General features: G+C 45.5%; 3 protein-coding genes across 3 annotated transcripts; 2 read left to right on the top strand and 1 right to left on the bottom strand.

Moving 5' to 3' along the window:
* Positions 1-26,910: 26,910 nt before the first annotated feature.
* Positions 26,911-32,196, top strand: LOC125513962 (uncharacterized). Its single transcript, XM_048679197.2, has 3 exons — positions 26,911-27,113; positions 27,193-27,483; positions 31,400-32,196. The coding sequence occupies exons 1-3, from the start codon at positions 27,012-27,014 to the stop codon at positions 31,985-31,987; spliced, it is 981 nt and encodes a 326-aa protein (XP_048535154.2). The 5' UTR covers positions 26,911-27,011; the 3' UTR covers positions 31,988-32,196.
* A 1,498-nt stretch (positions 32,197-33,694) lies between these two features.
* LOC147965611 (uncharacterized) lies at positions 33,695-46,997 on the top strand. Its single transcript, XM_087530527.1, has 2 exons — positions 33,695-33,945; positions 46,142-46,997. Exons 1-2 carry the CDS (start codon positions 33,695-33,697, stop codon positions 46,995-46,997), a joined length of 1,107 nt encoding a protein of 368 aa, XP_087386653.1.
* An 18,104-nt stretch (positions 46,998-65,101) lies between these two features.
* On the bottom strand, positions 65,102-66,380 carry LOC125517293 (uncharacterized). The gene is made up of 4 exons (XM_048682482.2): positions 66,303-66,380; positions 66,070-66,213; positions 65,615-65,755; positions 65,102-65,578 (listed from the first exon to the last, which is right to left on the bottom strand). Exons 1-4 carry the CDS (start codon positions 66,378-66,380, stop codon positions 65,102-65,104), a joined length of 840 nt encoding a protein of 279 aa, XP_048538439.2.
* Between the last annotated feature and the right edge of the window lie 5,709 nt (positions 66,381-72,089).

Consider the following 72,089-nt stretch of genomic DNA (forward strand, 5'->3'; position numbering starts at 1 on the left):
AGATCACACTCTCCCCTCTCGTTGCTATGCATCACTATGATCTTGCGTGTGTGTAGGAATTTTTTTGAAATTACTACGTTCCCCAACAAATAACTCAAGCTCGGGAGCAGAGCATGGTTGACAAAAGCAGGGGATACAATTTAACCAAAGGCATTATGTATCTGATGAAAGGCTCACAAGTTTAATGAATATGAAGGACGTTGTCGGATAAAATCCAATAAAGGATCTGGTGGTCCACAAAGGATCTGATGTGAGTATCGTCACACAACCAGAGGAAGAATCAATGTAAAGACATTGGATTATAGAAACAACTGACTAACTCAAAGCTCAAATGCAAAGAAATTATGAATTCCAAGACAAGGGATCAGAAGCAATGCTCTGATTAGGGATGGATAAGTTTAATAGTCTTAGGGGAATAATCGATGGCAATTAGATTGGTCGAGATCCGGCTCATGTTTAAAATGCCGTTTGAGCCGGAAGGATGAATTCTAGGATCTGATTGAGGATGGCAAGCATCCGCAAAATATTGATTTAAGGGGCTCGAAATGATAAAGACAAAGGATACTAATGAATATTGCTAGTCATATGGAACACAACCATAATGCAAGCCAAGTATTCGTAGAGAAATAGCGGGCAGAGGATTGCCGGAAGATCAAATAATACTTCAGTGTATCTTGTGATGAACAACGGGGGAAGAACGGAAACTCGGTAAGTGAGAGAAATTATCTGTAGGGGGTATTCATGCGGCAAGGAACTGCAAGGCAGTATCTCAAAGGATTCTCAGGACAATAGAGAGAATTTCGGGGTATCTTGTAATAACAAGATCAACGGGAAATGATTTTATGAAGGACAAGTGTATGTGGTTATCCATAGGGGGTTTATCGACAGAAGGGAATTGCAAAAGCGCTGGCACAAAGTCTCAAGAGAACATCGCAGAGTATCTTCGGGATCCTTCGGTGCACCAAGCAATCATCTGGAGTGAGGGATCTCCGGGCGGAAATAGTTACGAGAACCTAGTGTTAGAGTTAGCAAAATCATTTAACCCGAGTAGAAGAGATATCGGAGTCCCAGAGTATAGACGAGGAATAAAAGATCCTAATACCACCCAATGGCGACGTGGGCCCGTAAGACACACAACCATGTTAGTAAAAAGTTTTGTAATGTCTAGACTCGACTTCAGCCAAGGGGTGTGGAAGGGGGATTCCTATAGGCAGTCGGCTCTGATACCAACTTGTGACGCCCCCGATTTGACCATACACTAATCATACACGCAAACGTGTACGATCAAGATCACGGACTCACGGGAAGATATCACAACACAACTCTACAAATAAAATAAGTCGTACAAGCATCATATTACAAGCCAGGGGCCTCGAGGGCTCGAATACAAGAGCTCGATCATAGACAAGTTAGCGGAAGCAACAATATCTGAGTACAGACATAAGTTAAATTAGTTTGCCTTAACAAGGCTAGCACAAACAGGGATACATATCGAAAGAGGCGCATGCCTCCTGCCTGGGATCCTCCTAAACTACTCCAGGTCATCGTCAGCGGCCTGCACGTAGTAGCTGGCACCTCCAGTGTAGTAGGATTCGTTGTCAACGATGGCGTCTAGCTCCTGGACTCCATCGTCTGGTCGCAACAATCGGGTATAGAAAGGGGGAAAAGGGGAGCAAAGCAACCGTGAGTACTCATCCAAAGTACTCACAAGCAAGCAGCTACACTACATATGCAATGTCTCAAATGAAAGGGGTAGTATATGTGGACTGAACTACAGAATGCCGGAATAAGAGGGGGATAGCTAGTCCTATCGAAGACTACGCTTCTGGTAGCCTCCATCTTGAAGCAATAGAAGAGAGTAGATGGTAAGTTAACCAAGTATCATCGCGTAGCATAATCCTACCCGGCGATCCTGCCCTCATTGCCCTGTGAGAGAGCGATCATCGGTTGTATCTGGCACTTGGAAGGGTGTGTTTTATTAAGTATCCGGTTCTAGTTGTCATAATGTCAAGGTTCAACTCCAAGTCGTCATGTTACTGAAGATCACGGCTATTCGAATAGATTAACTTCCCTGCAGGGGTGCACCACATTTCCCAACACGCTCGATCCCCTTTGTCTGGACACACTTGTCGGGGTCATGCCCGGCCTCGAAAGATCAACATGTCGCAGCCCTACCTAGGCAGAACAGAGAGGTCAGCACGCCGGTCTAATCCTATGGCGCAGGGGTCTGGGCCCATCGCCCATTGCACACATGCACATTGCGTATGCGACCGACGAGCAGACCTAGCCTCCCTTATACAAGAGCAGGCGTTCCAGTCCAACCCGGCACGCCCCGCTCAGTCGCTGACGTCACGAAGGCTTCGGCTGATACCACGATGTCGAGTGCCCATAACTGTTTCCGCGTAGTTGGTTAGTGCGTATAGGCCAATGGCCAAACTCAGGTCAAATACCCAGATCTCGTTAAGTGTGTTATCTTGAAATAACCACGGACACCGACCAGGGCCAGGCCCACCTCTCTCCTAGGGGGTCTCATATATGGAGGTGACAAAGAACATCCTGAAATACCTGAAAAGGACTAAGGATATGTTTCTCATATATGGAGGTGACAAAGAGCTCATCGTAAATGGTTACGTTGATGCAAGCTTTGACACTGATCCAGATGATTCTAAATCGCAAACCGGATACATGTTTACATTAAACGGTGGAGCTGTCAGTTGGTGCAGTTCTAAACAAAGCGTTGTGGCGGGATCTACATGTGAAGTGGAGTACATAGCTGCTTCGGAAGCAGCAAACGAAGGAGTCTGGATGAAGGAGTTCATATCCGATCTAGGTGTCATACCTAGTGCATCGGGTCCAATGAAAATCTTTTGTGACAATAATGGTGCAATTGCCTTGGCAAAGGAATCCAAATTTCACAAGAGAACCAAGCACATCAAGAGACGCTTCAATTCCATCCGGGATCTAGTCCAGGTGGGAGACATAGAGATTTGCAAGATACATACGGATCTGAATGTTGCAGACCTGTTGACCAAGCCTCTTCCACGAGCAAAACATGATCAGCACCAAAGCTCCATGGGTGTTAGAATCATTACTGTGTAATCTAGATTATTGACTCTAGTGCAAGTGGGAGACTGAAGGAAATATGCCCTAGAGGCAATAATAATGTTATTATTTTATTTCCTTATATCATGATAAATGTTTATTATTCATGCTAGAATTGGATTATCCGGAAACATAATACTTGTGTGAATACATAGACAAACTAAACGTCACTAGTATGCCTCTACTTGACTAGCTCGTTAATCAAAGATGGTTATGTTTCCTAACCATAGACATGTATTTTCATTTGATCAATGGGATCACATTATTAGAAGAATGATGTGATTGACATGACCCATTCCATTAGCTTAGCACCCGATCGTTTAGTATGTTGCTATTGCTTTCTTCATGACTTATACATGTTCCTATGACTATGAGATTATGCAACTCCCGTTTGCCGGAGGAACACTTTGTGTGCTACCAAATGTCACAACGTAACTGGGTGATTATAAAGGAGCTCAACAGGTGTCTCCAAAGGTAAATGTTGGGTTGGCGTATTTCGAGATTAGGATTTGTCACTCCGATTGTCGGAGAGGTATCTCTGGGCCCTCTCGGTAATGCACATCACATAAGCCTTGCAAGCATTGCAACTAATGAGTTAGTTGCGAGATGATGTATTACGGAACGAGTAAAGAGACTTGCCGGTAACGAGATTGAACTAGGTATTGAGATACCGACAATCGAATCTCGGGCAAGTAACATACCGATGACAAAGGGAACAACGTATGTTGTTATGCGGTCTGACCGATAAAGATCTTCGTAGAATATGTAGGAGCCAATATGAGCATCCAGGTTCCGCTATTGGTTATTGACCGGAGACATGTCTCGGTCATGTCTACATTGTTCTCGAACCCATAGGGTCCGCACGCTTAAGGTTTCGATGACAGTTATATTATGAGTTTATGAGTTTTGATGTACCGAAGTTAGTTCAGAGTCCCGGATGTGATCACGGACATAACGAGGAGTCTCGAAATGGTCGAGACATAAAGATTGATATATTGGACGACTATATTCGGACACCGGAAGTGTTCCGGGTGATTTTGGAGAAAACCGGAGTACCGGAGGGTTACCGTAACCCCCCCCCCCCCCCGGGAGAAGTAATGGGCCATATGGGCCTTAGTGGAAAGAGAGAAGGGCAGCCAGGGTGGGCCGCGCGCCTCCTCCCCCTGGTCCGAATTGGACTAGGAGAGGGGGGGCGGCGCCCCCCTTTCCTTCTCCCTCCCCACTTCCTTCCCCCTCCTAGTAGGAGTCCTACTCCTACTAGGAGGAGGACTCCTCCTTGGCGCGCCTATAGGGCCAGCCGGCCTCCTCCCCTTGCTCCTTTATATACGGGGGCAGGGGGCACCCCTAGACACACAAGTTGATCCACGTGATCATTTTCTTAGCCGTGTGCGGTGCCCCCTTCCACCATAATCCTCGATAATATTGTAGTGGTGCTTAGGCGAAGCCCTACGACAGTTGAACATCAAGATCGTCACCATGCCGTCGTGCTGACGGAACTCTTCCCCGACGCTTTGCTGGATCGGAGTCCGGGGATCGTCATCGAGCTGAACGTGTGCTAGAACTCGGAGGTGCCGTAGTTTCGGTGCTTGATCAGTCGGGTCGTGAAGACGTATGACTACATCAACCACGTTGTCATAACGCTTCCGCTGTCGGTCTACAAGGGTACGTAGATCGGACTCTCCCCTCGTTGCTATGCATCACCATGATCTTGCGTGTGCATAGGAATTTTTTTGAAATTACTACGTTCCCCAACATTCCTGACCATGGACATTGGATGTCGTTGATAACGGGATCACATCATTAGGAGAATGATGTGATGGACAAGACCCAATCCTAAGCCTAGCACAAGATCATGTAGTTCGTTTGCTAAAGCTTTTCTAGTGTCAAGTATCATTTCCTCAGACCATGAGATTGTGCAACTCCCGGATACCGTAGGAATGCTTTGGGTGTACCAAACGTCACAACGTAACTGGGTGGCTATAAAGGTACACTACAGGTATCTCCGAAAGTGTCTGTTGGGTTGGCACGAATCGAGACTAGGATTTGTCACTCCGTGTAAACGGAGAGGTATCTCTGGGCCCACTCGGTAGGACATCATCATAATGTGCACAATGTGATCAAGGAGTTGATCACGGGATGATGTGTTATGGAATGAGTAAAGAGACTTGCCGGTAACGAGATTGAACAAGGTATCGGGATACTGACGATCGAATCTCGGGCAAGTATCGTACCGATGGACAAAGGGAATTGTATACGGGATTGATTGAATCCTCGACATCGTGGTTCATCCGATGAGATCATCGTGGAACATGTGGGAGCCAACATGGGTATCCAGATCCCGCTGTTGGTTATTGGCCGGAGAGTTGTCTCGGTCATGTCTGCATGGTTCCCGAACCCGTAGGGTCTACACACTTAAGGTTCGGTGACGCTAGAGTTGTTATGGGAAATAGTATGTGGTTACCGAAGGTTGTTCGGAGTCCCGGATGAGATCCCGGACATGACGAGGAGCTCCGGAATGGTCCGGAGGTGAAGATCGGTATATTGGACGAAGGGTATTGGAGTCCGGAATTGTTCCGGGGGTACCAGGTGATGACCAGTGTGTCCGAAAGGGGTTTCGGAGGCCCCGGCAAGCGTTGGGGGGCCTTATGGGCCAAGGGGAGAGGGCACATCAGCCCACTAAGGGGCTGAGCGCCCCTCCCACCCCATCTCACGTAACCAGGAGAGGTGGGGGCGCCACCCCTAGGGCAGCCGCCCCTCCCGGCTTGGGGGGCAAGTTTCCTAGGGGGTGGGGGTGCCCAAACCCATCTAGGGTTTCCCCTGTTGCCGCCGCCCCTCCCCTAGGGAACCCTAGGGCGCCTCCCCCTCCTCCCTCCCCCTATATATAGTGAGGGAGAGAGAGGGCAGCCGCACCTCTTCCCTGGCGCAGCCCTCCCTCCTCCTACACCTCCTCCTCCTCCATAGTGCTTGGCGAAGCCCTGCTGGAGAACCACGAGCTCCATTGCCACCATGCCGTCGTGATGCTGGAGTTCTCCCTCAACTTCTCCTCCCCCCTTGCTGGATCAAGAAGGAGGAGATGTCTCCCAACCGTACGTGTGTTGAACGCGGAGGTGTCGTCCGTTCGGTGCTAGGATCATCGGTGATTTGGATCACAACGAGTACGACTCCATCAACCCCGTTCACTTAAACGCTTCCTCTTAGCGATCTACAAGGGTATGTAGATGCACTCTCCTTCCCCTCGTTGCTAGATTACTCCATAGATTGATCTTGGTGATGCGTAGAAAATTTTGAATTTCTGCTACGATCCCCGACAGTTCCGAGCTGTGCAGGGGGTCGAGGCAGGTGGTCTCGGTGCCCCCTTCTCCTCTCGCTCAGGTCGGTGCGACCATGAGGGAGGTGCTACCTTCGGGAGGGGGCCGAGGCAGGTGGCCTCGGCGCCCTCCTCACCGGTCGCTGGGCCGATTCTGCAGGTGGCCGGTCCAGCCTATGGAGGGGGCTTGGGGCGGGTGGCCTCGGGGCCCTCTTCACCTTCCGCGCCCAGGGGGACCACCCCACCGTTGGCGCCGGCGATCACTCCTGGCCGAAGGTCTGGGGTGGATGGGGAGCGGGGGCAGGTGGCCTTTGGTTCCCCATCAGCCGACTCAGCGCCTTCTCCGAGCCATGGGGATAAGCTCGGGAGGAGGTTATTCAGTTCGGCGGGATTCCAGACCAGGCGTCTGAGGGCCGACGGGTGAGCTTCCGTCTTCAGGGCCGTCCGAAGGTGGACGACATGCAGCAATGGTGCGCCGGGAGGGCGGCCAAGCTTCGTGACGTCCAGGTCACTACTGGTATGTCGGTCAATACTTCTAATTCCATATTGCATTTTTCGAACGATGAGATTGTTGATAATGCGAACCAACTAGGGATTTCACTAGGTAGTAATGAGGGTGAAATTTCTAACTCCATCAATGATTTGCTAGATCTAGAAGCTGAGAGGGCTTTAGATTTGATTCGAAACTTAGTTGCCGTCAAACCCATGAATGATTCCGAGATTGATGCCTTGGGAGTTCGGGTGCTCGAGGATTTTTGTGCCGATCTCGCACCTCCCCTCCCGGAACCGGAGGAGGAGGATGAGAGTGTCGAGATGGATGTTGTTGGTCCCCCTGAAACGGGGAGTGAGGACCGGGTCGATGTGAGGACCGGCCCTAAGCGCAAATGGAAGCGCAAGATTTATCCAACGTCTGATGTGCGTAGGAGTGCTAGGATCCGCACCGCTAAAAAATTCCACGATGAGATATGAGAGGAATCTTTTGGAATAGCAGAGGTCTTAAGGACTTGGCTAAAAGAAGATTTCTCGCAGATGCATCCATCGAGCATCGATTAGATTTTACTGCGTTGTCGGAAACCGGTAGAGCAAATTTCTCACCACAATTTCTTAACACTCTATCGGGGGGTATTGAGTTTGACTGGCATTGTCTGCCACCACGAGGGAGGTCGGGAGGGATCTTACTTGGTGTTCGATGTGATTCTCTCGAAGTTCGAAGTGTGGTCATGGGAGATTTTACTGTAAAGTTCAGGGTGCGATCCAAGGTCGACGGTTTTGACTGGGCTCTGGTGGCGGTGTATGGTGCCGCGCAGGCAGAATTCAAACCGGATTTCATGGCCGACCTAGTTAGAGTCTGTGGCTCTGAGCAGCTCCCCATTCTCGTTGGGGGTGACTTTAACATTATTAGGAGATGTGACAAGAAGAACAATGATAATTTTGACGGGATATGGTCGTTTATGTTCAACACTATCATTGAAAACTTGGATCTGAAAGAGATTGAGCTTTCAGGTAGGAAGTTTACTTGGGCCAATGCCATGCCAAATCCAATGTTTGAAAAGTTGGATCGGGTACTCGCAAGTGTCGAATGGGAACAGAAGTTTCCCTTCGTAACAGTTCAGGCTCTCTCTCGCGGGATTTCTGATCACACGCCTCTTTTTCTTGACTCCGGTGGGGCTACTTACTCGGGCAACAAGAATTTGTTCTCATTCGATCTTGCGTGGTTTGAAAGAGAAGGCTTCCTGGATCTCGTAGCTAGAGAGTGAGCTAAGGATGCAGGCGGGAGGAATGCGCTTGAGCGCTGGCAGAATAAGATTAGGCATCTGAGAAGTTTCCTACATGGATGGGCTAAACATCTCAGTGGGATTTATAGGGTTTAAAAGGAACGGCTCCTTGCCCTCATTCAGTCCTTAGATGTAAAAGCAGAAACTACGGTGTTGCCAGCCATCGAGCTTCATACTAAGCTTGACGCTGAGATGAGGTTGAAAGGACTTCTTCGTGAAGAAGAGTTAAAGTGGGCTCTGCGGGCCAAGGTACGAAGAGTGGTCGAGGGGGACGCGAACACTCAATTCTTCCATATGATTGCAAATGGCAAACATAGGAAGAAGAGAATCTTCCAGCTGGAACAAGATGAGGGTACGATTATCGGTCAGGATAATTTGAAGCTTTACATTACCGAGTACTACAAACGATTGTTTGGACCACCAGAGGAGAACTGTGTGTCTCTGGATGAGTCTAGAGTCGAAGATGTACCTCAACTCACTGCTGTGGAGAACGATATATTAACAACCCCTTTTTCGGAAAAGGAGGTTCTCGAGGCCGTTTCCCAGATGAAAAATAATAAAGCACCGGATGGTTTTCCGGCTGAGTTTTATAAGAAGTGCTGGCATATTATTAAAGGGGACCTGTTGCCGATGTTCCATGATTTCTTCTCGGGACATTTGCAGCTTTTCCAGCTTAATTTTGGAACAATAACCCTGCTTCCTAAGAAAACAGAGGCCATGAGAATCGAGCAATTTCGGCCTATCTGTCTTCTGAATGTCAGTTTCAAAATCTTTAACAAGGTTGGGACGATTAGGCTAACACAGATTGCGCACGCCGTGGTGCAGCCTACTCAAACGGCTTTCATGCTGGACAGGAACATCCTGGAAGGGGTGGTGGTCCTTCATGAAACGCTCCATGAGATCCACATGAAAAAATTGGATAGGGTTATTTTCAAAGGGGATTTCGAGAAGGCATATGATAGTCAAATGGCCGTTCCTTCAATAGGCCTTGCACATGAAGGGCTTTGATGAGGCTTGGCGACGCCATGTGGAAGCATTCACGCAAAAAGGGAGTGTTGGAATCAAAGTAAATGATGATATATGTCATTATTTCCAAACGCATGAGGGGTTTAGACAAGGCGATCCTATGTCTCCAATATTATTCAATATTGTGGTGGACATGTTGGCGATCCTGATAGGAAGGGCAAAAGAGGCCGGTCAGGTGGGTGGCTTGGTGCCTCATCTGGTTGATGATGGTGTGTCCATCTTGCAGTACGCTGATGATACTATCATCTTCATGGAACACGATTTGGCAAAAGCGAGAAACATGAAGTTAGTGTTATGCATATTTGAACAATTGACGGGGCTTAAGATTAATTTTCATAAAAGCGAGATGTTCTGCTTTGGTAGAGCCAAAGATGAACAAGAGGCATATAGACAATTGTTCGGTTGTGAAGTTGGGGCTCTACCTTTTACGTATCTAGGTATTCCCATTCACCATCGTAAGCTAACAAACAGCGAGTGGAAGTGCATAGAGGATCGATTTGAGAAGAAACTGAGTTGCTGGAAGGGAAAACTCATGTCTTATGGAGGCCGGTTGATCCTTATTAACTCGGTGCTCACGAGTTTACCTATGTTCCTCTTATCATTCTTTGAGGTCCCAGTTGGGGTTAGGAAAAGGCTGGACTTCTATCGATCCCGATTCTTTTGGCAGAGTGATGAACTTAAGAGAAAATATCGACTGGCCAAATGGGATATTATCTGTCGACCAAAGTGTTGGAAATATGCCCTAGAGGCAATAATAAAAACATTATTATTATATTTCCTTGTTCATGATAATTGTCTTTATTCATGCTATAATTGTGTCATCCGGAAATCGTAATACATGTGTGAATAACAGACACCAACATGTCCCTAGTAAAGCCTCTAGTTGACTAGCTCGTTGATCAACAGATAGTCATGGTTTCCTGACTATGGACATTGGATGTCATTGATAACGAGATCACATCATTAGGAGAATGATGTGATGGACAAGACCCAATCCTAAACATAGCACAAGATCGTATAGTTCGTTTGCTAGAGTTTTGCAATGTCAAGTATCTTTTCCTTAGACCATGAGATCGTGTAACTCCCGGATACCGTAGGAGTGCTTTGGGTATACCAAACGTCACAACGTAACTGGGTGACTATAAAGGTAGACTACGGGTATCTCCGAAAGTGTCTGTTGGGTGACATGGATCAAGACTGGGATTTGTCACTCCGTATGACGGAGAGGTATCACTGGGCCCACTCGGTAATGCATCATCATAATGAGCTCAAAGTGACCAAGTTTCTGGTCACGGGATCATGCATTACGGTACGAGTAAAGTGACTTGCCGGTAACGAGATTGAACGAGGTATTGGGATACCGACGATCGAATCTCGGGCAAGTAACATATCGATTGACAAAGGGAATTGCATACGGGGTTGATTGAATCCTCGACATCGTGGTTCATCCGATGAGATCATCGTGGAGCATGTGGGAGCCAACATGGGTATCCAGATCCCGCTGTTGGTTATTGACCGGAGAGTCGTCTCGGTCATGTCTGCTTGTCTCCCGAACCCGTAGGGTCTACACACTTAAGGTTCGGTGACGCTAGGGTTGTGAAGATATGTATATGCAGTAACCCGAATGTTGTTTGGAGTCCTGGATGAGATCCCGGACGTCACGAGGAGTTCCGGAATGGTCCGGAGGTAAAGAATTATATATAGGAAGTGCTGTTTCGGCCATCGGGACAAGTTTCGGGGTCATCGGTATTGTACCGGGACCACCGGAGGGGTCCCGTGGGCCCACCGGGTGGGGCCACCTGTCCCGGGGGGGCACATGGGCTGTAGGGGGTGCGCCTTGGCCTACATGGGCCAAGGGCACCAGCCCTACTAGGCCCATGCGCCTAGGGTTTCCACCAAGGAAGAGTCCAAGTGGTGGAAGGCACCCCTAGGTGCCTTGGGGGGGAGGGAAACCTCCCCTTGGCCGCCGGCCATAGGAGATTGGATCTCCTAGGCTGCGCACCAACCCCCCTTGGCACCCCTATATATAGTGGGGGAGAGGAGGGACTTCATACCCCAGCCCCTGGCGCCTCCCTCTCTCCCCGTTACGTCTCCTTTTCGTAGTATAGGCGAAGCCCTGCTACGGTGACGCCCTGCATCCACCACCACGCCATCGTGCTGCTGGATCTTCATCAACCTCTCCTTCTCCCTTGCTGGATCAAGAAGGAGGAGACGTCTCCCGTCCCGTACGTGTGTTGAACGCGGAGGTGCCGTCCGTTCGGCGCTTGGTCATCGGTGATTTGGATCACGTCGAGTACGACTACATCATCACCGTTCTTTTGAACGCTTCCGTGCGCGATCTACAAAGGTATGTAGATGCATCCAATGACTCGTTGCTAGATGAACTCCTAGATGATCTTGGTGAAACGAGTAGGAAAATTTTTGTTTTCTGCAACGTTCCCCAACAGTGGCATCATGAGCTAGGTCTATGCGTAGTTCTTCTTGCGCGAGTAGAACACAATTAGTTGTGGGCATAGATTTGTCAACTTTCTTGCGTTACTAGTCTTTTCTTGCTTCGGCGGTATTGTGGGATGAAGCGGCCGGACCAACCTTACACGTACGCTTACGTGAGACCGGTTCCACCGACTAACATGCACTAGTTGCATAAGGTGGCTGGCGGGTGTCTGTCTCTCCCACTTTAGTTGGAGCGGATTCGATGAACAGGGTCCTTATGAAGGGTAAATAGAAGTTGACAAATCACGTTGTGGCTTTAACGTAGGTAAGAAGACTTTCTTGCTAGAACCCTAATTCAGCCACGTAAAACTTGCAACAACAATTAGAGGACGTCTAACTTGTTTTTGCAGCAAGTGGTTTGTGATATGATATGGCCAAAATTGTGATGAATGATGAATGATCTATATGTGATGTATGAGATGTTCATGCTATTGTAATAGGAATCACGACTTGCATGTCGATGAGTATGACAACCGGCAGGAGCCATAGGAGTTGTCTTTTATTCTTTTATATGACCTACGTGTCATTGAGAAACGCCATGTAAATTACTTTACTTTATTGCTAAACGCGTTAGCCATAGTAGTAGAAGTAATAGTTGGCGAGCAACTTCATGGAGACACGATGATGGAGATCATGATGATGGAGATCATGGTGTCAAGCCGGTGACAAGATGATCATGGAGCCCCAAGATGGAGATCAACGGAGCTATGTGATATTGGCCATATCATGTCACGTTTATTATTTGATTGCATCTTGTTTACTTAGAACGACGGTAGTAAATAAGATGATCCCTCACAATAATTTCAAGAAGTGTTCCCCCTAACTGTGCACTGTTGCGACAGTTCGCTGTTTCAAAACACCACGTGATGATCGGGTGTTTTATTCAGACGTTCACATACAACGGGTGTAAGACAGATTTACACATGCAAACACTTAGGTTGACTTGACGAGCCTAGCATGTACAGACATGGCCTCGGAACACAGAAGACCGAAAGGTTGAGCATGAGTCGTATAGAAGATACGATCAACATGAAGATGTTCACCGACGTTGACCAGTCCGTCTCACGTGATGATCGGACACGGTCTAGTTAACTCCGATCATGTAATACTTAGATGACTAGAGGGATGTCTAATCTAAGTGGGAGTTCATTAATAATTTGATTAGATGAACTTAATTATCATGAACTTAGTCTAAAATCTTTGCAATATGTCTTGTAGATCAAATGGCCAATGTAGTCCTCAACTTCAACGCGTTCCTAGAGAAAACCAAGCTGAAAGACGATGGCAGCAACTATACGGACTGGGTCCGGAACCTGAGGATCATCCTCATAGCCGCCAAGAAATATTATGTCCTACAAGCACCGCTAGGTGAAGCTCCCGTCCCACAGAACCAAGACGTTATGAACGCTTGGCAGACACGTGTTGACGACTACTCCCTCGTTCAGTGCGGCATGCTTTACAGCTTAGAGCCGGGGCTCCAAAAACGTTTTGAGAGACATGGAGCATACGAGATGTTCGAAGAGCTGAAAATGGTTTTTCAAGCTCATGCCCGGATCGAGAGATATGAAGTCTCCGATAAGTTCTTCAGCTGTAAGATGGAGGAAAATAGTTCTGTCAGTGAGCACATACTCACTATGTCTGGGTTGCATAACCGCTTGTCTCAGCTGGGAGTTAATCTCCCGGATGATGCGGTCATTGACAGAATCCTCCAGTCGCTTCCACCAAGCTACAAGAGCTTCGTGATGAACTTCAACATGCAGGGGATGCAAAAGACCATTCCTGAGTTGTTCTCAATGCTGAAATCAGCGGAGGTAGAAGTCAAGAAGGAACATCAAGTGTTGATGGTTAATAAAACCACTAAGTTCAAGAAAGGCAAGGGTAAAAAGAACTTCAAGAAGGACGGCAAGGAGGTTGCCGCGCCCGGCAAGCAAGCTGCCGGGAAGAAGCCAAAGAATGGACCCAAGCCCGAGACTGAGTGCTTTTATTGCAAGGGAAGCGGTCACTGGAAGCGGAACTGCCCTAAGTACTTAGCGGATAAGAAGGCCGGCAAAACAAAAGGTATATGTGATATACATGTAATTGATGTGTACCTTACTAGTGCCCGTAGTAGCTCCTAGGTATTTGATACCGGTGCAGTTGCTCACATTTGTAACTCAAAGCAGGGGCTGCGGAATAAGCGGAAACTGGCAAAGGACGAGGTGACGATGCGCGTCGGGAATGGTTCCAAGGTCAATGTGATCGCCGTCGGCACGCTACCTCTGCATCTCCCTTCGGGATTAGTTTTAAACCTTAATAATTGTTATTTAGTGCCAGCTTTGAGCATGAACATGGTATCGGGATCTCGTTTAATTCGAGATGGCTACTCATTTAAATCCGAGAATAATGGTTGTTCTATTTATATGAGAGATATGTTTTATGGTCATGCTCCTATGGTGAATGGTTTATTCTTTATGAATCTCGAACGTGATGCTACACATGTTCACAATGTGAGTACCAAACGAAGTAAGGTTGATAATGATAGTCCCACATACTTGTGGCACTACCGCCTTGGTCACATAGGTGTCAAATGCATGAAGAAGCTCCATGCAGATGGACTTTTAGAGTCTCTTGATTATGAATCATTTGACACGTGCGAACCATGCCTTATGGGTAAAATGACCAAGACTCCGTTCTCAGGAACAATGGAGCGAGCAACCGACTTGTTGGAAATCATACATACTGATGTGTGCGGTCCAATGAGTGTTGAGGCTCGCGGTGGCTATCGTTATGTTCTCACCCTCACTGATGATTTAAGTAGGTATGGGTATATCTACTTAATGAAACACAAGTCTGAAACCTTTGAAAAGTTCAAGGAATTTCAGAGTGAGGTTGAAAATCAACGTGACAGGAAAATCAAGTTTCTACGATCAGATCGTGGAGGAGAATACTTGAGTCACGAGTTTGGCACACACTTAAGAAAATGTGGAATAGTTTCACAACTCACGCCGCCTGGAACACCTCAGCGTAACGGTGTGTCCGAACGTCGTAATCGCACTCTATTAGATATGGTGCGATCTATGATGTCTCTTACCGATTTACCGCTATCTTTTTGGGGCTATGCTTTAGAGACTGCCGCATTCACTTTAAATAGGGCTCCGTCGAAATCCGTTGAGACGTCACCGTATGAATTATGGTTTGGGAAGAAACCTAAGCTGTCGTTTCTAAAAGTTTGGGGATGCGATGCTTATGTCAAGAAACTTCAACCTGAGAAGCTCGAACCCAAGTCGAAAAAATGCGTCTTCATAGGATACCCTAAAGAAACTATTGGGTATACCTTCTACCTAAGATCCGAAGGCAAGATCTTTGTTGCCAAGAATGGGTCCTTTCTAGAGAAAGAGTTTCTCTCGAAAGAAGTAAGTGGGAGGAAAGTAGAGCTTGATGAAGTATTACCTCTTGAACCGGAAAGTGGTGCAACTCAAGAAAATGTTCCTGAGGTGCCTGCACCGACTAGAGAGGAAGTTAATGATAATGATCAAGATACTTCTGATCAAGCTCCTACTGAAATTCAAAGGTCCACAAGGACACGTTCCGCACCAGAGTGGTACGGCAACCCTGTCTTGGAAATCTTGTTGTTAGACAACGGTGAACCTTCGAACTATGAAGAAGCGATGGCGGGCCCGGATTCCGACAAATGGCTAGAAGCCATGAAATCCGAGATAGGATCCATGTATGAAAACGAAGTATGGACTTTGACTTACTTGCCCGTTGAACGGCGAGCCATAGAAAATAAATGGATCTTTAAGAAGAAGACAGACGCGGATGGTAATGTGACCATCTATAAAGCTCGGCTTGTCGCTAAGGGTTATCGAGAAGTTCAAGGGGTTGACTACGATGAGACTTTCTCACCGGTAGCGAAGCTGAAGTCCGTCCGAATCATGTTAGCAATTGCCGCATTCTACGATTATGAGATATGGCAAATGGACGTCAAAACGGCATTCCTTAATGGTTTCCTTAAGGAGGAATTGTATATGATGCAGCCGGAAGGTTTTGTCGATCCTAAGAATGCTGACAAGGTGTGCAAGCTCCAACGCTCGATTTATGGGCTGGTGCAAGCATCTCGGAGTTGGAACATTTGCTTTGATGAGATGATCAAAGCGTTTGGGTTCACGCAGACTTATGGAGAAGCCTGCGTTTACAAGAAAGTGAGTGGGAGCTGTGTAGCATTTCTCATATTATATGTAGATGACATACTTTTGATGGGAAATGATATAGAACTCTTGGACAGCATCAAGGCCTACTTGAATAAAAGTTTTTCAATGAAGGACCTTGGAGAAGCTGCTTATATATTAGGCATCAAAATCTATAGAGATAGATCGAGACGCCTCATAGGTCTTTCACAAAGCACATACCTTGATAAGATATTGAAGAAGTTCAATATGGATCAGTCTAAGAAGGGGTTCTTGCCTGTGTTGCAAGGTATGAAGTTGAGCTCAGCTCAATGTCCGACCACGGCAGAAGATATAGAAGAGATGAGCGTCATCCCCTATGCATCAGCCATAGGTTCTATTATGTATGCCATGCTGTGTACCAGACCTGATGTAAACCTTGCCGTAAGTTTGGTAGGAAGGTACCAAAGTAATCCCGGCAAGGAACACTGGACAGCGGTCAAGAATATCCTGAAGTACCTGAAAAGGACTAAGGAAATGTTTCTCGTCTATGGAGGTGACGAAGAGCTCGTCGTAAAGGGTTACGTCGACGCTAGCTTCGACACAGATCTGGATGACTCTAAGTCACAGACCGGATACGTGTATATTTTGAATGGTGGGGCAGTAAGCTGGTGCAGTTGCAAGCAAAGCGTCGTGGCGGGATCTACATGTGAAGCGGAGTACATGGCAGCCTCGGAGGCAGCACATGAAGCAATATGGGTGAAGGAGTTCATCACCGACCTAGGAGTCATACCCAATGCGTCGGGGCCGATCAAGCTCTTCTGTGACAACACTGGAGCCATCGCTCTTGCCAAGGAGCCCAGGTTTCACAAGAAGACAAGGCACATCAAGCGTCGCTTCAACTCCATTCGTGAAAATGTTCAAGATGGAGACATAGAGATTTGTAAAGTACATACGGACCTGAATGTAGCGGATCCGTTGACTAAACCTCTCCCTAGAGCAAAACATGATCAACACCAGAATTCCATGGGTGTTCGATTCATCACAATGTAACTAGATTATTGACTCTAGTGCAAGTGGGAGACTGTTGGAAATATGCCCTAGAGGCAATAATAAAAACATTATTATTATATTTCCTTGTTCATGATAATTGTCTTTATTCATGCTATAATTGTGTTATCCGGAAATCGTAATACATGTGTGAATAACAGACACCAAAATGTCCCTAGTAAAGCCTCTAGTTGACTAGCTCGTTGATCAACAGATAGTCATGGTTTCCTGACTATGGACATTGGATGTCATTGATAATGAGATCACATCATTAGGAGAATGATGTGATGGACAAGACCCAATCCTAAACATAGCACAAGATCGTATAGTTCGTTTGCTAGAGTTTTGCAATGTCAAGTATCTTTTCCTTAGACCATGAGATCGTGCAACTCCCGGATACCGTAGGAGTGCTTTGGGTATACCAAACGTCACAACGTAACTGGGTGACTATAAAGGTAGACTATGGGTATCTCCGAAAGTGTCTGTTGGGTGACATGGATCAAGACTGGGATTTGTCACTCCGTATGACGGAGAGGTATCACTGGGCCCACTCGGTAATGCATCATCATAATGAGCTCAAAGTGACCAAGTGTCTGGTCACGGGATCATGCATTACGGTACGAGTAAAGTGACTTGCCGGTAACGAGATTGAACGAGGTATTGGGATACCGACGATCGAATCTCGGGCAAGTAACATATCGATTGACAAAGGGAATTGCATACGGGGTTGATTGAATCCTCGACATCGTGGTTCATCCGATGAGATCATCGTGGAGCATGTGGGAGCCAACATGGGTATCCAGATCCCGTTGTTGGTTATTGACCGAAGAGTCGTCTCGGTCATGTCTGCTTGTCTCCCGAACCCGTAGGGTCTACACACTTAAGGTTCGGTGACGCTAGGGTTGTGAAGATATGTATATGCAGTAACCCGAATGTTGTTCGGAGTCCTGGATGAGATCCCGGACGTCACGAGGAGTTCCGGAATGGTCCGGAGGTAAAGAATTATATATAGGAAGTGCTGTTTCGGCCATCGGGACAAGTTTCGGGGTCATCGGTATTGTACCGGGACCACCGGAGGGGTCCCGTGGGCCCACCGGGTGGGGCCACCTGTCCCGGGGGGCCACATGGGCTGTAGGGGGTGCGCCTTGGCCTACATGGGCCAAGGGCACCAGCCCTACTAGGCCCATGCGCCTAGGGTTTCCACCAAGGAAGAGTCCAAGTGGTGGAAGGCACCCCTAGGTGCCTTGGGGGGGAGGGAAACCTCCCCTTGGCCGCCAGCCATAGGAGATTGGATCTCCTAGGCTGCGCACCAACCCCCCTTGGCACCCCTATATATAGTGGGGGAGAGGAGGGACTTCATACCCCAGCCCCTGGCGCCTCCCTCTCTCCCCGTTACGTCTCCTTTTCGTAGTATAGGCGAAGCCCTGCTACGGTGACGCCCTGCATCCACCACCACGCCATCGTGCTGCTGGATCTTCATCAACCTCTCCTTCTCCCTTGCTGGATCAAGAAGGAGGAGACGTCTTCCGTCCCGTACGTGTGTTGAATGCGGAGGTGTCGTCCGTTCGGCGCTTGGTCATCGGTGATTTGGATCACGTCGAGTACGACTACATCATCACCGTTCTTTTGAATGCTTCCGTGCGCGATCTACAAAGGTATGTAGATGCATCCAATGACTCGTTGCTAGATGAACTCCTAGATGATCTTGGTGAAACGAGTAGGAAATTTTTTGTTTTCTGCAACGTTCCCCAACACAAAGGACCAGGGGGGCTTGGTATTGAAAATCTAGAAGTCAAGAACAGATGTCTGCTTAGTAAGTGGCTGTATAAGTTAGCGCTTGAGACGGAGGCAACATGGGCGCAGATTTTACATAGTAAATATTTGCAACCCAAGACCGTATCCCAGGTCACTATGAAACCAACTGATTCGCCGTTCTGGAAGGGGCTCATGAGAATCAAAGCTACCTTCTTTAACAGAACTATACATATTGTCGGTAATGGTAATGACACTCGATTTTGGGAGGATACGTGGCTTGGCGACGCGCCTTTGGCGACCCAGTATCCGTCCCTTTATCGTATTGTTCAGCGCCGTGAGGCTCTTGGTGCCACGGTTCTGCAGTCCATTCCGCTCAACATTCAGTTTAGGAGGGTGCTTGTGGGTGACTGATGGGAAGCATGGCTTCACTTGGTTCGTAGATTGATGGGGGTTCAGCTAATTCCTCAGCCCGATCAGTTGTGGTGGAAGCTTACTAGATCTGGGGAGTTCACAGTTAAATCGATGTATATCGAGATCATTAACTCTAGTGTGATTCCTAATTCCAAAGAGGTTTGGAAAGTTAAGGTCCCCTTAAAGATTAAAGTGTTTATGTGGTTTGTACATAAACAAGTAATTCTAACAAAGGACAATCTAGTTAAGCGCAACTGGACAGATTCTACTAGGTGTAGTTTCTGTGATCGGGAGGAGACCATCAAGCACCTCTTCTTTGACTGCCCATTGGCACGAGGCTTGTGGCGCTCTGTGCAAATTGCCTCTAACATTACTCCTCCGAATTCGGTCAACACGTTATTCGGGACGTGGCCTGCTGAGATAGAATCCGAAACAGCTAGACACATTCATGTAGGAGTTTGTGCGTTGTTATGGGCAATTTGGAACTGCAGAAATGATTTGGCTTTTAACAGAACAACAACTATTCATTTTTTGCAAGTTTTATTCCGGGCTACTGCGCTGATCCGTTTGTGGTCCTTACTCACTCCGACGGAGGCCAGGGAGCGTTTGGTTACTGGATCTGTCCGGTGGGAGATGGTAGCGCGAGATATCTTCAACCGGTTTGAATGGCGGTTATGTAATAGGATAGACGATTAGTTTACCTATCTGTTAATTTGCCAGCCGGTTGTGGCTTGTTAGGCTTTCTGTTTTGGCATTGCGCCTCTCTGTGAGCTTGCCGCTCCTTTTGTTTGCAGACTTTATGACCTTGTTGAACCTCATTTACTTTTTTTTAATAAATGTGGCCGTATGCATCGTTCTGATGCAAAGGCCGGGGAGTCCTCCTTTTCTAAAAAAAAGATCGCTGATCGGACGGAGGAATCGCTGGCAACAACGTCCAGAAGAACATGGACTCTAGAGACCAACGGAACACAAGTTAATCACCTAACCAAAAGTTTCTACTAATCAGGATATAGATGACACAACGATTAACAGATAATGATGAGGAGTCGGAGGCACTGACTTATCGCCTTGTTCAGTTTTAAGAAAAAAGGTCGGGGCCTCTTTTTTAGATACTGCAAGAAAACCACCGTATGAGAAATACCACGGTATCTTAAACTACAATATTTCTTTCATCCAAACACCTCAAAGTATTTAATACTAAGGTATTTTTCTGAAACCACGGTATTCCCAAAAAACTGCAAAATACTTTGCATCCAAACGCAGTTGATATTTGATATCCCTAAAAATAGCATCTAACTGTAGGTCGCCCGTGATCGACCCAACGCTCACCCCTCCAGCGTGCTCGATCAGCGTTTAGGCCGGCAAGTTTTAGGCGTATTCCTCACCGGTTTTGGGAAGGTTCTATAACCTTCACAGAACCAGTTTTTTATTTTCCTATGATGTTTCTTTTTAATTTTTTAATTTTTCATTTCATTTCTATTTTCTATTTTTAATTCATTTTTCGTTCTGTTTTATTTCTATTTTTCTTTTTTTTCCTTTTTGGGGAACATATTTCAAACTCTTTTTTTGAAATTGTGAATATATTTTTAAAATTCGTGAATATTGTTTTTAAATTTGCGAACAATTCCCTTATCAGATTCATGAACATTCTTACAAATTTGCAAACATTTTTTTAACAATTTTCGGATTCATGATCTATTTTAGAAATTCACGAATATTTTTTGAAATTGCAAACATTTTTCTAAACTCGTGAACATTTTTTTAATCAGTGAACATTTTTGAAAATCACATACATTTTATGTTTGGTGATTTTTTAAATACATGAACATTTTTCGAATTCATGAACATTGTTTCAACTGATGAAGTTTTTTCAATAATTGGAAACTATTTTTAAAATTGACGAACATTTTTCATTTTTTTAACATTTTTTTAAATTTTCATGAACATTATTTGAATTTGTGATTTTTATTCAAATTGATGAACATTTTTTGAATACGCGAACTTTGTTCAAAATTGTGAACTTTTTGAATATACGAACAGTTTTTTACAAAGATCTCAGTGTGTATCTTTTGAAGTAACCCGTCATACCGACATGCAATTTTCTCGGTAGAACTCGTTAAGTCTTAGACACCTGAACCTACCGTTCCTATTGGTCATTTGGAGGGCACGTAGATTACGAAGCTGACCCTGTAAAAATTTGAGCGCTACTGCTTGTTCTTTAGCCCGCATAACTCGGCTCCTGGGCATCGTGCTAGGTCCCATGTTATGTCACCCAGCTCGTGCCGGCGAGCCCTACAGATGGAGGAGACACCAGACATGACCGCATCGACGAATCGGAGAGTACCAAACTGATTTTTGTTTTAGAGAAAAGGGGGTTTTAAGCCCCCCAGCCCCATTTTTATAGATGAGACTAGGAAAATAACACCATTACAGTCGTGGCAAGAACGTTCAGGAAAGTAACACCACTACAAAGACTGACTAATCAGCTGAAAGACAGCAGATCAGCTCTATCAAAGAAGTCTAAACAGCGTTTCATTATTACATTTTTGCGCACAAGTCTGTAATAACCAACATCTCTCTCCCCTCCCTTTTCTTCCTGGAGACCCGATTTCTTTCACTTTTTGCAATCGGCGCGCCGCATTATGCAGTCCCCAGCGACACCATTTTCTTTGCCACGTCTGTAATGGGCACCACCTTGAGCTTCTTCCATGGTTTAGCTGGCGATCCACCCAGCTCCAGAGGGGTGACCGGGCTGAGCAGCGTCGCCTTGTAGGTGCTTTCGCGAGGGCTTCTTGGTGGAGAGATTTGGTATGCTGCCCCCTTTGTGATTGGAGCGTCATTGGACTTCGAGCGGGAGAAGAGAAGCGAGCGATCGAAGCCACCTTCAGTGTCTTTCGTCTCGACAGTTAACCTGCCAGAATCTGGAGTGGGGCTTCCAGGATGCAGGAGATTTTCTGAACGAACGCCTCCAGTTTTGTCAAGGCAGGTCCTTCGAACAAGATCAGCCATCTCCTGGATTGTCCTAGCACTCTCCTCCATATCTGTTTCACGTCAGTCCATATAGCATTGTTAAAGACATGTAAATTTCTATTTTTCCACATAGCCCATAGAACACATGCACAGACTGAATTCAAAACGATATGCTTCTTATTAGCAGGCCAGAATCTAGCAATTGATAAGTAGTTAGTTCCTAATTCTACACCAAAAAAATCTGATATTTCCTCCCAGATTTGCTTGGTCACCACACATTCAAAGAATAAGTGTGTAATTGATTCTTTCTCAGAGCAGTAAACACATTCTGGGCCTTTTTCTATGCCTCTCTTGGCCAGGTTGTCTTTTGTCATCAGTTTGTTGTGGGAGAGTAGCCACAAAAACACCTGGACTCTGGGTGGGATTTTTATTGACCACACCGCTGGTATATATACAGGCTGGACCCCCCTAAAGTTGATGATACTATAAAGGAAACTAGTGGTGTATTCCCCCTTGGCTTCATATTGCCAAATGAGTGAGTCACCCTCCTCTCTGAGCAGGGTACTCCTAATGATTTGCTCTAGGGCATACCAATGCTCCATCATAGCAGGTGTGAAAACCCTCCTGAAGGTGAGTTTAATCTCACAGCTGTCCCAGATCTCAGCTATGGTAGAGCATTGTTGATGGCAGATGGTGTAAAGCGGCCAGAACTGGACTGAGAGGGGAGATGTACCAAACCAGATGTCTTTCCAGAATCTGATCTTCTGTCCATCTTCCACCACCCATTTATATCCAAATTTCAAAGCCTTAGCAGCCCACATGACCCCTTGCCAAAATCTGGAAGGGTTTTGGGGTTTACTAGCAAAGATGTTAGGGGAGTTGTGGATGTATTTCTTGTCCACTATCTGTTTCCAAAGCTTGCCTTCATCTTTGATGTATCTTTTTACCCAGCTCCCAAGGAGACAAAGGTTAACATCTTTGATGTTGGGCACACCTAAACCCCCATGTTTTTCCCCATACAAACTAGGTGCCAATTGGCCAGGTGAATTTTCCTATTTCCTTCAAAGTCATTCCACAAACAGTTGGCCATCTGACTGTTGATCATATCTAAAGCCCATTTTGGAAATTTAAAAAAAGAAAGGAGGTATATAGGAATGCTAGCCAGGCAGGTTTTAATCAAAGTTAGCCTAGCAGCATAGGAGAGGAGTTTGCCTCTCCAGCCAGACATCCTTTTGAGGATTTTGTCTATTAGGGGTTGTATATCCTCCCTCCTAAGTTTATCATAGTGTAGAGGAATTCCCAAGTATTTTATTGGGAAAGCCCCTATTCTACATCCTAATATATCTGTACAGGATTGAGTTTCTTCAGGAGAAAGCTCTATTGGGATGATCTCACTCTTTGTGTAATTGATCCTCATGCCTGAGACTTGTTCAAAGCAAGTGAGGACCATCTTCATGTTCTTTGTTTTCTGCTCATTTTTCTCCATGAATAGGATGGTGTCATCTGCATACTGTAGGCAGATGACCCCATTGGGAATTATCTCAGAACATAGACCACTAATCAGCTTGTCAGAAGTTGCTTTGAAGAGCATCTTGCTTAGAACATCTACTACCAGGTTAAAGAGAAGGGGGGACAGAGGGTCTCCCTGTCTCAGGCCTTTTCCTGTGAGGAAGTAGTTGCCTTCTATTCCATTAATTTTCACTCCAATTGATCCCATGTGTGTGACCTGTTTGATCCAAGTCACCCAAAGGGGATTGAAGTTTCTTTTTTCTAGGATTTCAATAAGAAAGTCTAGGTTAACTTTGTCAAAAGCTTTCTCATAGTCTAGCTTTAATACTAGACCTGGGTTGCCAGATTTAGCAGTGGAGTGCAGCACCTCATGTGCTGTGACTACACTCTCTAGGATAAACCTCCCTTTTATGAAAGCTGATTGGTTACTAGATGTAAGCCTATTCATCAGCATAGCTAATCTATTTGTAAGTACCTTGGTAAACACCTTAAAGATACAATTGATCAAACTAATGGGCCTAAATTTTTTCATGCTGGTAGCCTCTTTCTCCTTTGGGATAAGGGTCAACACAGCAAAGTTTAATCTATAGATATCCAATTCCCCTTTATGGAAATCATCAAACATGGCTATCACATCTTTTTTAATCACTTCCCAAATTTTTTGGAGGAATATAAAAGATAGACCATCTGGACCAGGGGCTCCATCAGAGTATGAACCAAAGATGGCCTCCTTAATTTCTCCTTCAGAGAAAGGTTTTTGTAGGGATTGGTTTTCTAAATCATTGACCTTTTCTTCAGCAGCAACGAAATTATTATTGATTCTAAAACCTTTTCTATCTTCTTTCTTAAAGAGGTCTTTATAATAGTCTGTGGCTATACCCAACATGTCCTTGACATCTGTGGTAGTGCCAGTAGGTCCTTCCAACCTGTTAATAAGCGTTTTCCTTCTCCTTTGGTTTGCTACAGCTTGAAAATACCTAGTGTTTCTATCCCCTTCAAGGATATCCCTATCTCTGGATCTTTGTCTAGCTTTAAATTCTTCTACAATCCAAAGTTTATGGAGTCTGGAGAGGAGTTCTTTCATCTTTAAATTTTCTACCTCAGAAAGCTGCACAGTTTCTAATTTAATATCAAGTTTATCATACTCTTCTTCTAACTCCTGCTTAGCTTTTCTAATCTCAGCATCTACATTTCTACTCCATCCTCTACTAAACTTCCTAAATCTTCTCACTTTTTCCTGCCAAATGTCTATGGGGGTGGTACATTTGACAGGAGCAGACCAATTTTTCTCCACAAGCTCCTTAAATTCAGCTCTTAGTAGCCACCATTTCTCAAACTTATAGCTTGAGCTTTTTGGGGTACCATCCACCCCTGAATCCCACAGAATAGGAGTGTGATCACTACCAGTTCTAGGGAGAGCTTGAGAACTACTTAAAGGAAACATTGCATCTAGTTCAGTGGTACAAAAGACCCTATCTATGGTACTCATAACCAAGTTATCTTGATTATTTGCCCATGTGAATCGTCTTCCAGACATCTTAATTTCTAACAGACTCCAAATTTCTATCCAAGCGTTGAATTTGTCACTCCAATTATGGTTAATCCTCCCATTGTTCTTATCTTTCTGATATCTAACTAAATTGAAATCCCCCCCTATAATAGTGGGTGGGTGGTCATCAATGAACATACTATGGAGTTCAGAGATGAACTCATCCTTGCCCTCTTCATATGGTGATCCATAGACTGCTATGAACCTGAAAGTTTTTTCACTTGTCTTATGTACTAGATTACATGAGACAGAGTATTTGAGGGAGTTCTAGCTAATAACATCAAAAATATCCAAGTCTACTTCTACCAGAACACCACCTGAAGTGCCTTCAGCAGGTAGGTGATGCCAGCTATAAGGTTTATCCCCACCAATAGATTTTAAAAAGGAAGCAGAGAGTTTATCTTTCTTTGTTTCCTGAAAAGCTACTATACTAGGTTTATGTTTAGCTAGAGTTTCAATAATGCAAGGTTTTTTTCCTAGGGTTGTTATCCCCCTAATATTCCAAAACAAGGCATTCATTGGATCATGTGTTTCTTAGGGTGCTTGCCCCGTCCTTTTTTGGAGACTAGGTTCCACAAGGCACTTTGGTCCAAGTGCTCAGATGGGATCACACTGAACTCTGAAGGGGTACCAGGAGTACCACAATACTCTATGAGTTCTTTTTGGGGAGGGAGCCCTTCAGGCTCCTTTGTCCAGGGTTTTTTTTGTGAGTCTAGGGTAATCCATTAGACTACTAATATCTGGGGGCCCTCCAGGCTCCTCTACTAATTGGTTCACATTGCAAAATACATCCGTCTTACTTTTTTGCTTAACAACAGCACTACTGTTCAATCCAGCATTAATTTGCTCAAAATCCCCTGCATTTTGTCCTTCAGACAAAGGTAGAGAGCTGGAAGAACTAGCATCTACAGTAAAATTACAACTAGTATCTATCTCTATTCCTATCTTCTTAGCTACTTCTAGGAAATTAGGGTTACTAAAAAGCTCAAAGGAGTTTCTAACAATGGTACCTTTGTTGTCTTTCTTAGTGACTTCCAAATTATGCACCTTCTTAGTGTTGATTGCAATCTCCATCATGGATCTGCCTCCCACCTCACCCCTGTTGCTTTTCCTGAGTGCTTGGCCGCATCCTTCTGCCACCTTTTTTGTTCTAGTTTCCAAGGGTTCGCAGTATTGAGCTGAAAACTTGATGAAAATAGATGCGGTGTTACTACAAAAAGCTCGTGCGAACAATAGATTGTGCTCGGCGGGGGTGATGCTTGGGATTTATGGGTATATAAGTGAAAAATCTTGGTATACTCTTTGAGCTGATAAACTGATACCTACCATAAAGTTTTATGCTACATACTCGTAGAGAAAGTGAAAGAGGCGAATCAGAAGAAGAATTAAAGTGCTCTCTTCGATTCAAATTAATTAATGTAGTGTCTATACAATGTAGAATGGACATTATATAGAGGCGGTATCTAAAGATTTTTTTTTGTATTGACAGTAGAATGCTAAAGAGTTACTGTATCAATGGTAACTAGTATCGGCCGGTCACGCCACAACATTAAGACCTCCTTTGGTTTAAAGGAATCTTGTAGAAATTTCATAGGATAGGATTTCTATAGAAAAAATTCCTTTAGAGTCCTTTGGTTTGTAGGAATGGAATTCTATTTCTATAGAGGAATTCTTCCTATCCTTCATATTTTATAAAAAAATAAACATTAACTTAGACTCAATGGAAAAAATCTTAGAATGTGAATTAAAGGACATCTTTTTTTTTATTCCTACTCATAGGATTTAAGATAAGATTCAGGCGAAGCGTTTTCCTGAAGAGATGCAGTTGCCGACATTTCTTTCAGAGTTCTTGAGTGTCTCCCCCCGGCCGCTCGCCTCGGAGATCCCTCTCCCGCAAATCCGGTGACCTCGCGGCGGCCATGGAACGGTGGACCGGCGTCGTCCACGTCCCGCTCTCCCAAGGCGACCCCCTCTTCCGCGTCGCCGCCTCGCTCATACTCGCGCCCTCCAAAGCCCTCGCCGTAAGGATGACCCCGCTGCCCTTTTCCCCTCTCCAAGGCAATAACAGCATCCAAAGCCTCACACCCCGATGCCGCCCAGGTTCCACGCGCAAACGCGATCCTCTTCACGGGCGACCGCGTCCCCGGCACCGGTGATCCGGCGATCGAGCGGCTGTCGGACGCCGCCTACCTCGCCAAGCTCCTCGCTGGGAAGCTCGCCGGGGAAGCCAACGCGTGGGTGGTCGATGCCTCTTGCTTTGCCGGGCCGTTTGCGGTCTACCGAGAGCTTGTGCCGTCCGTGGACACCGTTGGCGACCCTGAGCGGTATGACCCCACTGGCCTACCGGCGGCGGCTGGCGTTGCCACCATCTTGGCACATTGTATTCGGGAGGTAAGTTGTGGTAAATTTCGGGAAAATTCTGCAGCAGTCAAAGATTTACCTAGGAGTAGGTCAAATACGATGTTACAGTAATTGAGGTCTTAATTCTTATGGTGTCGTCACATTCTTGTTACTTGATATGTTAGGTGTATTTTATTTCAGGGCAGATACATAGGTAGTCGTTGGATTCAGGAATTAGTTTTTTTTTTTTAAATCCAGCAACTAGTTTAGCTGAATAGTTCTTCTACCCATTTCTGAAGAAAGGGAATTCATGGATCCTCTATTTGGGTTGATGAGATGCTATTTTAGTTCACAAAAACGGTACATAAACTGACTATCTAAAGCTAAGTGTGTATAATTTTTTTTAAGAAAGGATTTCCCCCCAATTTCCATTTATAGAAATCATAGCTTTAGGAATTACGATGTTGTTTTAACTGCCTCACACATCAACTACCAAAGTAGCCACCCCAAAAACAGGGGCAACAAAAGCTAGTACTACTAATAGCGGCAATACTAATATGTAGAGCTCAGCTCCCAGCAATGGAGGCGATCTAGCTAAAATAAAAAGGAGCAAAAAAGACAGATGCCGTGCGCCCAAAATCCATCCCATGTCACTGTCATGTCGTCAGCTGAAATCCATGGTGTCCAGCTTCGCTAATCTTGGAAGGTCTCAACAGCGAATTGTTCCAACAGTCTTGTGCACCTGTGCAGTACCAGCTTTCTCCTCCTTCTCCTGCGACAAGCCCCCGTGTTTGATCCAGAAACAAATATGAAAGATAACCACAGCAGGATCGCTAGGCCATTTGTTATGAAACCAAGCCAGATTATGCAATTTCCAAATACCCCACATGACCCCTGCAACTCCAACAGCAGTTATCCCACGTTTGCTTCCACTAAAAGTCTTAAGCCAGGTATTCAGGTAAACTGACAACGAATTCCCAGTGCACAGCTAACCACATCCCAGATATATCTGGCCAGGGGACAAGAGAAAAAGAGATGCCTGATGATTTCATTGCTACCAAAGAACAGACATGAAGCTTCAAAATCACCACCACCTCTCACCAAAACGTCCCCTCTTTGGAATGCTTTTCCTCAGCCAAATGAAAGTTTTGACATGTAGGGGATCTTAACTTTACACCGGCACTTCGCATAACAGCATAGAAAGTCTTCACGCTAAACTCACAGAGCTGGAGAGAAGCCAAACAAATTTGTCTTCCCCATCAGTCAGGGGGAAATTAGCGCATAAATCATGCAAAACTCGCCATTGTGCTAGTCTCTCTCCAACTATAGCTCTTCTGAAAGTTAGAGCGTTAAAGCCTAGAGCAAAACCTGATGTAATGTAATGTTCTGAAGAGGTAAAGGTCCTTTGCGTTTTCTCGAAAAAATGTTCTGAAGAGGTAGAAAAGGGCCTGGGGAATTTTTCAGCAAGTCTGGTTCCTCCAAGACAGTTATCCTCCCAAAAGCTTGTTTTCTTCCTATTTACTATCTCAATTTTACAGCAGCTACGAAATAGGTTTTCAATTTCCACCAATCCTTACCAAAAGTGAGAGCTCCCATTTTTAGTGACAACCTGCCTTAGCTCAAGTATTTGTTTGTCAGAAAATCTTGCCAACAACCTCTGCTATTAAATAGCATCCTGCAACCTATAGCTTCCTGCAACCATTTTGACAGAAGAGCAATGCTCATGATTTCTAGATCTAAAATCCAGATGCCACCATGATCTTTAGGTAAATAAACTTGGGGCCAATTAACGAAATGATATTTCTTTTTGTTTTTCCCCACTCCACAAAAATGTGGCTCTTAGTGAACCTGCTTTTTCCTTCAACTGGGATTCTGTAGAAAGAACGCATGTATTGGAATACTGGACAATGAGGAACTTATGAGGATAGTCTGCCACCAATAGATAAAGTCCTGCCTTGCCAGCACCCAAGTCGCTGATCAAATTTCTGCAGTTTTGTGCCAATCACCGTTTCTAATTCTCTTCTCATCTACAGGGATAGCCAGTCTACCAGTTTTACAGGTTAAGATTTCCTCAAATTCAGTGTTTCTGTTTGCAGCATTGCCAAGTTAGATAAATTTCACTTTTTTTGAAAAATTGTTTTAAAACCTGACATCTGCTCAAACAGACAGAGTCCAAATTTAAGGTTTCTTGCCAGCTCTAAGTCATCCTGGAACTGTAGGATGGTACCATCTGCATATTGCAGAATGGTACTCCCTCAGGTGCAATGTGTAGCTAAGCCAGTGATAAGATTATTTTTAACAGCTCTAGTGATTATAATTGACAAAGCATCAGCAGCCAGGTCAAACAGCGAAGGTGACTGGGTCAAATAAGTGTGTCTAAGGATGATGAATCTAGTTATGGTGATTAATGCCCTCTTATTTATCAGATCCACCTTTTCACTACTTTCTGTGGCGACATTACACTTTGCATATTTGTGTCAAGCTGCTGCAGTGCACTTATGTTCTCTCAGGGTTGCTTTGCAGAGTTAGATATTAGCAGGAAGCTAGGAACCATAACATTTTTGATAATCTTATACCCAGGAACCAGAGAACGAACAATGAAAAATTGCCATGTTTGATATAATTACCAGAGGATGACTATGAGTATTAGAGCATTGCTCTTGGATTTCACGTGGGAACCGTGTAAATTTCGGTTCATTTTGTCAGTGGTGTGCATGAGTACAACAGCCTCTCGCTGACCCAAAAGGCTGCCATGGAGCAGACAGGTTTGGACGTGGCCCTTTCATCATCTTTGAGTGTTTCAAGCCCAGAGCCCAGTGATAGTCTCCCCGTGGCCTTGCAACATGTCATTATACCATGTTCATCATGGGACGTATAGCTTAGTTAGTTGAGATTGATGCAATGTTAAATTAATGGATGGATTAGTCTGCAGATGATTTAACCAGGGTTCTTGGAGAGACGGTGGATAGGGTAGCAAAGATACCGATGTTTATGCTGAAGACAACCTGGTCGCTGGCCTCATATAGGAACATGTTCATCGTGTCGCAGTTTTGGAGAGAATCACTTTAATGCATCCCGTGGGCCGTGGTCCAAATAATCCAAGATAGGAATCTGTTTCAGAGGTAATATTAATACCACAAATTTCCGGTATCTAGTCTGGTTACATTGGCAGACTTGTAGAGTACATACGGTGGTGCACATCACTAGTGGAAAGTGTAGTTCAGATTCCGGGTGCATCTGGACCTGAGAGCCAGAACGAATTTCCGCAGTCTTGTATTACTATCTTATATAATTGTGGATAGTGGAGCAAGAACTATACTGCCGGGGATCCTTCCAAGAAAACTGAAACCAAAACATGCACCCTTAACAGACTGTTGCTTAAAAAATATATCCTTTCCATTAGTATTGGGGAAACCCCACTGCATTACTACTCCCTCCTTCCATCTATATAGGGCCTAATGCGTTTTTCAAGACCGCCTTTGACTATTGATAAAATTAATACTATATGACATGCATAATGTGAAAATTATATCATTGAAAGCTCCTTTCACATACGAATTTGATGATGTGCTTTGTGTAAGTTGCATGTCATATATTATTGCTCTAACATTTGGTCAAAGTTAGCCTCAAAAAACGCATTAGGCCCTATATAGATGGAAGGAGGGAGTAGTTGATGATAATGCATATGTTATACGTTGTTCTTGTTTTGTGTCAATGTATTTTTTTGGTTTTCACAATATGTGCATACTGAGATGTTAAGCTTCCTTATGAGATCTTGCCATTTTGTTTCCCTTTTGTGTATTTATCTTATTGCACCGGTATTTTTTACGTGGTTTATGTCTTCCCACTGAATTAGCATACTGTAGTCGTATTCTCATTTCTTGTAGACATTCTAGAGTTCACTCAGAACTTTGTGTCTTTCCGCTTTTCCTTGTTAATTCCTCTCATCCCCTTTTTTCGTTAGCAGATACAAAATAAGGTCATGAAGGGGTCATTGAATGATTCCGCAGGCAATCAAGAACCTACCGCATCATTGCTACCATCATCTGCTCCCAAAACTATCATCCTGGGGTTCAGTAAGGGCGGAGTTGTCGTCAACCAGCTTGTGTCAGAACTTTCTTACTGGGCCTCAAAATCAGCAAAAGGTTCAGTTGATGTTTCACGGCGAAGCCCAGCCCTCTTGACCGGTTATCTACTTGTTCCTGCTACACCTAGTGATGTTTTATCAAGTATTTCCGAGTTCCATTATTTGGATGTGGGCCTGAATTGTGCTGGAGCATACACTACTGACCATGCGGTGATCAAGGGGATAGCCAACTATGTTTCCCAGACTAGTGATACTCTCCGATTCGTCCTTCATGGGACACCACGGCAGTGGTCCGATCCGAACCGCCCATGGATCCTGGCCGAGAAAAACACGATGCTGCGGTTGCTTCAGGACGAGGCTAAGAAATGTGAAGGGAGACTTAATCTATCTGAAAAGAAGTATTTTGATGGTAGACCACGCAGTCTGCTGATGCATTTTGAGATTCTGGAAGCAATGGACATCTGCTGATATTCGGCCTGTGCAGCTTTGTAGCCTTCTAGTCTCTGTACAGCTTGTGCAACGAATAACGGAATGTGAATATTTCGAGGGTTTTAGATTGTTTTTCGTCTTTTCGGAGGTAGTTTCATTCCCTCAGGGAGTATATGAGAAGTCTTTTCTGAACAACAAACACAAATCAGTTACAGCTGAAATGATTAACGAAATATATACAAGATGTAGTTCCTTGTGTACCATTCGGGGCAAATGTCTCCTTCTCCCTATTAAGCTTCGTGCACAGCGGCAGCGCAATCAAAAATCCGAACTGATGAAAAGGACTAGGCAATGCGAACACACGCTTCAACATTCCCCACATTTTCCCCTTCTTGTTTGCAACATTATGCCAGTTCCAAAAAAAAGCTCAAGTTGGTCACTGCAAACTGCTGACAAGTTCGGGTCACGGGCTACTTGCAGCTGCAGGCTAAGGAAACGACTGTTTTTCTGACGTACATCCTCGTCTGTTATGAGCTTTTAGGTGAAAATTTTGTCAGTTGCTTCCTCGATTTAGTGAGACCAAGTCTACTTACTAGTAGTATATATTCGTCAAGCTGATCCGTACGCGGCATCTGCTAGCTCCAGTTTAGATGTCAAGCAGACTTAGCCGAGTCTGTAATAATTGGGGCAGGCTGCATATTCAGTTATTGAACACGTCGTGTCGTGTCGTACCCGTGCCTGACCGAATTCCACGCAACCATGACCTCTGAGTTCCACATGATCCATGAAAGTAAGCACCATTGCGCATAAGATAATGGCGCCAGGCCGGTAGTGGTTAACTGGTTAGTACAAATGTACAGCATACTAAAATGAGCCTATGGTGATTCCAGCTACACTCGAACTGTTGTTTCTTGTCTCACACTGGAGGCAACACCTGAAGCAGTCAAAGCAGAGAGTCTCCCCAAGACCCACAGACACGCCATTTTCAGATGGACTGATGAGGTTGGCGTGCTCGTGATCTCCCTTGTCCCGTATCGTTCTTAATAAAACGGCGATGTCCAAATCTCGGGATTCAGTTCCGGCTAAACAATCACCGGGAATTCTCGCTGATCCGCGTTGTCCGTCGCTGCGGGACAAACCTCGCACGAACGGATCAACCGCATGCCGTGCCGCCACCGATGCCAGTCCAAGAATGCGCTTTTTTCGGTGTGGCCGTGCTTCTTTCGTAATCACCTCTAGAACCGGTCCACCGAAGGTCACAGACATGGCCGGCCCTAGAGTTATGAAGACCCTAGTGCAAATGAGGTATAAGACGGTAACATAAATGGCGATGTATCAGGTGAAAACGCACATTCAGTAAAAATCTGGAAACTATTGTTATGGAGCGTGAGATCGGCAACATATGATGACAGATCACGGTGGGATTGCCTCCAGACCCACTTAAGAGTATTTTGCGAGTGAATTGCAAGAAACCACCATATTTGGGGCTTTTATTGCAGAAAACAATTTCGTCGCTAATCTTTTGCAAAAGCCACCACGCATTCAGTAAAAAATTTCCAGAGTGCATTGAACCTGTCATTTGGCGCGGTTGAGGGCGTTTCCGACAGGTGGGGTCCAATTTGGGTGACGTGGCCCAACGGACGCGCGGACGGCGCCGTTTGGTTAAGACCGACGCGGTCTGGTCGCGCCGGACAGACCGACCGCCCGCACCCGACCAGACCAGACCTCTCCCTCCAGCTCCAATCCATGGCGACGACGAAACCTGGCGGCGTGGACGGCGGCGGCGGAGTTGCTGCCGGTGGGGATGCTCCGGGCGAAGGTGCTGGAGATCCGCCGGAGTTCTGCGGGAGCTCCAATCCCTCGAGCGCGCTGCCTCTTCCCCAACCGTCGTCGCCGCCGAAGTCGTTGGAATACGCGGCGGCTACTGCGTTCGCCCAGGCGGTGAAGGCCAATCCGACGGGCAGCCAACATCTTGCCTCCTCCTTCGGCGGTGTGGAGTAAGTCATCCTCCTCCTTTGTCATTTCCCCGATTGGCATTCTAGGGTTAGGGTTCTATGGTTAGTGTTCTTGGGTAAGTGTAGTACGGTTTAGGTTCTAGGGTTAGGTGTGACGCCCCTGATTTGACCGTACACTAATCATACACGCAAACGTGTACGATAAAGATTAGGGACTCACGGGAAGATATCACAACACAACTCTACAAATAAAATAAGTCATACAAGCATCATATTACAAGCCAGGGGCCTCGAGGGCTCGAATACAAGAGCTCGATCATAGACGAGTCAGCGGAAGCAATAATATCTGAGTACAGACATAAGTTAAACAAGTTTGTCTTAAGAAGGCTAGCACAAACAGGGATACATATTGAAAGAGGCGCAGGCCTCCTGCCTGGGATCCTCCTAAACTACTCCTGGTCGTCGTCAGCAGCTTGCACGTAGTAGTTGGCACCTCCAGTGTAGTAGGAGTCGTCGACGGCGATGGCGTCTGGCTCCTGGACTCCATCGTCTGCTCGCAACAATCGGGTATAGAAAGTGGGAAAAGGGGGAGCAAAGCAACCATGAGTACTCATCCAAAGTACTCGCAAGCAAGGAGCTACACTACATATGCAATGTATCAAATGAAAGGGGTAGTATATGTAGACTGAACTGCAGAATGCCGAAATAAGAGGGGGATAGCTAGTCCAATCGAAGACTATGCTTCTGGCAGCCTCCATCTTGAAGCAGTAGAAGAGAGTAGATGGTAAGTTAACCAAGTATCATTGCATAGCATAATCCTACCCGGCGATCCTCCCCTCGTCGCCCTGTGAGAGAGCGATCATCGGTTGTATCTGGCACTTGGAAGGGTGTGTTTTATTAAGTATCCGGTTCTAGTTGTCATAAGGTCAAGGTACAACTCCAAGTCGTCCTGTTACCGAAGATCACGGCTATTCGAATAGATTAACTTCCCTGCAGGGGTGCACCACATTTCCCAACACGCTCGATCCCCTTTATCCGGACACACTTGTCGGGGTCATGCCCGGCCTCGGAAGATCAACACGTCGCAGCCCTACCTAGGCACAACAGAGAGGTCAGCACGCCGGTCTAATCCTATGGCGCAGGGGTCTGGGCCCATCGCCCATTGCACACCTGCACGTTGCGTACGCGGCCGGCGAGCAAACCTAGCCTCCCTTATACAAGAGCAGGCGTTCTAGTCTAACCCGGCGCGCGCGCTCAGTCGCTGACGTCACGAAGGCTTCGGCTGATACCACGACGTCAAGTGCCCATAACTGTTCCCGCGTAGTTGGTTAGTGCGTATAGGCCAGTGGCCAGACCCAGATCAAATACCCAGATCTCGCTAAGCGTGTTATCTTAAAATAACCACGGACACCGACCAGGGCCAGGCCCACCTCTCTCCTAGGCAGTCTCACCCTGCCCTGTCACTCCGCCACAAAGGTTCACTCAGAGGGCCGTCCGGACAAACGTCCTTTCGGACCCAGTCCGTGAATCACTCGCGGGTACTCTACGAGCCGACCCGACTTTAGTCACCACAAGTATCATATAATATGTATATAAGTATATACCCGTGATCACCTCCTGAGTGATCACGACCCGATAGTATAGCATGGCAGACAAACAAGAATGTAGGGCCACTGATGATAAACTAGCATCCTATACTAAGCATTTAGGATTGCAGGTAAGGTATCAATGACTGTAGCAACAATGACAGGCTATGCATCAGGATAGGATTAATGGAAAGCAGTAACATGCTACACTACTCTAATGCAAGCAGTAGAGATAAGAGTACGCGATATCTATTGATCAAGGGGGGGCTTGCCTGGTTGCTCTGGCAAGTAGTGGTCGTCAATACCGTAGTCGATCGGGGCACCAGCAGCGGCGTCAGTCTCGCAGTCTACCGAAGAGAAGAGGGGGAAGAAACAATGAATACAATGCAAACATATGCATAAATATGCATGACATGACAAGTAGCGGTGCTAGGTGTGCCCTAACGTGGTATGAGGTGATACCGGTGTAGGGGGGAAACATGCGGGAAAATATCCCCGGTGTTTCGCGTTTTCGGATAGATGAATTGAAAGGAAAAGTTGCATGTTCGCTATGCTAGGATTGCGTGGTGGACGAACGGACTGCGTATCCGGATTCGTCTCATCGTTCTGAGCAACTTTCATGTACAAAGTTTTTCCAACCGAGCTACGGTTTATTTTATATTAATTTTAAAAGATTTAAATCATTTTTTAGGATTTGTTTAATTATTTAAATTCAACATTATCCAGAATAATGCATGCTGACGTCAGCATGACGTCAGCAGTCAGTGTTGACCGTTGACCTGGTCAACCTGACAGGTGGGTCCCACCTGTCAGCGACTGTTTGACTAATTAGAAGTAGTTAATTAGGTTAACTAGTAATTAGGTTAATTAATCTTAATTAGTTAATTTAAACAGAATTAATTAAGTTAATTAATTAATTAATTAATTAATTAATATTTGATTTTATTTATTTATTTATTATCTTTTTAATTAGTTTATTTTTTAAAAATTCTTTTTTTAAAACGTTCTGGGCGGGCCCCTTTGTCATAGGCCCATAGGGGCCAATCGGGCGATGGGCGTCGGGCGCAGCCCGAACGGCGCTGGTGCACCCGACTGGGCGCCGCGGGATGGTTGGCGGGCACGGGCGCCGGCGCGCCGGCGGGTGTGTTCGGCGTCGAGCAGTGACAGCAGTGGAGCGGGGCGCGAGCATGTGTTCGTGCCGTGGCGGCGGAGGGCGGAGCCGACACGGCCATGGCGCGACGGGGCAGAGGCTGGCGGCGCGGCTGGGTGGCGCAGGCGAGGCAGCGGGATGCAGGGGAGGTGAGGCGCAGCGACGTGGGGGGGGATGGGGCAGTGGCGCGACGAGCGAGCGGCGCAGGTGTGGCGCGTCGACGAGGGGCGACGGGCGTGGCCAGACGAAGCGACGCGCGGCCAGGGCGCGGCCCGACCGCGGTGAGCGCGTGCGAGGGGGTTGCTGGCGAGCGCACAGGAGCAGACTGTCCGCGGCGACCGCGACCATCGTGGTGCGGGGAAGAGGAGAAGATGAGGGCCTCATTGGGGGTTCGTAGGGATGGGGCAATGGGGCGCGGGGAGGACGACGGTGACGTGGTGGTCGACGAAGAGGGGGCGACAGCGATGGCGTCCGACGAGGAGTCGAGGAGGAGGTCGGCGACGCGGCTCCGTGCGGCGGGGATCGGCATCGGGGTTGAGGGCACGGCACGGGAAGGACGACTTCGACACGGGGTGAGGAGGAGGCCGAGGCACGCGGGGCGATGGCGATGCTGCGATGCGGAGGTGGCGGTCCTCAGGCGCGGCGCGGCGGGTGGAGGCGACAGGCGACGACGCGGCTGGGGGGGGGGGGGAAGGGGGTCGCTCCCCCGATCCAGAAATGGGGCGGGGAGAGGGGGGAGTGAGGGAGAGTGGGGTGGTTAGGGTTACGGGCATGGGGGGGAGGGGGTTAAGTGGTGGGGCGGGCCGGTTGACTCTAGCTGGGCCGGCTGGCCCAGCACGGGGGGCTATTTCTTTTTTTTTTGTTAGTTCATTTTTCTTTTAATTATTCCGTTTACTATTTTATTTTATTTTACACATTATTTTTAGTTTATTAAAATATGACATTAGCTCCTAAAACAATGTTTCAAAATAACCCACTGCCATAAAAGTTTTACCCCGAAATAAAAATGGTTTAGTATTTTTCAAAATTTAATAAACATTTATTTAATTGCTTTATTAACTACTGTTTTAATCATTTTGGAACACTTGAACCTTTTATAAAAACTTGGTTTCTTCACCAACAAAACTTATGATTGATTTGCCACAGTTTGCACATTTTAGTTTGACATTTGAAATTTTTTATTTTTGACTTTATTTTAAATTTGAATTTGAACTGTTTTCGAAACAACGAGAGTCTAACAACAGTAAACGTGGTGACGTGGCATCATTAGTGGGAGATTACTGTAGCTTAACTACCGGGGCGTTACAAATCTCCTCCACTACAAGAAATCTCATCCCGAGATTTAAGAGGTGGAGTAAGGAGGAAAGTTTTGGTTACGAAATTCTAACGGATCTTCTCGGTCTTGGTTGCTCTTCTCGAAGAGGTCGATCCATAGCATTGATGTCTTCATTCCTATGCATGAATGCAACATGATGAAGCTGTCGTCCTTCCTTCAGGATCTTCACCATACTTACGAGAGGATAAGGGGTGGTTATTCTGGAAGAACGGACCTCTGCAAGGTTGACTACCTGGTAGCTAACATCGGGGGAAGGTGGCGGAAAGTAACTCTCGAACTGAAACTTAAGAAAAATTCAAGAGCAAAGTAAGGAGGTACCATGAGAAGTTTAAGCAGGTAGGCAATCGTTCGATGCCTGAACAAGGTGTGAAAGGGGTCCAGAGCAACGAGAATAAGTATTGCGTTTGATACCAAAGTAGATTACTAGGGGGATGACCCATGAATTGCATACGAAATCAAGCGTGAGGAATAACTTTGGCAACATGGGTGTATAGAAGAGTCAGGTTTCGATCATGTGGAATTGTGGGTTATGGGCCCACCATGTGGTTAAAAGTAGGAAGGCAGTTGACATCTTATACGGTCATGATAGCAAGACATGTCAGAGGATAGTCCGTCAGTTATGTTGGCATCAACGTTGGTACCAAGGGCGAGGGACGAAGAGAACCATTTTCCTGCTCGTTGAACGAGGCGGACCATTAGGCAAAGTTCTCGTCCATCGGTGGATACCGGAATGTCATCAACAATAGTAACAGGTTCCTACTGACAGATTGTAGACCGAAGTGTTTACATAAGTAAGATAATTTTACTTCTTAGATCATATAGACCTCAAGAAAGGTTAAACCAAACAATGGAAAGGAAAGGTGATCATCAGATTAAACAGAAGAATGGAAAGGAAAATGTGCTTAAAGACATATTTCAGGGGTATATCCTTCCCAAGGACAAGCAGGGCATGATATCCATTACAGGATATAATGTAGAAAACTCTTTAGGTAAGGGGAGATAATTTTCATGACATTACCCATACAACGGTGTTTGGATAATTGAGTAAGAAACATTTAGCATTGGGCTTCAAATGTTCTTGCTGAAAAAAATCAGAGTTCCACAGACATGCTTCGAGATAGCATTGACATGGTCTTCAAGCAACGTCAGACTTCGGACACTCAAAGGATTCATCAGGAACAACTTATAGAATAAGTCTTACAATTTCCTCATGGAAGAATGGTTAACCTTGCAAAAAAGGAAACTATAACAATAGGTCCTCCGGCCAGTTGTGCTAGGCATGACATCACCTTGTCGGATCATATAAATACCAATGTTATCACTGTTGGAAATATGTCCCAACCATCATATCTGACCGAGATTCAGATCTGATTGGTGTCAGGATACCTCGGACTCAGGATGTCTGAGAAGAAAAGGTGCAACACAAATTGACGAGATGACATTGTAAGATTCTCGGGTAATGAACTATGGAAGCAAGTTCTGAACCATGGGTTCATCATTAAACCAAGGAGAGGATGAGGAGGTGGCTGGTGAAATCAGCGACAACGAATCAAGATTTCCAAAAGATGGATCCCCACCAGTATTCGAACAAGGAGATAAAATTTGTCAAATCAAATGATATAATGAGTTATGCTCGAGGAAAACATACACAGTTAATCATTGATTGAAAGGTGCACCCGACATATGGGCTTAGGTAGCGTGATCTCAAGGTATAACACAAAACACGAACAAGTTTGTGTTGAACGGAAGGCAATAAAGTGGTTGATGATAACATGAATCATCGAGGGGCAAGGATGGTATTGCCTATCAAGAATTCGATATATATCTTGGAAGAGCTTAGGATGTTGATGATGGTCACGACACAGTTATCGAGAGATTTCATGAAGATGTAATCGGTCAGCGATGCCATCAAGTCAAATGATGATGAAGCGAAAAGTTATGGGAACCAAGGTACGACATAAACTCGAAATCAAGTTTGATGTTCAAGGAGAAATGATATGACGAGGAAGTTCGACGTAAGATTAGCTCGTCGTCAAAAATTGTGCGCCGAGAAGAAGGACGAGGTAGCACAAATAAAATTTAGCACGATAATGATATAGCCGATCAGGCTAGGAATGAATTGAAGGATTATTAAACTCATAAGCAACGAAAATTACTTAGAGTTAATGAATCGGATTTCAGGATCGATTCACTATCGGTGTCCCTGAGTGTCTAACAACTCAGAACCCAGGGAAAAATTGAAATTGGTGAGAAATAATACTTGAAGAACTCACAAGAAGTAATATGGTTCTGTGATTTTATCGAGATACCACGGGGTAATACTCGAAGGTAGAACATAATAGAGGTTGCACTGGTGCATTGATCTGCAGAAGACAAGTGCTTTAACTAGTCCGAGAAATGGAATCAAGGAGAAAATATGATCGGAAGCACGATTGCAAAGGACCAATTCACATATATCAAATGATATTAAATCAAGGAAATAGTTATTATTACAAGAGGCTTCCATGATAGGATCTACATCGTGTCCATGGGCATGAACACAAAGGTTCAAGGTCGACTCCCACTTCCTCAATGCATAACCTTCCATTCACCTCTCGCTTTTCGAAAATGACATTTGTTGTTGATAATTTTACCTGGTGCAATACCAGATAAGTATGACATGTGAATCTTTCAGGATCACACAGATTAAGGAAGGCATAGGTTCAACCCATCGGGGCATCGTAGAAACATATACCACAAACTCCAGGAGCGAATAACTCAAGCTCGGGAGCAGAGCATGGTTGACAAAAGCAGGGGATACAATTTAACCAAAGGCATTATGTATCTGATGAAAGGCTCACAAGTTTAATGAATATGAAGGACGTTGTCGGATAAAATCCAATAAAGGATCTGGTGGTCCACAAAGGATCTGATGTGAGTATCATCACACAACCAGAGGAAGAATCAATGCAAAGACATTGGATTATAGAAACAACTGACTAACTCAAAGCTCAAATGCAAAGAAATTATGAATTCCAAGACAAGGGATCAGAAGCAATGCTCTGATTAGGGATGGATAAGTTTAATAGTCTTAGGGGAATAATCGATGGCAATTAGATTGGTCGAGATCCGGCTCATGTTTAAAATGCCGTTTGAGCCGGAAGGATGAATTCTAGGATCTGATTGAGGATGGCAAGCATCCGCAAAATATTGATTCAAGGGGCTCGAAATGATAAAGACAAAGGATACTAATGAATATTGCTAGTCATATGGAACACAACCATAATGCAAGCCAAGTATTCGTAGAGAAATAGCGGGCAGAGGATTACCGGAAGATCAAATAGTACTTCAGTGTATCTTGTGATGAACAACGGGGGAAGAATGGATACTCGGTAAGTGAGAGAAATTATCTGTAGGGGGTATTCATGCGGCAAGGAACTGCAAGGCAGTATCTCAAAGGATTCTCAGGACAATAGAGAGAATTTTGGGGTATCTTGTAATAACAAGATCAACGGGAAATGATTGTATGAAGGACAAGTGTATGTGGTTATCCATAGGGGGTTTATCGACGGAAGGGAATTGCAAAAGCGCTGGAACAAAGTCTCGAGAGAACATCGCAGAGTATCTTCGGGATCCTTCGGTGCACCAAGCAATCATCTGGAGTGAGGGGTCTCCGGGAGGAAATAGTTACGAGAACCAAGTGTTAGAGTTAGCAAAATCATTTAACCCGAGTAGAAGAGATATCGGAGTCCCAGAGTATAGACGAGGAATAAAAGATCCTAATACCACCCAATGACGACGTGGGCCCGTAAGACACACAACCATGTTAGTAAAAAGTTTTGTAATGTCTAGACTCGACTTCGGCCAAGGGGTGTGGAAGGGGGATTCCTATAGGTAGTCGGCTCTGATACCAACTTGTGACGCCCCCGATTTGACCGTACACTAATCATACACGCAAACGTGTACGATCAAGATCACGGACTCACGGGAAGATATCACAACACAACTCTACAAATAAAATAAGTCGTACAAGCATCATATTACAAGCCAGGGGCCTCGAGGGCTCGAATACAAGAGCTTGATCATAGACGAGTTAGCGGAAGCAACAATATCTGAATACAGACATAAGTTAAACAAGTTTGCCTTAACAAGGCTAGCACAAACAGGGATACATATCGAAAGAGGCGCATGCCTCCTGCCTAGGATCCTCCTAAACTACTCCAGGTCGTCGTCAGCAGCCTGCACGTAGTAGCTGGCACCTCCAGTGTAGTAGGATTCGTCGTCGACGATGGCGTCTAGCTCCTGGACTCCATCGTCTGGTCGCAACAATCGGGTATAGAAAGGGGGAAAAGGGGAGCAAAGCAACCGTGAGTACTCATCCAAAGTACTCGCAAGCAAGGAGCTACACTACATATGCAATGTCTCAAATGAAAGGGGTAGTATATGTGGACTGAACTGTAGAATGCCGGAATAAGAGGGGGATAGCTAGTCCTATCGAAGACTACACTTCTCGTAGCCTCCATCTTGAAGCAATGGAAGAGAGTAGATGGTAAGTTAACCAAGTATCACCGCGTAGCATAATCCTACCCGGCGATCCTGCCCTCGTCGCCCTGTGAGAGAGCGATCATCGGTTGTATCTGGCACTTGGAAGGGTGTGTTTTATTAAGTATCCGGTTCTAGTTGTCATAAGGTCAAGGTACAACTCCAAGTCGTCCTGTTACCGAAGATCACGGCTATTCGAATAGATTAACTTCCCTGCAGGGGTGCACCACATTTCCCAACACGCTCGATCCCCTTTGTCCGGACACACTTGTCGGGGTCATGCCCGGCCTCGGAAGATCAACACGTCGCAACCCTACCTAGGCACAACAGAGAGGTCAGCACACCGGTCTAATCCTATGGCGCAGGGGTCTGGGCCCATCGCCCATTGCACACCTGCACGTTGCGTATGCGGCCGACGAGCAGACCTAGCATCCCTTATACAAGAGCAGGCGTTCCAGTCCAACCCGGCGCGCGCCGCTCAGTCGCTGACGTCACGAAGGCTTCGGCTGATACCACGACGTCGAGTGCCCATAACTGTTCCCACGTAGTTGGTTAGTGCGTATAGGCCAATGGCCAGACTCAGATCAAATACCCAGATCTCGTTAAGTGTGTTATCTTGAAATAACCACGGACACCGACCAGGGCCAGGCCCACCTCTCTCCTAGGCGGTCTCAACCTGCCCTGTCGCTCCGCCACAAAGGTTCACTCAGAGGGCCGTCCGGACAAACGTCCTTTCAGACCCAATCCGTGAATCACTCGCGGGTACTCTACGAGCCGACCCAACTTTAGTCACCACAAGTATCATATAATATGTATATAAGTATATACCCGTGATCACCTCCCGAGTGATCACGACCCGATAGTATAGCATGGCAGACAGACAAGAATGTAGGGCCATTGTTGATAAACTAGCATCCTATACTAAGCATTTAGGATTGCAGGTAAGGTATCAATGATTGTAGCAACAATGACAGGCTATGCATCAGGATAGGATTAACGGAAAGCAGTGACATGCTACACTACTCTAATGCAAGCAGTAGAGATAAGAGTAGGCGATATCTGGTGATCAGGGGGGACTTGCCTAGTTGCTCTGCCAAGTAGTGGTCGTCAACACCGTAGTCGATCGGGGCACCAGCAGCGACGTCAGTCTCGCAGTCTACCGGAGAGAAGAGGGGGAAGAAACAATGAATACAATGCAAACATATGCATAAAGATGCATGACATGACAGGTAGCGGTGCTAGGTATGCCCTAAAGCGCTATGAGGTGATACCGGTGAAGGGGGGAAACATCCGGGAAAATATCCTCGGTCTTTCGCATTTTTGGACAGATGAATCGGAGGAGAAAGTTGCGTGTGCGCTATGCTAGGTATGCATGGTGGATGAACAGGTTGCATATCCGGATTCGTTTCGTCGTTCTGAGCAACTTTCATGGAGAAAGTTTTTCCATCCGAGCTACGGTTTATTTTATATTAATTTTAAAAGATTTAAATCATTTTAGGATTTATTTAATTATTTAAATTCAACATTATCCACAATAGTGCATGCTAACGTCAGCATGACGTCAGCAGACAGCGTTGACCGTTGACCTGGTCAACCTGACAGGTGGGTCCCACCTATCAACGACTTTTTGACTAATTAATAGTAGTTAATTAGGTTAACTAGTAATAAGGTTAATTAATCTTAATTAGTTAATTTAAACGGAATTAATTAAGTTAATTGTTTAGTTAATGAATTAATTAATATTTGATTTTATTTATTTATTTATTATCTTTTTTAATTATTTTATTTTTAAAAATTTCTTCTTTTTAAACGTTCTGGGCGGGGCCCCTTTGTCATAGGCCCATAGGGGCCAATCGGGCAATGGGCGTCGGGCGCAGCCCGAACGGCGCTGGTGCTCCCGACTGGGTGCCGCGGGAAGGTTGGCGGGCGCGGGCACCGGCGCGCCGGCGGGTGTGTCCGGCGGCGGGTCGGCGGACGAGCAGCGGCAGCGGCAGCAGTGGAGCGGGGCGCGAGCGTGTGGTCATGCCACGGCGGCGGAGGGCGAAGACGACACGACCACGATGCGACGGGGCAGAGGCTGGCGGCGCGACTGGGTGGCGCAGGCGAGGCAGCGGGATGCAGGGGAGGCGAGGCGCAGCGACGCGGGGGGGGGGAGGGTACGGGGCGGTGGCGCAGCGAGCGAGCGGCGCAGGTGTGGCGCGTCGACAAGAGGCGACGGGCGCGGCCAGACGGAGCGACGCACGGCCAGGGCGCGGCCCGACCACAGTGAGCGCGCGCGAGGGGGTTGCAGGCAAGCGCACGAGAGCGGACTGTCCGCGGCGACCGCGACCAGCGTGGTGCGGGGAAGAGGAGAAGATGGGGGCCTCACTGGAGGTTCGTAGGGACGGGACAATGGGGCGCGGGTAGGACGACGGTGATGAGGTCGTCGACGAAGAGGGGACGACGGCGATGGCATCTGGCGAGGATTCGAGGAGGAGGTAGGCGACGCGGCTCCATGCGGCGGGGATTGGCATCGGGGTTGAGGGCGCGACGCAGGAACGATGACTTCGGCATGGGGTTTGGAGGAGGCCGAGGCACGCGGGGCGATGGCGATGCTGCGATGCGGAGGTGGCGGTCCTCAGGCACGGCGCACCGGGTGGAGGCGGCAGGCGACGACGCGGTCGGGGGGGGGGGGGGAGGGGGTCGCTCCCCCGATCCAGAAACAGGGTGGGGAGAGGGAGGAGTGAGGGAGAGTGGGTGGTTAGGGTTACGGGCGTGGGGGGAGGGGTTAAGTGGTGGGGTGGGCCGGTTGGCCTAGCACGGGGCGGGGGGGGGGGGGTTGTTTCTCTTTTTTTGTTAGTTCATTTTTCTTTTAATTATTCCTTTTACTGTTTTATTTTATTTACACATTATTTTTAGTTTATTAAAATATGACATTAGCTCCTAAAACAATGTTTCAAAATAACCCGCCGCCATAAAAGTTTTATCCCAAAATAAAAATGGTTTAGTATTTTTCAAAGTTTAATAGACATTTATTTAATTGCTTTAACTACTGTTTTAATCATTTTGAAACACTTGAACCTTTTATAAAAACTTGGTTTCTTCACCAACAAAACTTATGATTTATTTGCCACAGTTTGCACATTTTAGTTTGACATTTGAAAACTTTTATTTTTGACTTTATTTTAAATTTGAATTTGAACCGTTTTCGAATCAACGAGAGTCTAACAACAGTAAACGTGGTGACGTGTCATCATTAGTGGGAGATTACTGTAGCTTAACTACCGGGGCGTTACATTCGGGTTCTAGCATTAGGGTTAGTGTTATATGATATCCTCTCTGTCACATGATTGTTGGTCTCAGAGAAATTAATTTTAACATGAGTAATTTGACATAAATCCTCTTTGCGTGTTGTTTGATCAAATACTGGTCTTCACCAACTTTAGTATTGTAAATTGAATCAGAAATTTCGGTTGCCACCAATTTTAACAGTGTTAACTGAATGTTTCAACTTATTAATAGGGCTATGAACCGACCCATTTAACACCAATCTGACCTCTTAACAATAATTTTAACCTTGTTAAATGAATTATTTCATCTTATTCTTATATGTGTTAACTGACCTACTTAACAACAAAATTAAATGAATTTTATGTGAATTTGTAGCTTGGATGATGAAGAATGGGAAGTGAGGTTCCATTTCCTAGACAAAGATAACTTGGAAAGAACAATTTGTTTATCAGACATAACCTTCTGGAATCTCATTGCCCTAATAGAGGTAGAAGGCTATAGTTCAAGGGATTTTATGTATTATGTTAGAGATCCAGGAGTTGGGGTGTCAGGAATGGAAGAATTAACTGATGATGACAAGGTGGAAGAAATGTTGGATCACATAGCTAGTAAAGGAAAGAATGTTGTTAACATTACAGTTATGAGAAGTGATGCACCTAGACCAGTTGATTTGAACATTGTTCATGTTAATGAAGAGCAGGTTCCTTTGTCAGAAATAGGTGTACCAGTTGTCTATGAGGTAGACAATTCAGGAGTTGTTTTCCCCAGTCCAGTGAAACCCCAACCACAGCCAATCCAAGTAATGAACACACAGGAGAGCTCTTGTTTGTTGAAGCAAAAGGGCCCAAGTGAACCTGAGTTTGCTTTGGACAATGGTAATGAGAGGCATGAGTATTTCATGGAGACAGAACAAGAGCAAGAGCACATTGAGCAGATGATGGAGCAGAAAAGAAATGATGAAATTCAGAGGTACATGAGTAATAAGATACAAAGAGAGAAGTACAAGGCAACAAAAAGAAAACTCCCACAGCTGCTTGTTGAGGAGTTCACTGATAGTGAAAGTGAGGATGAAGATCTAGAAGATGAGGACATATTGGCTAGGTTGGAGGCAATGAAGAGGCATAGGGATGATCCACTATATCACTTTGAAGGAGACACTGATGTAGAAGAGCTATGTGGACCAGATGAGGAGGAGGAGGAGAATGAAGGAAGAGATGAAGAGGAAGGATAGGAGGAGCCACTAGATGAGGGCTTGAGAGGAGGAAGCAGTGGAGGAGGAAGCAGTGCAGGAGGTAGCAGCAGCACAGGAGGAAGTAAGAGGAGGGGGAAGGGGCCAACAACAAGATCCCATGCAAGTTTGGATCAAATCATAGAGCAAGACTGGGCACCTTCATCTGATGAGGAGAGCAACCCAGGTGACTTAAGTCAAGAAGAGAATCATTGGGCTCAGCTTCCACCATTTAAGCTACCAAATGGTAGGAAGAGCAGGGCCAAAAAGAATAAAGTTAGGGTTTGGGATGATGAGAAGAGGGAAAACCCACAAGAACAATTTGTCAAGAAACTTTGTTTCCTAGATGTGCAGCAGTTCAAAAGGGCACTGCTTACATTTCACATCTCACAAAACAGGAACTACTCATTTCATAGGAATTGCTCAGATAAAGTTATTGTAGTTCGCAGTACAGATGACTGTCCTTTTTTCATTGCTGCTTCCAAAATTGCACATCAGAAGACATTTTGCATAAAGAAAATGAACTTGTACCACAATTGTCCTGCTGTTTGAGAGAGCACCAAAGTGACTGCTAGGTGGTTGGCACATGAGTGTGAGCAACAGTTAAGGTCTGACATAAACTGAAAGTGCGTTATATCGACTAGAGGGGGGGGTGAATAGGCGATTTTTATGAAAGTCTTCAAAACGTGGAAGTTTCGAAGACAAACGATAGAAATAAACCTATTACCATGCAGCGGAAGGTGGACTACATTAGGCAAACCATAGTCAAGTATTCAATGAAGTGAAAGCACAATGACTAATAGCAGCTAGGTAGTAAGGATCAGGTAGGAAGATATTATGAAGCCAAACAGAACACGCAGTCACTCAGTGAAGACAAAAGGTAGTGCAATGATACAATGACTTCACAAGGACCAACGGTAAGTAAAGGGAAGGGAAGGGAAGGATGAAACCAGTGACTCAATGAAGACAATGATTTGTTGGACCAGTTCCAGTTGCTGTGACAACTGTATGTCTGGTTAGGGCGGCTAGGTATTTAAACCTGAGGACACACAGTCCCGGACACCCAGTCCTGAACACGCAGCTCAGGACACCCAGCCCTCACCATATTCCCCTTGAGCTAAGGTCACACAGACCTCACCCAATCACTCTGGTAAGTCTTCAAGGTAGACTCCCAAACCTTCACAGACTTCGTTCACCGGCGATCCACAATATCTCTTGGACGCTCAGAACGCGATGCCTAACCAGCTGGAGGATTCACAGTCCTCAAGTGTAATAAGTCTTCAGATCACACAGACAAGCAGACTTAAGTGATGCCTAACACTCTTAGGCTCTGGGTGGTTAGGGCTTTATCCTCGCAAGGAATTCTCTCTCAAAGGTTTCGAGGTGGGTTGCTCTCAAACGACAAAAGCCGTACTCTAACTCTGAGCAGCCAACCGTTTATGGTTGTAGGGGGTGGGCTATTTATAGCCACTAGGCAACCCGACCTGATTTGTCCGAAATGACCCTGGGTCACTAAGGAACTGACATGTGTTCCAACAGTCAGATTTCAAACTCACACGACAACTTTACTTGGGCTACAAGCAAAGCTGACTTGTCCAACTCTGGACAAAATTCGCTCTCATAGTCTTCACTCGAAGACATAGGTTTTGTAAGCATCACTTCAGTCATTCTGACTGGTTCTCTTGGACCCCACTTATCAGTACGGTGGTTCCTATAACTCAACAAAGAAGAAAAAGAACTACGAAAGATCTAAGTCTTCGAGCTCCATAGGCTTCATGCGATGTCTTCTCTTGTCATAGTCTTCAATGTGAATATCTTCATATACCACCTTTGACATCAATGTCTTCATACATTTTTAGGGGTCATCTCTGGTAGGAAAACCAAATCAATGAGGGACTTCTAGCTGTGTTATCCTGCAATTCTCACAAACACATTAGTCCCTCAACTAGGTTTGTCGTCAATACTCCAAAACCAACTAGGGGTGGCACTAGATGCACTTACAATCTCCCCCTTTTTGGTGATTGATGACAAACTAGTTGAAGTTTTCAACGGGGAATATAATATGTGAAATTGTAGAGGAATTGTCTTCATTAGTTGCAAGGGCTCCCCCTGAAGATGTGCATATAAGTAATTTGCTTTTGGAATGCAAATGCACATGGCAGGTTGTACTCGTGGAGATCCTCTTCAACTTATGATGACAATTCATTATGCATGAGAAGGTATGTGAAGATAATGACATGCATAATGGAAAATGGACGTCTACAAAATGATCTAAGTGCGGAATTTATCATCGCACATGCGGAATTTATCGTCGCATCATGAAGTAGCAAATAAGTAGCAGACGACCATCGAGTTTAGGTGTTACAACTCAAAGAACCAAATATATCAAAACGAGAGTTGTGAACACGGAGCAAAATATAAAGCAACTGCCCATATGGACCCGCTTGAAGACTATCACACTCATATGCTTCTCCCCCTTTTGTCAGTAAGGACCAAAAAGGTTTGAAGACATAGAGCATCTACTCGTTCCCATGAAGAGTAGGTGAAGCAGCAGGGTCGTCGGTGATGTGCGGCGGTGCAGAAGAACTTGGAGCAGTGTCGAGGCGTGCTGAAGGAGGTGGCAGTGAAGTAGCATCGTCTTCATCCTCGATCACTCTGGAATTCAGAGTTGCAGCAGAGGAAGAGAACTCAGAGTCTTAAAGAGATGGAGTTCGTCGCAGCACGGCCCTTCGAGGGGGTGTGGAGTCAAACTTGAAGCGTTCGGAGACGCCATCCTCTTGAAGATCATCTTCAAAGCACATAAGCGTCAGCCCTTTCCATGTGCATCGAGAGGTTTCATGTGCAACAAAGGCATTCTTGGTGGCAAGATTGCGAATACGGTTGACATCCACCAAGAGGCTTTGCATTTGGTGCTTCAGCCAGTCATGATGCCTATCCTGTTTCTGATGAAGAGCCACCAGAAGTTCTCGGTCATTGAGAACACGAGTGCGCTTCTTAGGTCGTTGGGCAATTGTGCTATCGGTGGCTTCAGTAAGGGCAGGATGTGGTGCACGTGTAGTTCCAGCCAAAGGATACACATGAGTGACTGCTTCAACTCCTTCAATGTTCTGAGAAAAACTTTGATGCTCCGCATTCTGAAGACTTAGAGGTTCCTTGGCAGGCTCAGGATAAATGGCTTCAACAGACATATCCACATCAGGCAGAAATATCCGATGATTGCGAGTAGATGGCTGATATGAGATAGCGGAGTGGAGTTTAATCAGCCGCATTTTCCATGGAGCATAGAACTTCAAGCCAAAAAGATCAGAGCCTGATGCAGCAAGTTGGCGGATGAAGAAGTCCTGAGTATTAAAGCATTTGCCATGAAGAATATAGAAGACCAAAGTCTTCATTGCACCTTCCAGCTTGGCATGTGGAGAATGTCCTTTGATGGGCCAGAGAGTTCGCCTTATGATGTGATAAATAGTCCTTGGCAGATACTCAAGGTCTTCAACAAAGAACTCCTTGGGGTATGGAGCATCTTGGGGCAATGGCTTCATCATACTGAGCATCTGACTCATGTTTGGTTCAGGCTTCTGAAAGATGCTCTCCACAGCTTCACTGTGAAGCTGACAGCCAGGTTCGTAGAGATCGCTAGGAGTGGGCAGACCAATGAGCTCAATAATGTCAAAGGCTTTGGCTTCGTGATGAACATTTCCTGTCATCCACTCCAGGACCCAAGTCTTCGGATCTCTGTTGTACCCACGGATATGAAGTGTGGCATAGAATTGGAGCAGCAACTCTTCATTCCAGTGCTCTTGGTCGGTGACAAACGGCAGCAATCCAACCTCTTTGAAGCAATCCAGAGCTTCTTCTAGACAGGGCAGACCAGCTATTGCTTCGATGTCAAGACGCTTATGTGGGAAGATGCGACCTTGATTGTATAGAATATAGGAGTAATAGCTTCGCTGTGGATAGCTCCAGAACTGATCAGATGATATCCTTTCCCTTGAGTAGGGGTTCCTGGAGCTATTGAAGAAGGTGTTGTCTGCTTTGAAGCCATTGACATTGAAGGATCCAGGTGCTGATGCAGGACCTGGAAACCTGGGCAATCTGGGGATTGGCTTCTGTACCTGAGGCCTATGCTCAACATGGTAGTCAAACTGAGGACCAGCATCAGGCGCAGGAACAGAAGCAGTAGCATCATTGGCTTCACTGACTTCTGGTGCTTGGGTAGGTGAAGGCTCCACATTGGGTTTAGCCATGACAGCGTCAGTGGCGTTGGTGGCAGCCTCAAAATTCTCAACCTCCACTTGATGAGCTGGAGGGTCGGTCACAGTCATGTTCTCCTGGAGAACAGCTTCTTGGTGGGACGGGGGTGTGGCAGCGCTTGGGGTTTCTTCTTCATCGGCTGATGCAGCCGGAATGTTTTCAGCAGCTTTAGCTTCAGACTCAGAGACTGGAGGCCTTGGTCCTTTATGAAGCCTGCGTAACGCTGGCGACGCCTGTGGAGTTGGAGTTGGCTGGGCCTCAAAGTCTTTTTCCTCTTGTGCTTGTGGGTGATCAGCCCATGATGCATCTTGAGCAATTGGCGTCAGAGGACGACCAATGCTGATGAGCTCGCTGTGCGTGAGCACAGGCGATGATACCTGTTGGTGCTCGAGCTGAGGAAGAACTGCATCACCTTCAACATGGTCATGGTGACCAATGTCTTCTGCAGCAATGGGATCAGCTGCTGGAAAGTCTTCAGCTTCATGAGCCCCTGTGAAAGCAGGCTTATGGACAGTCAGTTGGCGCTCTTGAGGTTCAGTGTCAGGGCGAACCATGGAGATGGGTTTAACAATCAAGGGCTCTGCGGGAGCAGCCCATTCCTTCTTGGTCTTCCGCTTCTTCTTGGAGGGGGCAGTAGCAGAGACTTCAGGATGTTTCCTCTTCCTTGCTTCAACCTCAGCAGTCCTCGTCTTCTTCAGCTCTAAAGCGGTTGACCGGGCCTTTGGCTTCGAGCCAGTCATGCTAGTTGGGAAGACAATGGGATCTGCTTCCTGCCTTGGTGCGTTGGGTTCGGCCACAGTGGGCTTCTTCTTCTGCTTGGCAGCCATCCTGGGATCAATGCCCGGACGCCCAAGGGCCTTGCGCTTCTCAGCCTCGTTGTAGCCTTGCACACACTTGTCAGCCAGGCTCTTCATGCGCCCATGAGAACCCTGAGCTTCTGCGCGTTTCCTTCTTTGAGCTCGTGCAGCATAATCTTGAAGTTTTTCACCTCTTGCACGCTGAGCTTGGCCATATGCTTCTTGAACTGAGCTTTCTCAAAGTCAATATTTTGCTTCAGTTCAACAATGCGCTGGGCGATAGCTAATTCTGAAGCAATGGCGCCATGGAAGGCGACACTGAGGCCAATGGGTAGTTGCAGATCTTCGAAGCTGATGTTGGGCATGTCAAACCACTCATCAATGAAGTTGTGTGTGATTGTCATGTCAAAGAGAGGCAGATCATTGAAGATTTCTGCTTCTTCTTTGCTCTTGATGAGTTGCTCAAGAGCGTCATCTGCAAGATCTTCATCACTGGACAGATCAATGGCATCATTTCGCAGAATGGCAGCAGCAGTCAGTTCTTGGCCGGTGTGTGGCAGAGGCATCTTGACCTTCTGGGGCTTGGAGATGCGTGACAAATCTTCAGACTGCACATTGTCTTCAGGAGGTGCAGTGGCCAGTGGCTTCGCCCGTGAGATTTTTGGCGCAGAGGCAGGCTTTGAAGCTTTAGGCTGCTTCAACTTCTTTGGCTTCGGTGCTGCAGGCTCTTCATCTGATTCAGCGTCATCTGCAGGCTCATTCACGGCTGTCCCTTGAACCACAATATGAGTGATGAGACCTTCCAAGTTGTAGAAGGGCCCAACAAGATTGGGTTCTGCTTCGTGGGTTCCATCAGCACGGGGAGCAGAGGGACCAAGGTTGAAGTCTAATCCCAAAGACTTCTTGTTCTGCTTCGCTGAGTTCTGGGCAAACTGGAAGTTGCGCTTGAACAGATTGTCGTCACGACACCATAGCAGTGACGATGGGTCAGCATCCGCAGGCTGTGGTCCACGGACCATGCAGGGATAGAAGCCTTGTTCAATGGCTTCATCTCTAGTCCTGGGTTGAAGATTTTTGTAGAGGATGTCTCCCCATGGTCGCTTGATGGCATTCTTTTCAGCATATTCCTTTGTCACAAATCTGTACTTGAACCACTGTTCTGCCCAATAGCGCCGAATCCATTGGATTCGTGTCTTGCGTTGATTGTAATCCTCTTCAGGATCTGTCTTGTACAGCTCTGAGAGGTTATCGGGCAGATCTCTTGATGTTTCTCCTCGACGCTTTCTGCCACCCTTCCTTGTTGATTTCTCTGAAGCCATGAACTTTAGAGTGAAAGGCTTCAATACGTTCAAAGGCTTCAAAGGCTTTCGCTTGCTGGACAAACAGGAACTGGCTTCGGGAGAATTTATGTGATACTGTAAGAATTCTGCAAATGAATGCAGACTATGAGAACCAAGGGATTCTCCCACGGACATGTACCTGTGACAGCATTAAGGTGCGAGGGAAGGGGAAGAGGTCATATGCATTCTCAGAAGATTTTGAAGATAAATCAGTTTAGAAGACATTGACCTCATCGTGCGAAGACATTCACTCATAGATAAGGAGTTGGTTCCAGATTTGTACGAATCCACGGACCAGTACAAGTGAGGAATCTAACTACTTTGTGAAGCATAAGTGAATATACTAGGCATATTATGAGATGCAGTTTGAAGTGGATCCAACATGTGTGAACAAAAACCACTTGTGGTAGAAAGTGACGGATCTATAGGATCAAAGGGGCCGTAAAAAGGAAGTTTTATTTACCACGCGTAGAACTGCTAGACGGAGTGGAAGAGGAGGCCGAGCAGTTCGATCGTCCGTTCCCTAACTTGGCGACGGAGGACAGCTACGGCGATGGCAGAGAGGACGATGTCTGCGGTCGGCGTGAAGACGGCGTCGGAGAGGTTGCGGCAGTGAAGCGCTTTGTCGCCGGCGTCGTCGAGGGCTAGCGGTGGCGCTAGGGTTCGTGCGAGAGTGGAAGAAGAGATAATGACTGTGGTGAGGCGTGTATTTATAGGGACAGGGGCGGCTCAGTGTTATTACACAGGTGCCCCTGGCGATTCACATCTGAGGAACACGTGGCCATCATGCAGCATATGGGGGTTGTTCCACGTCCCACGCACGCCTGGATTGTCGGGTGGTCGTTCCCACTTCTCCGGGTTTCAGGTGAAGGAATGAGCATTGAAAACGGACTTAAAGTTTGTCTCTGTATCTTCTGCTGACAAGGACGCAGAGAAGACATTCGACAGTTTCAATAGAATGCATATGATTTGGAGAGATAGAGTTTGAGATAGAAAGCATACAAAGGTTAGGGTCCGATCACATTCACTTAGTTCAAAAGATTCAACAAGAAGACATAGCTATAAGTGAATGCTGTAGAGGACAGAACACTAGTATATATATATATATATTCAACATAGTGAAGATAATTATGAAGACATGTTGAGATTGAAGCCAAACCAAATGTGAAGACATAGCAAATGTAACGCCATGAGTGAAACACTTCAAACAGAACATTTGGTGGTGGCATTACCCACCGTATAGGAAGTATTAGACCCAGACACGGCGCACAATTATCGTGGCGCTCCAAAGTCAAATTCCACATTAATGTATTCACACTTAGAATGTATGTCTTCATTGATTGAAGATATACTTTACTCCGTGTGTTACACATCTAAGTCATCAATATGCATAAGTGTTAGGATGTGTGCATGATCACAGGACATTTGAGGATTCCAAGATATTTAGCTCACACCGTAACTCGCAAAATCTCTTCTCATCCAAGGGCTTGGTGAAGATATCTGCCAATTGCTCTTCAGTGTTGACGTGTATGATATCAATATCTTCCTTCACAACATGATCTCTGAGAAAGTGATGACGAATTTCAATGTGCTTTGTCTTCGAGTGTTGAACTGGGTTGTTGGCAATCTTGATGGCGCTTTCGTTGTCGCAGTAGAGTGGCACTTGCTTCAGATGAATGCCATAGTCCTTGAGTGTTTGCTTCATCCACAGAAGCTGAGCGCAGCAAGATCCAGCAGCAATGTATTCAGATTCAGCAGTGGAGAGAGATACACAGTTCTGCTTCTTTGAAGACCAACATACAAGTGATCGTCCCAGAAAATGACATGTGCCTGATGTAGACTTGCGATCCACCTTGTCACCAGCATAATCAGCATCCGACAATCCAACCAGATCAAACTCTGAGCCCTTTGGATACCATAATCCTAGAGTTGGGTGTGAGCCAAATATCGAAGAATTCGCTTCACAGCTAAGTGATGCGACTCTTTTGGTGCCGCTTGGAATCGAGCACACATGCAAACACTAAGCATAATATCTGGCCTAGATGCACATAGATAAAGTAAAGAACCAATCATGGAGCGGTATACCTTTTGATCGAACTCTTTACCATTGTCGTCGGGACCCAGATGATATTTGGCTGGCATTGGCGTCGTGAAGCCTTTGCAGTCTTGCATACCGAACTTCTTCAGGCAATCTCTGAGATACTTCTCTTGAGATATGAAGATGCCGTTGCGTTGTTGTTGTATTTGAAGACCGAGGAAGAACTTCAGCTCACCCATCATGGACATCTGATATTGTTCTTGCATCATATATCCAAACTCTTCACCGTACTTCTGATTGGTGCAGCCGAATATAATGTCATCCACATATATTTGGCACACAAACAGTTCACCATCATATGTCTTTGTGAAGAGAGTGGGGTCGAGGGAACCAGGTATGAAGCCTTTGCTCTTCAGGAAGTATTTGAGTGTGTCATACCAAGCCCGAGGGGCTTGCTTGAGGCCATACAGTGCCATGTTGAGCTTGTATACCATGTCAGGATGTTTTGGATCTTCAAAGCCAGACGGTTGTGCAACATACACTTCTTCTTCAATCTTGCCATTGAGAAAAGTGCTCTTCACATCCATTTGATATAGAAGTATGTTATGATGATTTGCATAGGCCAGCAGTATGTGTATGGCTTCAAGTCGGGCCACGGGAGCAGATGTTTCATCAAAGTCAATCCCTTCCACTTGAGTATATCCTTGAGCAACGAGACGAGCTTTGTTTCTGTCAACTTGACCATGCTCATCTTGCTTGTTGCGATATATCCATTTGGTGCCTATTATATTGTGCTTCCGAGGGTCAGGACGCTTAACCAGTTCCCATACATTATTCAGCTCAAACTGTTGAAGCTCTTCTTGCATAGCTTGAATCCATTCAGGTTCCATGAAGGCTTCTTCAACTTTCTTGGGTTCTGTTATTGAGACGAATGCGAAGTGCCCACAGAAATTTGCTAGCTGAGTTGCCCTTGAACGAGTGAGCGGACCGGGTGCATTGATGCTATCAATTATTCTCTCAATCTGCACTTCATTGGCAACACGAGGATATACAGGGCGAAGATTTTGCTCTTGCTGATCATTGTCATTGTTAGAAGGATTGTCTTCAGGCTGAGCATTGTCTTCCGGTTGATCAGGTGTGGATATGATAAGTTCCTCTTCAGGTTGAGCTTCAGAGGGTATGATTTCTCCAGTTCCCATTAGTTTGATTGATTCACTGGATGGAACTTCATCTAGCACATTTGGCAGGTGCTCTCTTTGTGAACCGTTAGTCTCATCGAACCGCACATCCACTGTTTCAACCACTTTATAATGAAAGAGATTGAAGACTCTGTAGGAGTGTGAATCCTTTCCATATCCAAGCATAAAACCCTCATGTGCTTTTGGTGCAAATTTTGAAGTGTGATGTGGATCCTTGATCCAGCACCTAGCGCCAAATACTCTGAAGTAATTGACATTTGGCTTCTTGCCGGTAAGGAGCTCATAAGATGTCTTGTTCAGAAGCTTGTGAAGATAAACATGATTGATTGTATGGCATGCAGTATCAATGGCTTCAGGCCAGAATTTTCTTGGAGTCTTGTATTCATCAAGCATCGTTCGGGCCATCTCAATGAGTGTTCTGTTCTTGCGTTCGACGATGCCATTCTGCTGTGGCGTGTACGGGGCTGAGAATTCATGTGTGATGCCCAAAGTATCAAGATATGTATCAAGGCCAGTGTTCTTGAATTCAGTGCCATTGTCACTTCTGATGTGCTTTATCTTGGCGCCATAGTTGTTCATTGCTCGATTGGCGAAGCGTCTGAAGACATCCTGCACTTCAGTCTTGTAGAGGATTATGTGCACCCAAGTATATCTAGAATAATCATCAACAATGACAAAGCCATAGAGACAAGCAGTAGTAGTAAGAGTTGAATAATGAGTGGAAACCGAAAAGATCCATGTGGAGCAGTTCAAAGGGTCGAGTAGTAGTCATGATTGTCTTCGAGGGATGTTTGGCCCTCGTCATCTTTCCTGCTTCACAGGCACCACATAAGTGATCTTTCTTGAACTTGACGCCCTCGATGCCTATGACATGCTTCTTCTTTACAAGGGTGTGGAGGTTCCTCATGCCAGCATGCCCTAGCCTCCGATGCCAGAGCCAGCATTCTGAAGCTTTTGCTAGAAGACATACGGCAAGCTGAGGTCCTGCTGAGAAATCTACCACGTACAAATCATCTTTCTGATACCCTTCAAACACTAGAGACTTGTCAGATTCCATTAGAACAAGGCAACGATATTTCCAAATATTACGATCATGTTTAAATCGCAAAGCATTGAGACACACATTAAGTTGAAGCCAAGGGATTCAACAAGCATGACTTTATCCATGTGTTGATCCTTTGAAATTGCAACTCTACCTAGACCCAATATCTTATTTTTACCAGTGTGAGCAAATGTGATGTGACTCTTGTCGGATGGACGTAAGGTTGAGTCCATAAGAAGGCTTCTTTTGCCAGTCATGTGATTGGTACACCCACTATCAATAATCCATTCTGAAGACGCTGGTGTCGTACCCTACAGTGCAGTTAGGGGGATAGGCTTCACGAAGAGAATTGTGAAGCAAAAACATTTGACGAACCAGTGGGTTATGAAAGCTTAGATCCAGATTAGGACTGATAGGGAGAGTAGCAAGCGATTCAGGAACGAAGTACATAGTAAGACCATTCGGGCATTTGATCTTGCGCCCTACAAGATGTTTAAGGTCCCCAGCAATAACGTCAGAAGATTTTGCTTTTCTGCTGGAGACCTTTCCCTGCAAAAGAGAGTTAAGCTTTCTTAGCCACCCACATCTTCAAGGGTGGCTTAGAAGCAATAAGTCTAAGTGCAGCGTCTGAGAACTTTGGCTTTGGAGCCCTAGCAAAAAGTCTTGCAGGCGGACAATAGTACTCATAAGAATAAGCAGAATAGTTCTTGGTCTTATGAACATGGCGGTTCGATGAACCGCGCTCATATTCATAGGCCTGAGTATGGTTTCCCTGCAAAACATTTGCGTTAGTGCGACTCAGGTGAGTCCTCTGTCTGTATGAAGCCTTTGAACCGTATGAAGCCTGTGGTCTGGGGTTTGTCTTCTTCACCTGTGGTGTCATGATGACATTCACAGGAAGATTTTCCAAACACTTTTTCGGCACCCAGATCTTCTTCATAGGCGGCCCATTCCTGCAGTTAGTACCAATATACCTGGCAAACACTTCACCATTCTGATTCTTAAACAGTTTATAGTTTGCATCAAAGGATTCATCAATGACAATGGGGTTAGCACAAGTGAAGCCAGATAGATTGGATGGATCTGCTGAAGGTTCTGTTGCAGCAACCCATGTGGTTTTGGGGTACTGCTCAGGTTTCCAGTAAGAGCCATCAGCATTCATTTTCCTTACGAACCCAACACCCTCTTTCCTCGGGTTTCGGTTCAGAATCTTCCTTTTGAGGAAATCACATAGTGTCTGATGCCCTTTAAGACTTTTGTACATCCCTATTTCAAGCAATGTCTTCAACCTAGCATTCTCATCAGCAATAGCAATGGTATCCTCAGCAGAGGGGTTAGTTACCACATCAACAGTTGAAGATATTGCAACAGTAGCAGTAGTAGAACATTCAGCAACAGAAGTAGCATTATCACGCTCAATGCATTTAAGACATGGTGGTTCAAATCCTTCCTGAGCGGAAATGATCTGTTTGGCGCGAAGTGACTCGTTTTCCTTTTGAAGATCTTCATGAGCCGCTCTCAATTTCTCAAGATCTTGCTTCCTTTGAAGATAATCATAGGAAAGTCTTTCATGAGTTGTTGAGAGCGTTTCATGACGACTTTCAAGTTCCTCATACTTAACATGAAGATTTTTTATGTCTTCAATTAAGGAATGAGATCGGGTCATTTCAGCGTCTAGCAGATCATCGCTTTTGTCTAATAGTTTTTGAATATGTTCCATAGCTTTCTGTTGTTCAGTTGCAATTTTAGCAAGTGTTTTGTAGCTGGGTTTGGAATCACAATCAGAGTCATCTTCACTAGATGTTTGATAGTGATTAGTGCGTGTGTTTACCTTGGCACCACGTGCCATGAAGCAGTAGGTAGGAGCGGAGTAGTCCTTGTCATTTGCATCGGTGTCGGTGATGAAGTCATTGTCTTCAGTGTTGAAGATGGACTTGGCAACGTATGTTGTAGCCAGACTCGCAACGCCAGAATCGGACTCCTCCTCAGACTCCACCTCCGCCTCCTTAGAAGCAGACTCCTCCTCTAAATCCATTTCATTGCCAACAAACGCACGGGCCTTGTCAGATGAGCTCTTCTTGTGTGATGAAGACTTGGAGGAAGACTTGGAAGAAGACTTTGAGTATTTCTTCTTCTTCTTGTCATCAGAGTCATACTCCTTGCTCTTCTTCTTCTTCTTCTTGTTCTCATTGTCCCACTGCGGACACTCAGAGATGTAGTGGCCAGGTTTCTTGCACTTATGGCATGATCTTCTCTTGTAGTCATAAGCAGAAGCTTCATCATTCCTTGAGCTTGAAGACTTTCTGAAGCCTTTCTTCTTGGTGAATTTTTGGAACTTCTTCAGAAGCATAGCAAGCTCCTTTCCAATGTCTTCAGGATCATCAGCACTGCTGTCGGATTCTTCTTCAGATGTGGAGACAGCTTTTGCCTTCAAGGCACGAGTTCGCCCATAGTTGGGACCGTAGATATCTCTTTTCTTAGAAAGCTGAAACTCATGTGTGTTGAGCCTCTCAAGTATGTCAGACGGATCGAGTGTTTTGAAATCAGGACATTCTTGAATCATCAGGGCTAGGGTGTCAAACGAACTGTCAAGTGATCTCAGGAGTGTCTTGACGACTTCATGCTTGGTGATCTCAGTAGCGCCGAGGGCTTGAAGCTCATTTGTGATGTAAGTGAGTCGATCAAATGTGAGCTGGACATTCTCATTGTCATTTCTCTTGAAGCGATTGAAGAGGTTGCGAAGGACACTGATTCTCTAATCTCTCTGGGTTGAGACGCCTTCGTTGACCTTTGAGAGCCAGTCCCAGACTAGCTTAGATGTTTCCAAAGCACTCACGCGGCCATACTGTCCTTTGGTCAGATGACCACAAATGATATTCTTGGCAGTAGAGTCCAGTTGAACGAACTTCTTGATGTCAGCAGCAGTGACACCTTCTCCAGCCTTGGGAACACCGTTCTTGACGACATACCATAGGTCGACGTCAATGGCTTCAAGATGCATGCGCATCTTATTCTTCCAGTAGGGATATTCAGTTCCATCGAAGACGGGGCATGCAGTGGAGACTTTAATTATCCCTGCAGTCGACATAGCTAAAACTCCAGGTGGTTAAACCGAATCACACAGAACAAGGGAGTACCTTGCTCTGATACCAATTGAAAGTGCGTTATATTGACTAGAGGAGGGTGAATAGGCGATTTTTATGAAAGTATTCAAAACGTGGAAGTTTCGAAGACAAACGATAGAAATAAACCTATTACCATGCAGCGAAAGGTGGACTACACTAGGCAAACCATAGTCAAGTATTCAATGAAGTGAAAGCACAATGACTAACAGCAGCTAGGTAGTAAGGATCAAGTAGGAAGATATTATGAAGCCAAACAGAACACGCAGTCACTCAGTGAAGACAAAAGGTAGTGCAATCATGCAATGACTTCACAAGGACCAACGGTAAGTAAAGGGAAGGGAAGGATGAAACCAGTGACTCGTTGAAGACAATGATTTGTTGGACCAGTTCCAATTGCTGTGACAACTGTATGTCTGGTTAGGGCGGCTAGGTATTTAAACCTGAGGACACACAGTCCCGGACACCCAGTCCTGAACACGCAGCTCAGGACACCCAGTCCTCACCGTATTCCCCTTGATCTAAGGTCACACAGACCTCGCCCAATCACTCTGGTAAGTCTTCAAGGTAGACTCCCAAACCTTCACAGACTTCGTTCACCAGCGATCCACAATATCTCTTGGACGCTCAGAACGCGACGCCTAATCGGCTGGAGGATTCACAGTCCTCAAGTGTAATAAGTCTTCAGATCACACAGACAAGAAGACTTAAGTGATGCCTAACACTCTTAGGCTCTGGGTGGTTAGGGATTTATCCTCGCAAGGAATTCTCTCTCAAAGGCTTCGAGGTGGGTTGCTCTCAAACGACAAAAGCCGTACTCTAACTCTGAGCAGCCAACCGTTTATGGTTGTAGGGGGTGGGCTATTTATAGCCACTAGGCAACCCGACCTGATTTGTCCGAAATGACCCTGGGTCACTAAGGAACTGACACGTGTTCCAATGGTCAGATTTCAAACTCACACGTCAACTTTACTTGGGCTACAAGCAAAGCTGACTTGTCCGACTCTGGACAAGATTCGCTCTCATAGTCTTCACTCGAAGACATAGGTTTTGGTTAAGCATCACTTCAGTCATTCTGACTGGTTCTCTTGGACCCCACTTATCAGTACGGTGGTTCCTATGACTCAACAAAGAAGAAAAACAACTACGAAAGATCTAAGTCTTCGAGCTCCATAGGCTTCATGCGATGTCTTCTCTTGTCATAGTCTTCAATGTGAATATCTTCATATACCACCTTTGACATCAATGTCTTCATACATTTTTAGGGGTCATCTCTGGTAGGAAAACCGAATCAATGAGGGAATTCTACCTGCGTTATCATGCAATTCTCACAAACACATTAGTCCCTCAACTAGGTTTGTCGCCAATACTCCAAAACCAACTAGGGGTGGCACTAGATGCACTTACATAAACACACCAGTCCAGGCAATAATGAACAATTTGAATAAAAAACATGGAATTGAAGTGTCCATTCACATGGCCTACAGGGCAAGGAAAGCAGCTAAGGAAGTTGTCCAAGGAGATCAGAGGGTACAATACACTAGGATAAGGGATTACCTCCAAGCTATGCTGGATACCAATCCTGGAAGTAGATGCATTGTTACAACAAAGCATTTAAAGACTCATCCTAGCAAAAACCCTATATTTCATGGCTTGTTCATGTGTCTCAATGCTTGCAAAGAGGGCTTCCTAAATGGTTGCAGACCCTTCATAGGTACTTGCATAATTATTTCCCCAACATCTTTCCCATTGCGTTTGGTTATGTTTGGTACTAATGTGTTCTGTTTGGTTTTAGGTGTTGATGGTTGCTTTGTTAAGTGGACAACAGGGCAACAAATATTGTCTGCAATTGGAAGAGATGGTACTACAACATCTTTCCCATTGCATTTGTAATTGTTGACAAGGAATACACTGCCAGCTGGTCCTGGTTTCTAACCCAGCTCAAGTATGCTCTTGGTGGTGACTCAGGGAAGTATGGCAACTACACTATCATATCTGATAGACAAAAGGTACCTCACACATCATCATTCTTATATTTACTAAAGTTTTACCATGCTTAGTAATGTCAAATTGTTTGTTGTTATACTATATTTTGAACACTAGTTATTTAAACAAGGCCTTCTTAAAGCCATAAACAATGTCTTCCCAAATTGCCCTCAAAGATACTGCCTTAGACATATTTATCAGAACTTTCAAACAGCTGGCTTTAGAGGTGAAGAGTTAAAGAAGTATATCGATCAGGCTAGTTATTCATATAATGAGCATGGTTTTGATCAAGCAATGGAAGGCATGAAAAGAGAGTGTGAGGCAGCTTGGAAATGGCTTAGAAAGATACCCAAGCATACATGGGCTAGACATGCCATGGATAAAAATTGTAAAACTAATTTGGTTGTTAACAATATTAGTGAAGTTTTCAACAAAATGATACTTTATGTGAGAGGGAAACCAATTAAAACCATGGTTGATGGCATCAGAACTAAATTGCTAGTTAAGTTCAATGCAAACAGGACCAAGACTAAGACAGCCAAGTGACAGATATGCCCAACATATGCTGAAAAGCTAGAAGAAGCAAAACACCGTGCTAGATACTGTCAGTCCATCAAAGCAGGACCTGATCTATACTAGGTTAGCTGTGGAGAAAGCACATATGCAGTAAATCTGCAAGTGCACACATGTGGGTGTAGCAAATGGGACATGACTGGTGTTCCTTGCAAGCATGGTGTTTCTGCAATTAACAAGGCAAAACTTCATCCAGAAGATTTTGTTAGTGATTTCTTCAAGAAACCAATGTACCAAGCAGCCTACAATCCAATTGTGTATCCTGTGCCTAGGACTGATCTATGGCCAAATACTGGGACCCCTGACATAGAACCACCAGTTTTCAGAGACAAGCCAAGAAAGAAGCAGACTAACAGGAGAAGGAATCAGTTTGAGAAGCCAGCTCCCAAGGATACTTCAAGGATGGCAACAATAACCTGCAGCAATTGCAACTTAACAGGTCATAAGTACACTAGCTGCCACAAAAATCTGAAGCCAGCCCTAGTAATGAGAAGGAACCAACACCAGGTTAAATCTTGTGTATATATGTTGTCACTACAGGTTAAATCTTGTGTATATTTAATACTATGTTCTAATCTGTCTATATGTTGTCACTGCAGGAAAACAAGAGAGTTGATGCACCAATGGCAGCTCCATCTGCTCCACCAGCAGCAAGGGCAAGAGCTCCTGCTGCAACCAGTGCAACACCAAGGACAGCTCCATCTGCAACTAGGGATGCACCTAGGGCAGCTCCTTCTGCTCCTGCTCCAACAAGGCCAAGTTCATCTTCTGCTGCTACTGATAGGCCTAGTTCATCTTCTGCTATTGCTGCTAGGACAAGGGCAAAGAGAACATTCATACCACCAAGAGTGTCAGGTACTGGAAGAGTGAGAAAGCCATCATACAAGATGTCTGACTGGTTCAATTGTTCTCAAGGCAGCAAGAAGTGATGTCATGTTGAAACATGTTTAATTCAGCCTATTTTGGCTAGTTTGTGATGAATAATATTAAGAATTTCATGTTGAAACCAGTTAGTTCAAGTCTAAGTGGTGGACTATGTAATGTACCTAATGGTTGTGATGCACTATGGTATTCTGGTTATGATGATATGATGATGAACTTATTAGTTATGCTGTTTTCAAGAAGTTTTCATTCTGTTGTTGTGATGATGATCATAGTTTTCATAGTTGATATGATGATGATCTTAGTTTTCATGGTGTTGATATGTTGGTGATCATAGTTTTCATAGTTGATATGATGATGATCTTAGTTTTCATAGTTGATATGTTGGTGATCATAGTTTTCATAGTTTATATGATGATGATCTTAGTTTTCATGGTGTTGTTATGATGGTGATCACTTGGGCATTTAGGGTGCCTCGGCGTCGACAAAAAAATTGCACAAAAATAGTGTGGCCTGGGGCTCGAACCCAGGACCAGTGGGTAGTAACCATGCGTTCAATACCAATGGGATAGTGCTAGTGATCTTGTTTGAGTAGCATCCGCAATTTTACTTATATTTAGTTAGGCACACACTGTGTTGAGAGTGCGTTGCGACCGGCACGCACTCAACTTAATCCAACCTGATAATTCATCACAAACTGAACTTAATTAAAGCTGATAATTGAAACTGATAATTCATCACAAACAACATACAATCCAAAGTTCATTGCTACAGAAATAATAGAGTTCACCACAATAAAGCTTAACACATTACAAGCTTTCCTCCATAGCTACTACAAAAGACATCATTGATGCACATGGTCAGACAACAACACAACTTAGTCCTCATCACAAGTAGCCTTAATCTGGTGGAGCTTCCTCTTGTTGCTATCACCTGCTGTCTTGAGCTCAACAATGTTGGAAGCAAGAGTACTCTTCTCCATGGTCAACTTCTCCTTCACTTTCATCAGCGCAGCAATGCAACAATCCACCTGTTCCTTCTCTTTCTTCATGTCATCCTTCTCTTTCTTCAGGTCAGCATAGCAAATCTCCAAAGTCCTCTTATCAGAACTCAACTTTTCCTTCTCTTTAAGATGGTTGAACTTCAAATTCCTAATGACAGTGGCTTGAGCTACATGAATTTGCTTTAACTGGTCAACAACAACCTTCAATTTTTTGATCTCAGCATCCTTTGTCATGCTACTTTCCACACTCACTGGAATGTTCTCAGCATCATTCTTCTGGTTTACCTCAGGATGGCTATCCTTATAATCCAAGAGGTTGTTCACATCTTCAACAAGCTTCTCATATGTCTCCTGCAACTCTTTTTTCTGCTGTGTGAGATTGTGTACAATGCATGAATGCTCCAGGCATGCCATCTTGTTATTATGCTGGCTATCCTCATACATAAGCCACAGCTTATGAATAGCATTCTGCAGATGCTCTGGCCAATGCTCATCTACCCACTGCACCAATGCATAATTTGCAACACCCTACAACAGAAAAAATCAGTTCAAAATTACAGACATTACTTACAAATTCAGTTAAATAGTTGATTCAGAATCAGATTCATTTAATGATGACTAATTATGAAAACTACAACTAAGAACAATACCTATGAACCCTCGAACTAAATTCAGTAACTACGAACCCTACAACTAAATTCAGTAACTATGAACCCTATAACATGAACAGTAACTATGAACCCTAGAACATGAACAATAACTATGAACCCTAGAACATGAACAGTACCTACAAACCCTAGAACAAGAATTGGAATGCTGCAAAGACACAACTTGAAACTTACTTCAGTGGCACAGGCAATGAACCTCCTCCTAGTGCTTATCCCCTCAAATGCAACATATTTCCTCCCTGGATTCCCATGCTCACAAATCACATTCAAGTCGTCAGCAAGACCCTCGAACGACGGCTCATCAATTGTAGCTGGGGTCTGAGAAATCCAACAAAAACTTGTTCAAATCGAGCAAATGTTGAACCCTAGAAACCATATAACACAAATGAGTAATAGAAGGTTCTGACCTTGACAGGGGAGTCATCGGAGGAGATGTACTGCACGGCGGAGCCCTCAGTGCTCTCGCTGTCGCTCCAGGACACCATGGCGGCCGGCGGCGACCCGAGAGGAGAGGAGAAAGAGGGAGGGGAGCGAGCGAGCGAGATGTGCTCGGGCGTGGGAGGTTTGTCTCTCGCGACCCGACCGCGTCGGTCTTAAGGAAACGGTGTCGTCTGCGCGTCCGTTAGGACACGTCAGAGATTTTGGGCCCCACCTGTCGGAAACGCCCTCAACCGCGCCAAATGACAGGTTCAGTGCACTCTGCAAAACTTTTACTGAATGCGCGATGGCTTTTGCAAAAGATTAGCGACCAGGTTGTTTTCTGCAAGAGAAGCCCCAAATGTGGTGGTTTCTAACAATTCACTCAGTATTTTGCACATAACCCCTCTCTCCTTAATTGTAGGAAAATTATGTGTATCATTCGTCGTCTCCTTCTGTCAGTGCCCATCTGTTTCTATTCCATAGGAACTCGCCGTCGCGGCTAATAAAAGTTGTCGCCGCCGTTAAGAGCTCAGTCCGCAGCAGCCGCAGGCACTTCCACATGGAGCTACATCGCCGACGCCGCTCAATGGCGATCCCCGCCGCCACACGAAGTTGCCCTCGAGTGAGTAGCGTGAGTTGGTCGTTGACGTTGATGCGAGAACGGATCCGCCGCCACGATGCAATGGCGACTCGACTAGCATAACTCTGCCTCACGTGCCGGTGTGTCCTCACTCGCACAATGAGCCGCTTCCACCTGGATGATTAATTTTCTGTCTTGAACTGAATTTGTTTTGTTCTTTAAAATCTCGCACGGGCCATGATTTCGTCATGTAATCCGTCGATGTTTGGTGTCGTGAAAGTTGAATTCATGATTCTCTATTTTGAGTAGTTGTGAACCAGTCGGATATAGGAGTATACGGAAATGCATAAGAGATGAAGTTTTTGAATAAAAGCTTCTGAACTTGTATGCATTCAACGAGCGAGCACGACAGAACTGTGTTGCCTCGATTCAGCGGTGCCGTTGGATCTAAAGTCGGCGGCCGACTCGCCCTCCTCCTTGGCCCTCGGGGCGATCTTCCTATGGCGTTAAGATATGGCGTGTGCCATCGAGCGGCGGCAGAGGTGCAGCCCCATGCGGCAGTGGCGGCAGGAGCTTTCACCGGTGTCGACGACAACTCCCTACAAATAGAAACAGACGGGTCAAGGAGAACGATGCAATACCTCCTAAATAATTTGCCTACAATTAAGGAGAGAGGGGTTATCTGCAAAACACTCTTAAGTGGATCTGGAGGCAATCCCACATGTGATCTATCACCGTACATTACCAATCTCACGCCCAGAACAAATAGTTTCCAGATTTTCACTGAATATGCGTTTTCACCTGATACATCATCAACATAAATACTTTCACGGGTAACATAAATATTTCATATCATGAAAACTGTTATAAACGTATAAAAATCAAAACTATAATTCATTAGCAAATAAAGTCTTACTACACCATGTATATGGGATTACATGATATATATATAGTAATAATAAAATCGCGAATACGCAAAGCTTATGTATCTTTCATTAATAGAAGGAGTTGAAATGAGAACACAGAGCGGGTACATCGCATGGCACAACCAAATATGACGTGAACATGGTGCCCTAAGCAGAGAGCATGGGATGCTCAGCCTAAACAGGAGCTACAACATGGTGCTAAACTACCCAGACCAACAAAAGCAACGCAAACTAAGACAATGCCCTAACACTCGGAATCTAGTACCAGACATGGCATAAGCCAGCAAGATGACGCCTTCATGAAGGGGAACGCCGCCGTCGTTCAATCCAAGGAACTGGATCTGGGGTTTCCCCTGGCGCTCGAAGAGGGGCTCGGAGAATAAGCCGTGGCAGCGGCTCCAGGAAGGGTACGCACCCGCAGGTGTCGTCGTTGCCAGCATCAAGCAGGGATTTTGCCCTGGCCAATGTCCGAACAATCCCAAAGCCGTCGGGACTAGATCGGAAGACAGGAACATGTCGTAAGCTAGAGCCGCCATCGCCAAAATGGGAGCTTTGCCACCGGAAGTGCAAGCATTGGACCTGGCGGGGGTGGGGCGAGGCAAGGGGTGGCGGTCAAGGTTGGAGAGGCGACGACATGATGAAGAGGAACCAACACATGGGATGCGACGACAACCGACATGTCGACGAGCCAGGATCCGGAGAACGCAAACCTGGATCGACGAAGCCAGAGCAGCCAAACCACCGGCGAACCCAGGAAGACGAAAGGAGCGCAACTTCCAGAGAACCGGGGCCAAAAACGTTACGGGAGGAACTCCGGCGAGCTGGACCCTGGAAGACGCAGGTTCAAAGCCAACCGGGACCACAAAGGCAAGGGCAAATTCCACCGTGTGCAGGCCGCCGCATCGAAGATGAGAAGAACGACACCACCCTGAGTAAAACGGCCGCAGCCCCGCGTGGATCCAGAACTGGGCCACCTATGATGTCTGTTAGAACTATGTCGGTATTTCCCCAAAGAGAAAAGGATGATGCAGCACATCGACGGTAAGTATTTTCCTCAGAGATGAGACCAAGGTTATCGAACCAGTAGGAGAACCAAGAAACACTACGTAAACAACACCTGCACACAAATGACAAATACTCGCAACCCGACGTGTTAAAGGGGTTGTCAATCCCTTTCGGGTAATGGCGTCAGAAATTGGCAAACGGACGTGATAGAAATATGATATATGAGATAAATAGATCTCGGATAAAATAAATTGCAGCAAGGTATTTTTTGTATTTTTAGGTTTAATAGATATGAAAATAAAAGCAAAGAAAAATAGATCGCAAAGGCAAATATATTAAAGAAGAGACCCTGGGGCCGTAGTTTTCACTAGTGGCTTCTCTCGAGAAAAATAGCAAATGGTGGGTGGACAAATTACTGTTGGGCAATTGATAGAACTCCAAATAATCATGACGATATCCAGGCAATGATCATTATATAGGCATCACGTCCAAGATTAGTAGACCGACTCCTGCCTACATCTACTACTATTACTCCACACATCGACCGCTATCCAGCATGGGTAAACACTTCTGATCTATAGTCTGAAGCGACGCCAGCGCCAGACCAATCGACGTCCGTCGATTCATTGTAAAGGAGACGCTCCAGATTTCGTCGCGTTTCAAAAAAAGGAAAGCCCCGATCTGTGCATGCCCCAATAGCATTAAACGCCACAATCATCTCCTCTAATCCCTTGATAGCATTAAACACCGGCCCTGCCCGAGCTCTGCTTCCCACCTGAGTCACCTCGCCACCAGCTCGCTCACCAGATCCCCTGCTCCTCTGCAGTCTCACCGCGACTCCTCCAGCCAACGACGTGTCTCCGCTCCGCGACCACCCCAGCCACCGACGCCTCTCCGCTCCGCCTCACCAGCCCGCTCCATCCGTCGCGCGCACCTCCAGCTTTGCCTCACATCGGTGGACCGCAGCGCCGAGCCTCCTGCCCCATTGTTCCTCACTCGAGCCTCCCCGCCGAGCAGCATGGCTACCACCTAGTCCACTCCACCGATGCTACCTCGTTCGATTCCGTGGAGTTTTCTCAGTCGCTAGGCTATATCATCTACTGATTCGGCTGCATCCCCATCGATTTGGATCGGCCGGCCGGAGTATTGGCCATTGGATTTCTAAATTGCGGCTATATTTTTGAAGCTCCCCACCCCTGAATCAAAGGTATGTGCACCTCGTGGAGTGCCCCAGATTTTTGGGGATTTTGCAATTTTTGCAACAGATTTTGATGTGTAATGCACCCTTCAGATGTATGAAAATTGTTTTTTTTGTTCATTGTCGGCCTAGTATTGTTTCGATTATTAAGTTGTTTCAAATCTTGTCGGTGCTTCACATCTATTTTAGAATTGCTGCCACACTTCCTTTTCAATGCATCCTGCAAATGCTTCCTCTAAACAGAGCATCCAAGTAAACATACCCCCATATTGGCACTAAATTTGTTAGGATTACCCCTTTTGAATTTCCATGCTTCCATCAAAGAATAAAAATGCACCCTAAATTCCATGACTCAATCACACAAAATTCCTTCGTAATTGTACCCTTTTGGATATTGTTTTTCCAGAATAATGCTTCATCGCCAAAAAATACTAACAGATGCATCCCCATCCTGGCACCAAGCTTACTAATTTCAGTACCATGCGCCGTATTTGTAGTGTCCATAATTCCGTGCTTCTGTAATCCTTTCTGTCATCAGTCAACATATATATACTCTTATTTTGTAGTGCATTGCTTCCATACAACTAATTCCAGAAGAGAGCAAATCTATCACTTCATTCCTTACGAAACATTTTCTACAGAAATGCTAACAATTCGTATTCCGTGTGTTCTCGGGTGACACTCAACAATGACTAAAAAGGAGTTGATCATGTTGTAGAGTCGACATTCAGCTGGTAGGTTACATGATATTGTCAAGGGTGTCCCACAGAGAAGGAAAGACCTCATTTGCACAAAAATGGGTAATCTACTTAATATTAGCAAATTTTCAGCTCCAGAGGGTCTCCTAGAATGGATCGTTGACCGGATTGACCCAAAGCTAGGTGAATTTCTGAATCCATGAAACAATACCAGCATTATATTCACTCGACAAATGGTTGAAAGGCTCTTGGGCTTCCGGCTGGTACTAGGCCGGTGGTTATCATAAGCAAGCATGAAGAATCACCTCACCGAGAATTCTACAAAACGGACTATGAGCATGGGAGACGGGCGCCCATTCACCATGCTGAAACCATGGTAGAAAAAGGCAATGATCTAGATGATGAGACCTTCTTCAGGACATTCTTTCTAGTAGCATTGGCTACTAATTTTACACCCGCAACTGGAAATATGGTTCCTTTGGAATATTTAGGCAGCCTTGAAGTTGCTTCCAAGGTTTGCGAGTATGCATGGGGAGAGCAAATTCTCAAAGATGTCATGTCTGAGGTCGATACATTCCAAAAGAAGAAGAAGAAAGCACTACTAGATGGTGTCTTCAAAAGAATCTGGGTCGGCAGCTGCCTACCCGTGCTCGCGGTATACACACTATACTACACATATGTTTCTATAGCAAATTTCATAGCCTTATTCTTTCATTTAAATACACATGTTTTGATCATAATTTCTAGTCCAGATTATATACATGGACCATCTTGACTTTCCTGAATCATCTTTGTCAACGCATCGCATAAATTACTCACTTCCCAGATCATCCCATGTAATCGATGCCGACTTCAAATTTGTCATGCTCGCTGATAAAAGTAGACTGAGCCTCAACCCATATATTTATGGCGCACGACCGGTAAGACACAACAAATTATGACTTCCATACCTTTTTTCAGTCATTGCTTCCAATATATGCAAAACATTTCTCTTTCTCCATATACATCTGGATGGAAGCATTTTTATTCAACTAACGATCCGCCACTATTCACTTTACTCCTTAGACCATTGCTTTAATAGTGCAATTTTTTTGCAGTTTCGTGCACCCGAGGCAACCCCATATGCCGTTGTAGCGCCAATCTACCAGCAGCAATCTACTCAACAGCCATATGTTCAACAAAAAGATAATGATTCTACCAACCATCCAGCAGAGGTACCCACCCAATTTTTTGATCATTTTGTAACAGAATTTTGTATTACATATCTTGTACTCCATGTGTGTTCTGGGTTTTCTAATCTTTCCTTCCGTGATTCACAATAGGACATGCATCACCAGGTCCCTACATTACCTACCAATCAATCTGAC

This window comes from Triticum urartu, chromosome 6A (genome assembly GCF_056163025.1).
Source record: "Triticum urartu cultivar PI428250 chromosome 6A, HENAU_Tu73, whole genome shotgun sequence".
Taxonomy (NCBI): domain Eukaryota; kingdom Viridiplantae; phylum Streptophyta; class Magnoliopsida; order Poales; family Poaceae; genus Triticum; species Triticum urartu.

What these genes read in the sequence shown, in the direction of transcription:
- LOC125513962 (XM_048679197.2), top strand. Translation starts at nt 27,012, where the DNA reads ATGGAACGGTGGACCGGCGTCGTCCACGTCCCGCTCTCCCAAGGCGAC. An exon ending in CGCCCTCCAAAGCCCTCGCC is followed by an intron (nt 27,114 to 27,192) that starts GTAAGGATGACC and finishes GATGCCGCCCAG; the next exon opens with GTTCCACGCGCAAACGCGAT. An exon ending in TGGCACATTGTATTCGGGAG is followed by an intron (nt 27,484 to 31,399) that starts GTAAGTTGTGGT and finishes TTTCGTTAGCAG; the next exon opens with ATACAAAATAAGGTCATGAA.
- LOC147965611 (XM_087530527.1), top strand. Translation starts at nt 33,695, where the DNA reads ATGGCGACGACGAAACCTGGCGGCGTGGACGGCGGCGGCGGAGTTGCT. An exon ending in TCCTCCTTCGGCGGTGTGGA is followed by an intron (nt 33,946 to 46,141) that starts GTAAGTCATCCT and finishes GTGAATTTGTAG; the next exon opens with CTTGGATGATGAAGAATGGG.
- LOC125517293 (XM_048682482.2), bottom strand. Translation starts at nt 66,380, where the DNA reads ATGGTGTCCTGGAGCGACAGCGAGAGCACTGAGGGCTCCGCCGTGCAG. An exon ending in CCGATGACTCCCCTGTCAAG is followed by an intron (nt 66,214 to 66,302) that starts GTCAGAACCTTC and finishes TGGATTTCTCAG; the next exon opens with ACCCCAGCTACAATTGATGA. An exon ending in TCATTGCCTGTGCCACTGAA is followed by an intron (nt 65,756 to 66,069) that starts GTAAGTTTCAAG and finishes TTTCTGTTGTAG; the next exon opens with GGTGTTGCAAATTATGCATT.